Here is a 70,983-nt window from a genome sequence, read left to right as displayed (position 1 = left end):
AGCGTAAGTGGGCTTCTCTAATGGCAAATATGTGATGCAGAAAGCAGAGAAAATGAGTTTGATGCAGTAGATTAAGGACCTCGGTTTGTCTCATTAGATCGTAATAGCGTTTCCCTCAATTATAATGAATGCATTTAATGACACTGGGGTGTTGTTGATCAAAATGAAGTGGCAATTAGTTGAAAATTCACATAAGAGAACCATTTTTTTTAGACTTTTTAAAAATTTTTATTGGTAAACATCACTTTAGACCTGATATTCAGCTTTAGAGTGCAAAAGTTTCCCACAGAACTCCCATCAATGAAATGACATTTAAACACATGTGGCATTAAAAGAAAATATGTGAACTTGGCTATGTTGGTTGTGTAAAAGGCTTTTGCTTCCTTTCAGTGACTGCTGATTAGAAAAGCGGGTCTGTTTGTTTTTTGACAGTTATTCATCCATTTAATGCTATCGTGTGTGTGTGTGTGTGTGTGTTGAGCTTTTACTGAGTCGTCATATGTTTGTCAGAGCAAATGAGTTTGTGAGATTGCCTCATTCAGTAATGATATCAAAGAAAATGAGTTTGTTCGATTGCTTAGTTTCAGTAACCATGTCTGTGTCACAAGTGGTCTCTGTGATTGTTTCTCTGAGGAAAGCAATTTGCAGTACCCTAAACAGAGACACCGTTATCAGTCGAGAGCTGAAATGACAAATGTTTGGTTCGGTCAAATTGCTGTCGGACTAATTTCAGGGTCTCTACAAAAGGTCTGGACACAGTCTGAGACGTGTGGAGAAAAAGGCAGTATTGATCATTTCCAGGTCTGGAAAGGTTAGCGTTTGTAGAAAAATATCTAAAAAGTAGAACAAATGTTTGTCTGTTGTCTAGTTTTTCAGCCGTTATTTTATCAAGGTGACAGCAGAAAAGCAAAACCTGTAACTCCAGTAAAGAAACAAAAATACTGAGATTTTAAAATGAAAAACCTCTTCAAAAAAATCGTCTATAATCCCCCTTGTGAGCTTTCAGTTTTATTCAATAACCATGTATCCCATCTGTCGTACCCGGCTGCCTTCATTGTAGCTCACCGAGAGAGGAATTTGCTTTAACTAAATCTGGACAGAGGTTGTCGTTTCACAGATAAGCATCACATACCTGTCTGTACATCGGTTGCAATTTGATGGTACACTAGCTGTGCATGTCTGATGGAAAGCAGGTGAATTTGATTTCAGCAGATGTGGCGGTGGTTCCTGCTGTGAGTTGCTGCTGATGTAAAACACAGACACACTGCTGGCTGTGAGTTTTGAGGCAGGTGTTGAGATCCAGGAAAGAAAAGCATTTCTTTGATTTAGCCAGACGTGGGTTGAAGACCGTTTGACCGGTCACTAAGGCTCGAGAAACTCAAAGGCTTTTATATTATTCCGTCTCCTGTGCCAGAAATATGTTCACACTGATGAGACCATTAGTGAAGGGCAAAGAGTCACATTTTATGCTTCAGCTAAAATGATACTGATGTGTCTTTGACCTGCAGAAACTCTAAGTGGGCATTTATTTAGCTTTTATATACACATAAATGCAGACTCCATTAAATAATCTGATGGTGTCAGGTCAGTACATGGTTCACTGGGCTGGGTGGGACTGAATGTACCAAAGACCACACAAAAAACTGCCAGATATTCCATTGTGTGTTCGCTCCAGTCACCCCTCGTGCTTTCAGTTGTCTGAAGTGCAAATCTGCTGTAATTATGCCTGATAATCATCTGGTGTGCCCCTAACCTTGACATCCAACAGATGCTGGGTGGGCTGTTAAAGCACCTATTTATTCCTGATAACTACGGGCCATTAGCCCGGTGTAGTGGAATGAATATCATATCTAATGTAGAAAGAAACTGCACCGGGTTTATATGAGTTTAGACTCGGGACGTGCGTGATCAGTCGATTAGTCCATTAATTGTTAATGTCTACTAGTCAGTTAAACTTGTAGTATGTATAGTTTTTAATCACAAATTGACCATATTTGCATTGAAATGGCATGTTTGCTAGACAAATGTTGATTTACGAAGAACAAGCCGCCATTACTAAAGTTAACAGTGCAGGTTTTTTTGCTTCTAAGATGAAATTTATGTTTCGTACAATATCATCTTTACAGTACAGTCTCTCCTGCAGTGGAATTTACGTTGTTATCCCTGCTCTGATTGTGACGGCCCACAGGTGCAGATATACAATGTACTTCAAAATGTACCCAGATGTACACTCACCAGGCAAAATACACAAAACTACCTGGTCAATGAATCCCTGTTTCATATCAGAGTCGTATCATCAGGGATGTTCTTTTAAAAATAAAACACTCTCGTGTTGACACCTCTAAAAGAAGACAAACACAAGCTCTTCTGCTAATCCTTCGGTCAGGAACTATGCAGCAGGAAATATGACGATGCTTGCATAGACGTTGGGTTTACCATGAACCCTGTCGGAAATTGGGAAAGACCTGTTTGTGTTTTATGCAAAAAACTCTGGCAGCGGATAGCATGAAACCATTTTGATAATCAGGTGATTGTATGCAGAATGCTGCAACCCATACAGTGGTTTATACAGATAAATGAATAAATATTATTAGGTTCTTAAGAGTATTTCAATTTTGGGGGGGGGGGGGGGGGAAAAGATTTCCGTCCTCCAGGGGGGCATGACAAAAAATAATTGAGAACCACTGCATTACAGGACAAAACTATCTACACTATTATGTTTGGAATACTGCAGTTCCTGTGGTTTGTGGGGAGTCTTGGTCAAGTTCTTTATTGCACTGTGCATTTGTTTGTACCTGGTTATGTCGCCCTTCCCCTGCTGTCTCATTACATTACATCATTGTTTTGTTTTTTTCCAGCATTATGTTTTCAGTTTCTGAATCCTCCGTTTCTTTCAGTGCAACCCCGGTTTTGTTACCACAGTCAGTGCGTTTACATGACACTCAAGAAAACGAATTACTGCGTTAGTCAGACTATGAACGGATTTTTAAGATGCATGTATACACCTTAGTCTGACTAAAATCGGACCGGATCGGATTTCTCATAGTCAAATTACACCACGTAGGTTATTCGATTGATAGTCGCATTATTCCTGCATGTATACGTTCCAGCGGATCGGATCTGATTTTGCGTTCTGCCCAGGCGCGAGATTTTTCCCCGGGGCCGTGAGCCGGATGTAGACGGACGGCGGCGGCGGCGTCATTCCTCCGAAATCACCGCAAGAAAGAGCGCCAGAGTGCATCTAGTTTGTGTAATTATCATGTACACCATATACGAAGTGTACAAAGATGTCGCTTCGTCTCGCTCTTCGTACGCCATCTTACTTGAATGCCGAGGCAGCTGGTGACGTAAAGAGGTCAGCAGGAGGTGTCTCTGTTACCACTAGTTGAAATGGGTACAGCGCCACCTAGTGTACCGGGGTATGACATGCTCCGGCCAATAATCCGATTTTCTCACCGGCATGTATACTCAGCAGCACAGTCGAACTATGGCTGTAATCTGACTAAACTGTGCATGTAAACGCACTGACTGTGTAGCAGCAGTAGAACAGTGTGGTCAGCATCTGTCTAGTAGAGTGATGTTCTTAATTTTCTGATCAGACTTGTGTTCAGCGTTTTTGTCTCTTATGTCAGGCTGCGTGTTGATTTCTGCGACGTAGCACTGCTGAACACCTTGTCATTAAAATTCTTAATCATGAAATGCTAAATATGGATTGCTGTGTAGGTGTTACCACAGCGTTCCTGAGTACACGATGTACGTATACGTCTCTTTGTGCTTTGACTCTGAGGAGTCAGTCATTATACATTCAGTGTCGGTTTGTGTTTACTGCGAAGTCAGATTTCTTTTAGATACACTCGAGGTGAAGAGTGGCCTTCAGTCTTATTGCCAGGCAACCACTTGTATGTGTTTGACACAAAGCCTGTCATCATCTGTACAAAGAGGACATGGCTCTTTGTTGAATCTTATAAATGGTGAAAGTAGATTGGGAGTTCTGCTCATAGAATTTGGTGTGCTCGGCTCCATTTCAAACCAAAACTAAAAGTTTGGGTTCATGGAAAGTATTTTGTATTTCAAAGTGATTGTTCAGCAGTGAAGTTAAGTGAACCCTGAAGGAAACAGTCTTGGTGATGTTTTGTATTGCTGATTTGGTGCCTTCAGTCATTATCAGACCATTTAAGTTGAATTTTGACTCTAAATGCTGTAATGATCCCCTTTTTTTTAAACGAAGTTCAAAACCTGAGGGCACTTACACCAAATGCTTTTCTAAGACGGGGATAGCATGCGAGAAGAACAGTGGACGTGAACACCAACAACAGTTTGAAACAAGGAGTTGTGTGGGGTGCAGATGGGCCAAAGTCATGAGTTTATTTTTGTTTTTCTTTATCTTTATAAGCAACTACTTTGTCCCCCTATCCACAAGTTCTTCAGTTGTTGTTTTGTTAGCCCATAGACTTATCCATCCCACCCTAAAGCCGGTTTCCTTTTCTCGATCTCCCTGCAGCTTTCAGCTTGGACACAGAGCAGCCCGACTACGACCTGGACTCGGACGACGATGCGTTTGTCAACAAGCTGAAAAAGAAAATGGAGATCAGCCTCCTGCAGTTTGAGGAGATGATCGATCGGCTAGAGAAGGGCAGTGGACAGCAGGTTGGTACAGTTTCTGTTGACTAACAGACCAATGCCAAGACAAATGCAGTTAGCTTTGAGAAACTGTGATGACCACATGAAATAGCTGTCAACAAAAATGTTTAAACCATTTATGGTAGCACAGCCTGAGGATAAAAGTCTGGCGTCCTCACAACTGTGTTAATCTTGTATTTATCAAATGAAACTCTGTCTGTGTTTCCTAGCTGGTGAGCCTTCCAGAGGCCAAACTGCTGCTAAAGGAGGACGACGAGCTTATAAAGGAGGTCTTTGACTACTGGAGCCGCAAGAGGAAAAACAGCAAGGCCAACTCGCTCATCCCCACCGTCAAGCAGGAGAAGCGTGACGGCTCCAGCACCAGTGACCCCTATGTGGCCTTCCGACGGCGCACAGAGAAGATGCAGACCAGGAAGGTCAGTAATCTTTAAACTTAAATGTTGGTTTGTAAAGAAATGGTTAAACGTCAAACTAGTTGCTTTGTGATTCAAAAGTTAAGCATTACATACCTTGCACTGCAGTCAACATGGCTCTTTATGTCTGCAGGCTGCCATTCTGCTTGTTTTTTTTAAAATGTATGGATCTGAGTACATATTTGTGTTGCTTACAAAAAATGTCAAGTGTTAAAATAGAGCAGAGTCATTTAGTTGGACATGCAGTCGGTGCCAAAGTGTCTATGACGGGGACCAAAAAAGAGTGCTGTGTCATGTGAGACTGACTTCCTCCTTGCTTCAGATAATTTTCACACAGCCATTAAATTTCACTTTGTCATTGTCTTTCGTGACGCGCGGTCAGATTAGCTCCATCCAGTTGGCTGTATTGTAAAATGCTGCAGGACTAACCTGTGCCGCAGACTGTCAGTACCTCGGCCTGACGGGCTGACAAAAGAAGAATGCTGTCAGGCACCGTAACACATTTAACAAAGCACATCTTACTTGACGTACAGAGTGTATTGTGTCGGGACATATCTTTGTGTCAGTCAGTCAGTCAGTGCAGCGTTTACAGAATGGAATTGAAGGTCGAAGATGAGATTTAGTCTGCTTTTGAATTCTTTGCCATTTGTCTCCTCAACAAGAGCAGCTTCTCTGTGAAATGGTGATTGTTGACGGTGCATTGGATTATTTAGAAAGAGACTAAAGTGCCCGATTGTTGTACGTCAAACAGTCATGAACTTTATGTATTTAAATATCTATGTAGTAATCTAATAAAAATACTCTGCAGATCCACAGGATAGTTTGAGAAACGCTGCACCTGTCGATAAAATCATCTTAATTTTACATAGACTCCAGAAGATTATTCCTTAATTTACTGATGCACACCTACTGAAAACGGTGCGCTATGAAAGTGTAGTTTCATCTGGATCCTCTTGTGAAGCATGTGTGTGCCACCAAGTGGTCATTTGATGTATTTAGCATTGATCTACCTTTTTATGATCTTTGTGATAAGTCTGCTTTCATCCAGACAACTTTATAAATGTTCATCAAGAACCTGCCAGAGGCCAGTTTTGACTTAACACGCTACTGTAGCTGTTCGTAAAGTTTAAATCCAATCATTAGAACTCATATTCTGTTTTTTTGCTCACACTCAGAACCGTAAGAATGACGAGGCGTCCTACGAGAAGATGCTGAAGCTACGCAGGGATCTCAGCCGAGCCGTCACCATCCTGGAGATGATCAAGAGGAGGGAGAAGAGCAAGAGAGAGCTGCTGCATCTCACACTGGAGATCTTTGAGAAGAGGTGAGCCAGCCTCCGGGGCTGCACACAAAATGCATCAGTACAGAAATGAAACAAAAATAAGTTAGACAGCAGGGAGACGTTAAAAAGGAAAAGTTGGGTGACTGTTTAGAGTTTTAAACTGGAAAAATAGAACATTAAATCTGCTTTTCTTGTGGGAGGATACGTCACTGTTGGTCGAGTTGGAGCTACAAAATGAAATGGTTTGTGTTGATCAGTCCAAACACTTTCAGTTAAACATCTCCCCGTTTTCTTTTCCAGAAACGTCATGTCAGACTACGGCGGTGAGGTGATGGCAGAGGTGTTGGCTGAACGGGCACTGGTGAGGCCGCAGATCATTCCCCTGGTCCCCCTCACCAACCAGTACCGACACCAGGACCACATGGACCTCAAGGACTACAAGTCTAAGGTGAGGCTCTTGATAAATGTCTAATATTTATTTTAAAATGTGCACTCAGAACATGCACAGTGTGAAAGGTGTTATTTATCTACACAGTAGAGAGTGACATCATCAGTCACATTTTGAATCTCGCTTGAAAAATTGCTTTGAAAGTGTAATGTTGAGGATGTTTTAAGAGGTGTCTTGCTTCTAAATCTGAGTTATCTCCTCTTCCCCCCTTTTAGCCCGAGAAGACAGACGTTCCCCGGCAGAAGAGGAAGTATGAGAAGAAGCAGAAGGTGCTGCCCATCTCGTCGGGTCCCCCGCACCATCCGGGTCCTCTCGTCTTCAACGCCAAGGACCTCAACCAGTACGACTTCCCCAGCTCGGACGACGAGCCCTTCTCCCAGGTACATGCACATCTCGTACAAACACAGGGCGCTCGTTCATGCAAAGCCGAGTAGACGACTCTGACCAAGCATGACCGCCCGTCACAGACTGTCAGTCATCTGTCGACACTTCAGCTGGATGTTTACGAGGGATTTCTTTTTTTTTATGATACCTTTCTACATTTCTAGTAAACTCAATTCTGAAATGATGTGTCAACAGCTGATAAATATAGAAACTCCTAAAGCTTAAAAAAAAAACTTGGAACAAGAGGAATGCTGGAAAGCCACTTTTCTACACTCTGTTAACTACCACAACTATTAATTGGTTTGGTCACTGAGTCTGTAAGTTGACATGATGTTTATAAAATTCCGGAGAAGCTGAAGCAAGCATGTATTTGTTTTCCCAAACTGACCACTAATTGGGCTTCTGACATTTCCTTGGACAAGTTTTATAACATGGCAACAAACTCCACACCTCCGCTGTCAGAGTGATTTAAAGAGGCAGTCAGCTCCACCGCTGTCCTTTGTTCTAAAAAAATCAACTCTAAATTTGAAAACCAGGTGGAAAATGTATTAAAACCAGAACCTCTGGTTTCGCTGTTATAAGTTCAGCTCCTCAGCTGACCTTTGACTGACCTCTGACCTCTGTGTCCACAGCTGCACTCAGGCTCCTCAGAAGCAGAGGAGGAGAACGACCCAGATGGTGCCTACGCCTTTCGCAGGAAGGCAGGCTGCCAGTACTACGCTGTAAGTACTCTGATCATCACACAGTTTCTATAAAAAGCAATGTGGAGCTTTACTTCCATATGGTGATGTAATGTCCCAGCAGTGGAGCCCTGAGCTTGTAGATTCTTTTAAATGCTCTTTGCAAACACTGGTTAAAACAGAAACAATCATCCACATGGAGTTGTTGTATTATAACATGCTGTGAGAGTGACACGTGTGTAATGTAGCAAAGCGGCAGTAATGTAAAGAGTTAGCGGTAAAGTCTAAAGTTCACACTCAATAATTGACCGCTTTGGTTGAGTTTTTTAAAAATAAATCACTAATCAGTTTACAAAGACAAAGTGGTAAGAAAGAACTGGGTGACATTGAGCATCCTCTCTGCTTCCAGGCTCATCAGGACCGTGTGGGCAGCTGGCCGTGGTGTGGACCCTGGGAGGACGGTTTGGCAGAAGCTCGCTTTCGCTACAGTCTCACCACGCTCACCGTGCCGCGGCGCTGCCTCGGCATGGCTCGACGACGCGTGGGACGAGGCGGCAGGTCAGTGGAATTCCTATTTCTCTGATTTGCATTTTTTCTTTTTAACTTTACCATTCTATTTGTGGGTCTAATGCACACCTTCTCACAGGCAATGGTGGCCACTAGTTAAGCTGCAATAACTTTCCCTCCTGCTCTTAAATCTTATAAAATGGCTGCTTTGATACATAAACCTCAGAAAGCAGCTGTTCTGAGACAAATTGATAGTATCTACATTATCTATATTGACTTGTCCCGCTGTTGGTGCACATGACCTGACCTTCTCTGTCACTCGCAGGGTGTTGCTGGACAGGGCCTACACGGACTTTGACAACATTTTCCACGGACTGGATCCAGAAATGCTCGACCTGCCTCTTCCCACCTCTCCACCACCACCTCCTCCTCCTCCTACAACTACTTCATGCTCGCCGGCCACCGACAAGTTTGCCAGTACCTCAGAAACAAATACCTCAGACAGAAGTTCCTCCACCTTCAACTCCTCTCTTTCGTCTCCCTCTTCCACGGACCTCAGTCAGATACTGTTGAATATAAAGTCGTGCCGATGGAGGCACTTTAGACCACGGACACTACCACTACACGAGCTGGACAATGCCCACCCGCTTTTCAGGAAGTTGAGTCGAAGCCTGAAGCGGCCAGTCTCGGCCTCCACAGCTGGGGGACAGCCCTTCGGCTTGCATCGCCCGGCGAGGGTTGTCCCTGTACCCGCACCCACTGCTGGTGAGTCGATTGGCTGCACATGGTGGATTCATTCTATCTGGTTGTCATCACTTTGTACTCATGGCTTGGAGTTGCACATGGCCATTTTTTCTTTGATAAGAGACTTACTTGTGAAGATTAGAATTATTAGAAACAAGACATTCATATACTCACATACACTACCAGCAACACTTGTCTTCTGCCTATGAGTTGAGATTGTTACAAAAGAAATGTAATGTTATTCCTCAGCCACGCCGACAGTTTGGGTATTATTTGCTGAGGTGTTGACATACGCACAGCTGTGATTTCACCCCACTACAACAGAGGTGAATAAAATAATCTGTCCTTAGAAAAAACATTGAAAAATTACTCAGCAGTGTGTTGTTCCCAGTGACTTTGTCCCAAGTACTCTGGGTAATGACTTTATACGTGGAATGTTTGTTTTGTAAAAGAAATTTAATTAAAAATTAAATTAAAAATACCTTTGCCATCACCTCGCCAAGTTTCTGGAAAAGAAAATAACAGAATTAACCACTGCAGCTCAGACTAACACATTGTTTGGTTTATGGAATGAATTTTTTTTAGGGAGGACACGAGGCTCACCACTGAAGGTGGAACGTAATCTTTTCTTAAAATGGATTTCACAAAACCTTCAACGAAGCTTTCATGCACCGACATTGAAGTCAAGATATATTGGCAGTATCTACTTCTTTTTTTTTTCTTTTTTTTAAAGTATACCCAGCCTGAGTCTCAAACCCATGCACACAAAACAAGAACGCTGCTCATAGTACAAACACAATGCACAAGGTGGTCCAGCATGTGCAACAGCTCATCACTCAACTCGTTCAGTTGAGTCTTGAGACTTGGTTGGACAAGGAGTGGGACTTTATGCTAGTAAGGCTTCCAAGCCCCAAAATGTGATGCCGTGCAGCCGTAAATTCTTGAACCACTAGAAACTTGAATGAAAACCCATTCCGTCTTGATTGTGTTGGAGAGGAGATGTGACAGGATACCACTGTTTTGGTTGAACTGACACTTTAAGAAGCGCGTTAGTTCGTGGAGGTAATTGGTAACTATTCATTCGTGAAATTATTCAGGACAAACACTCGCCGCTTCCTTTGTACGTCCAAATCTTCTGTTTTCCCCCCCGTTGTTGTAGTGATCATTGCTTCTCTCGGAGTGTTTTTAATTGCAGGACCAATCATCCGTCCTGTCACTCAGCTGCATTGTGAAACAGTTTTTTGTCGTTCATCAGGTGCAGCTCTCGCTTGGCATTCACACTGCATCACCTCACACCCCACCCAATCCACGAGGTGTCAATTAAGACCGGGCTTGATGAATAAATTCATGAGATGCACAAGATTTGTTGGGTCTGTGTGGACACCGAGGCGTGGAGCGTTGAATACAAACTAAATGCCACAGGTCCCTGGTGGTGTTGGTGTGAGGGCAGTCAGGCGGGTGGTGTCTTAATGTTCCTACAAGCCGTTTACAGGAGTTCTGTCTGTTCGTTTTGCATGAAAAAACAACTGCCTTTTGATTTAATCTTAAAAAACAAAACAATCCGATTGTAAGCAAAGCGCACTAAGGTGATAAACAAGATTCTGCAAGAAATCAAAACACAACTGTAGTCGCTCCGCACAGATGTGTGCAGCCGCTAAGGTGGATTGTTATTAATAGGTGGAGTGTTTTTGATTAAATGAGACGGTGTCAGATTGCATTAACATAAGCGTGACGACTCTTCCTGATGGAGGCGTGTCGGAGCACGATCTGCGACTTTCTAATGAGTGAGTCCTGTGAAGTGGAGAACTGAAAGGCTCACAGGGAATGAGAATCAATATTGCACTGAGGCTCAAGGCCACGTAATACCTTGAAATGTGGGAATAGGACTTCATAATCAATAGAAAGCCAGTAAACAAAGACTTAAGACCAGGTTATTTATAGGATAAATGACTGGCATGTAAATCAGACCATGAACTTTGACATGTACGGAAGAAAGTAAATGTCTGGGAGAAACTGGAAGAAATGACAGTAATCAGATTTTTTTTTTTTTTATATTATTTTTAAACTGGAATAGGTGCTGAAGTGCATAAAAGCATTGATTTGCAAGCACCAGTAAGGCTGATGAAGCACCACGTCTTGTGGCAGACCAGCCCAGACCCAACACAATTAAGAAATTGTCATTTACAGACGAGCTTAACGATACTAGTGGTGTATTAGTTCTTACAGACTTCTCATTCGTCTGAAAGAACACGGTAACGCCTCTGGTCTGATGATAAGGGCTCTGACGAACCATGCAGGCGCCGCCCAGCGTTTGCGGCGCTAGCTGCAGCTTTTTGGCCAACTTGGCATGTTGAACCTGTAATCTGAATTTGCTGTTCAGCTAAGCGAAACACTGGGAGAGAAATGGAAAAAGGAAGCAAATTGCCCTCGAGTCTGTTGCTGTATTATCTGTGATTTCATTAATTTAGTGCAGTTATGTGAGCAAGAGTGGTATTTGTATATCCGCGCTTCTGGTTTCCTTTTTTTTTAAATAACAAAACGGACTACAACCACCACTTTGTGGTACAGCGAGTTATTTCCCTCTCATGCAGGCATAGAACACAGGAGGTTGATGGCTGTCGGCTGTAGTCTTTACGGTGCGTTCAAGTGCAGCTTTATGACCGAGATGCAAGCGACATGCGGTGATGAAACAGTCAGTCACTAGCTCTTCCTTGTCAGTTTGTCATGTGGAGGCTTGAGGGGACAGTTTGAGCTTTCAGACGTCGCCACTAAAGTCTGTCGTTTTTCTTTCCATGTTCGATCCCCTTCCATGACAGCTGCCTCACAAATTAAGGAAGTATTGGCTGGATGTTGGTTGATTAACTTGTTGTTTTGCCTCTGCATTATTGTATGGATTTTAACGAGGCACACAGCTATAGAACCACCAAAAGTCTTGCATTATGCAGCCAATTCAAACATTTCTTCCTTTTACAATTATTCAACTGATACATTTATATTTATGAGTATATTTATGATGTGTTCTGTCATCGGATTCCCCTCGAGTTGGAGGAAAAAGAGGAACATAATGGCTTCAAACTACCTGATGTAACAGTGATGAGATTTATGTTTAACGTTGAGTTTCCCTGAGCTCCACGTGGATCTCGTACCACTTTAGTCGCCCCAGAGGCTGCAGCAGGTGAAACCACGAAGTCTTAACAATAAGAGCTAAAAATATCTGCACTATATTTAAGCGCCACGTCAAATCACGCACACGACCTTTGCATGCCACGTTCACAGACGGTTCCTGGTCCTCCTTAATGGCTCAACGTGCCTTTTATACAAACCTCATCACAACTCGCCAATCATGTTTCTCAACACGAGAGTCTTATGTTATCTATGATGGTATGAATCGTCATTTTCCAGATGGGTAACAAACTCTCGTCTCTCTCAGCTTTCACAGCCGAACAGTACCAGCAGCATCTGGAGCAGCTGGCCCTGATGCAGAAACAGCAACTGGAGCAGATCCAGCTGCAACAGCAAGCCAACAGCACCACCACTGCAAACAGCACACACGTCAGTATCCCACCGTCACTCCAGGCTATCACGCAGAAGTTGATTTCCACTCTCGTCGGTGACTTTAACAGTTTTTCTTCTCCCGCGACAGGGCCTGGCGAATACGTTGGACCAGGCCAGCGCTCAGATCGCCGCCTCGGCCCTCGTCACCGCCGACCAACTGCTGGCTCTCAAACCCAAGGAGGAGCTAGCCCTGGGAGGCGGAGTCAACGGCGTCCTCTCCCCCTCAGGTATGACAACTGTCCTGCAGAGACTCAAGTTTCAAACTTCGCAAAAGCACTAACGTAAAAAAAAGATACTTGAAACCTCGTTTAATACCATGACAGAAACAAAGAAGTTCAAGATGCAGGGAATAGGATGTTACTTGAAATACAATCCTGTTGTCATCAAAGTTTAAAATATACAGCTGTTAAAATAATCAAGTTTTCATGGTAACAATTTAGGTGTGAGGTCGCTCATAAAGTGCTGGATGAACCCTAAAAGACACTTTGTCAGTCACAGGAATAGCTTAATTATCCTCATTTTATTCCCCATAAGATGGTCACTAGTCTCGATTATTTACTGCATTGTTTCTCTTTTGACCATCTTGAATATTCACAACCACAGGCAGCATTGGGAGCCTTTTATTACCATCGGTATTTACCAACACTTATCCCGACGAGTGATTATTTGAACCTCCCAAAATCGAATTTGTTTTGAAAAACAAATGCAGCCGCAAAGTTGTGCAAACTAAAAGCAATTCAGATTTATAGAGTGCACTTCACCCGAGAGCTGCAACACAGTGACACTGAACAGACAAAGCAAACAATGAGAGTAAAGTAATTACAGTCCTAAAACCCATAATGGAGTGCAGTGAAAGAGCAGATAACAGCACAAAGCACACCGAACAAAAACCTGCAGCGCTAAACCGCCGACAACAGATGTCATTTCAGGCAGCAGGATTTAGGAGATAACTGCGAAAAAGTGACAAAGAAGAATTTCCATTTGAGATTATTGTGCAGATGAAAACAGTGCACCAAGGATCTGCCCTTCACAGATAACCAGTGTGAGAGAATTTTAGTTCTAACACTGACTGTCTCGTGACGGCGGTGAAAAGAAATGAATCCAGCTCATAAACGACCTTCTGTCTGAAAGAAATGTGCACAATATTAAATGTCTGCTCGGTTTTAAAGTTAAGCCGTGTGTGCAGAGGTTTAGAAGATGTCACGGCAGCTCGACACATTTCCAACAGCTGCTTTTGATCAGTTGTAAAGGAAAACTAATCACACTGTCAAAAGTTTGAGTCATTTAAGAAGCTTTATATACTTTAACACTTAGTAAATAGCACTCAAAGAACAGTTGCTAATAAAAATCCTCCATCTCCAAACCCCAACTCCACCCCTGTCACCAACCATATTCCCCTCCCCCACCACCGCCCGGCCTCTTTTCACCCCTCAGGTGTCTACAAGGGCTTGCACCTCTCGAGCACAGCGTCCCCTTCCCCCGCCGCCCCGGCTCCTCCCACCTCTACCCCGACACCTGCCTCGCTCCACCCCTGCACCACCACCACCAGCAGCTCCGCCACCAGTACCAACAACGGCACCGCCCACCCTGCCAACACCACTACCACTACCGCCACCACTCAGGTCCTGCTGGGAAACAACAACAGCCACCGTCTGGGGGTCCCAACCGGCAAGCGTGTCCACGCCCCCCGGACGCTGAGCACCACCATGTCGACATCCGCCTTAAAGCTGGCCCATGCAGCCGCCGCCACCGCCAACTGTCAGAAACCCAAGGTCACCACGGCCTCGGCCTCGCCGCTGGACATAGTGCCCAGGTGAGAGAAAGTGTGAGAAAGACCAGGTCGGCCGGTCTGCAGACCAGAGCCCGTCACAGTGAACGTGTCAGCATCATACATCAGAACGTTGTTTAGAAAATACTTGTATAAGACGGAACAGTCCAACTTCAGATGTTATGAGTATGAGTTCAGACTCTTTTCACAGCTGCTCCAAATGAAACAAGATATCCTGTTTACATGTTCTTACTGTGGCCAGAATGGTTCCAACAAACACAACAATACAACAATAGAAGATGTGTTGAGCTCTTGGCACTACGGTTAGCCAACTGATGAACTTGTGTATGTGGTAAAACTTGCCTCAGTACACAACTCCTGGAGTTACTTAACAGAAGAAAAGCCTTTTGTTATTTCTCCCATGAAACTAGTTAATATCAACTTTACCGCTGTTGTTTACAATTACTTAGTGTGTAGATGTTCCAAAACAAAAACAGGCTGTTTAAATTGGAGATATCACCATCGTTTGTCAAAGTCTAAACCAATTAGGCCGGTTATTCTTTACTGATGTTCCTATGTTTACCAGTAGTGAAGAAATGCAGTTAAATATCGATTTTGTTCTGTTCTTTAATTGATTGTTCTGTTTTGGAGCAACACTTTGGCAACATTTAATACAATTCTAAGTTGTAAAACATTCCATTTTACAACAGTACAAAGTTGATATTAAATAAAGCCCAACCGAGGAATCATTGAGATGTCAACTATGAAATTAATTGACAAGGAAAATAATTAGTTACTTGCAGTTCCTGTTGTTTTATCTCATAACTTCATTTATTTGAGTAAATTAATGTTTATTCTTAATTTGATGACACCAAAAGATTTCAAACAAGTTCAAATGGCCGGGGGGGGTTTGTGTGTTTTGTTTGGAAATTATTCTTATACTGCACAGCAACTATTTTAGGATTGGTGTTGTGAAAGTTTCTGGTATGAAGGCTGCAGTTTGTTTGTGTTAGTACACAGAACCATCCAGCTGTGCGGGGGAAAGTATTGATATTGAACTCACTTTGAGTTGGTAAAGACTGCTGCGTTTTTAATAGCATTATACTCCGAAAAGCCCAGTTTGTAGAGGACGGTGAAAACGTAAACTTAGGACATGAGACGCCTCAGATTACAGGTTTCACTTCTTGCATAAGAATCTATTTGTACATTTGTAGATTTTAATTATTTAGAATACCAGCTTCTCGTCGTAAGTCTTACCATCTTTTGTCTTCTTTTCCCCGCAGGGAGAATCACGAACAAGACAAGCCAGCACTGAACAGTCTATCAGAGAACACAATGGCCATGGAGGTTACGTAGCCTCCCGTACGCAGCACGGGGGAAAGCGTGACTCCTTTGTCGTTGTTTTTTTGTTTTGTTTTTTTTAGGTGCTATGCATCGTTCGTTAGTCGTGAAAAGCAACATGGTGGCGGAATGAGCACGGCAAGGCTGGGTTTCCATGGTAACTGTTTTGGGACTTAATTGCAATGCTCGTCTCGTACAAAACATTTTTTTTTTCCCTCTCCCCCCCATTTCCCTATTTGTTACTGTTAATAAGAGATCGTCTGTAAATTCTTAATATGACAATTATATGTACAGTACTGCATATTTGTAATACCCCCTCCTCCCACTCCCTGTTCTTGTATATAACATTACTTGAATACAGAATTGTTCATTTGTGATGTTTTGCACTCGAAGATATTAAAAAAAAAAAAAAGAAAGAGGAAAAAAAAATCAGAATTAAAAAGAGAAAACGACAAACTGCAACTGGTGCGAGTGTGAGGTGTGAAAGTTGTACCACAGAAAAATGTATGTCATCACATGCATGGTGCGGAACCTGCTGTTTGATCTATTTATTGTGCCGTGTTTACAAAAGGGTTTTTTTTTCCGTTCATGTTTTTTTTCTTTTTTAAATCTTTTTTTTTTTTTTTGTTTCTTTTTATACACTGTACCCCTCACCGGTTCCCCGTGCTGTAGTCAGTGTTTAGCTAGATAAAGAAAAAAAAAAAAACTCTGTATTCTTTTGGATGTTGTGAACATGGCCGACCGGGGAGCTCGCCCCGATTCTGTCGGTGCGTTCTTCCCACGGTGTTCCCATGTGTCATGTTGAATCCATGGAGACATGCATTCATACAGATTCAGGCGCAGGCCGGTTAGAAGAAGACGACGGGTGTGAATTTGTTTGTCGTAGGCATCAGTTTGTCAGTGGGTTAATCAGTTTCCACAAAGCTCTTCCATACATATATTATTCCTGAGACAAGTAACAAAATAATGGGGATGACGACTCTTTCCCAGAAGACTTTGCTGCTTCTGACGTATCTAAGCACTATATAATTTGTTTTTTTTAATTGATTGATGCTGCTTTTGTATGATTTTTGGCCTCTGGTTTGCACCAGACGGCCTCCTTACTTTTTGTTTCCTCTAAAAGAATAATCCCCCATCGTCTCATCATTTTTTTAAAAATAAATATTTTTGTATCTCCCACTTTTTCTTTTCTTTTTCTTTTTTTTTTTATTCCCCTCACAAAAGACTTCGTTTTTTTGTTACTTGTTGATCTTTAAGAAAAGAAAAAAACTAAGGGAGTAAAAAAAAAAAAGAAAAAAAATGCAGTAACTGACATTTATTATCATTCCAGCTTCTACATAATAAGGAAGAAAACATGTATTAATTGAGAAAAAAAAAAAGAAAAGACAGTTTTCTCTACTTTTAAACTCCAGAAGGCTGCGAGGCCATGAACCACAAGTTATCGGGTGCCTTCATTTGGGAAAAAAAATAAAAAACCTAAAAAAAAAAAAAAATCAAATCGCTCTCTTCTGTGAAGAGTTTGGTACTGAACAAGGCTACTTGTAGTTTTTCTTTGTCTGTACCACAATCCCAATGCCCATTCCAATGGCCCAGTTGATTCATGAGTTTTTGTTTTGTTTTTGTAGACCCTTCCTACACACACACACACAAACACACACACGGGAAAGACTAAAAATCCTCTTGAATTGTCACAAAATGAAATAAAAATCCAGGGCATTATGTGTTTGACCAGCGTGTCTTGTTTTTTTGTCTTCTTTGTCTTGAATGCTGTGTGTGTGTGTGTGTGTGTGTGTGGGAGTGGGAATAACGGGCCAAGTTTTTACAGCCTTTTTCTCGCTGGCTGGAGGTGAATAATACGTTTCAATCCCTTTTTGGCTCGCAGCCAGCCGCCTACGATGCGGTGATCTATTTTGGGGTTTCGTTGTCGGGTGTCTGTATTCAGGTGAGGACGTGAGAGAGTGTCTGTCACCAGGTTTGACAGCAAACCAGAGGTGGATTTCATCGTTCAACGACGAGATTCACTCCCGTCGATCAGTTCGTCAGAAAGAATCGTTCCATCAGTCGTGTTTCCGGTACAACGTAGTTTAGCGGTGAATCATGTAATACAGTTCTCAGCTCCTCGTTCTCAAACGATCATGCTAACAGTCAACAAAACATTGTAGTTCAAGGCAAATGCAAAGCTGCCACTTCATGATTATGTGTACTTTTAGACAACACAACAGTGGATAATGTGTATATTCACCTTGACATTAAATTGACATGTATTGACGGTAAGCCAAGGGTGACTGACTGACTGAACGATGAGCTACGAACGAAATTAAAGGTTTTGTTTCATGTGAACGGTTGCTATGCTTTCCTGTTTCTCATTGGCTAAAATTCGACGACAGTGTCCTAGACTCAGCATACGATTGGCTGGCTCTCAGTCCTCCTCACCACTCTGATAATTAAACGGTGAACAACACAGCGACTCGTCTGAGAATGGATGAGAGGGAAGTCAAACGTGGAATCAGGGCAGTTTGTTTGCGTTAAAGAGTCGTTCCTTCAAACTGATTCGTTTGCAAACGAGCCATCATGTGACATCATGACTGTTTGCTTTTGGGTTTACCGGCTCCTTTGACCCGTCGTAAAGAAGACTGTGTTGTACCAGAACTGATTCTGTTTGTATTTAGGTTTAAATTGTAATGACTACATCCTAATGACAACATATCCTGCTCATAAATTGAGAAAAAATAGATTAAATGTTATTCAACATCAAATCAGAGGCGTTTTACCAGTGAGTCGGGTTTATAGTTGATTATAAACCATAAATGCTGCAGCTAACTTGCAAAACAATGACACACTTCTGTAGAGTGTGTACAAATTATATCAACCTTATTCTATGTAATACTACACTACCCACACTACACGCTGTCTCTGGTGGAGCCGCTGTTGCCATGAAAACGTGAACTGCACCTGTAAAAGTCACGTGGGTTGCCAGGTCCTGCTCCCATGATCAGATCGACCGAGTCTGGAACTTTTGCTCTCTAATCCCTGTTTCTTACAAGTATTTTTTCCTTTGAATCAAATGTTTCATGGCCACTCGGTAAGAAGTGAACTCACCACGTCTTAAATAAACTGCGTTGGTGCTGGAAGTTTTACAAAACAGAAGTTTTCACAGTGACTTGATGAGAAACGATTGATTTTGTGTGGATGTTTCAGCCACATGGGCATCGGATGAAATTAACAAGATGGTCTTGACTCGATAACAATTGGATCAGGAAAAATATAATTTAAGCTTTGCCGATAGTTACACAAGGAAATGAATAACATGCATAATGTATACAGTGAATTCAGTCAGACTATTACTACATATACTACATATATCCAGTTTACTTCAGGCATCATCAGATGAGAAGCAACAAAGAAGTGTTTCTACGTCGACCTCCTTCACGTGTATAGATTAATCAGACTTGTAGTGAACCGAGGTCATGAGATCAATGCAACAGATCGTTGTCTTTTATCAGGTTTTTCCTTTAACAGCGAGGTGCTGACGTAGAGGAAAGCGACCACAGAATCTTTTTCTTTGATTGCGCGCTGCTGCATTGCGGTGTAACCTTGAGCCCTCTGAAAAAGAAGTTTAGAAAAAACATAAATTAGTTCTTCTTCTCCTCCGTGCCTGGAAAAAAAGGGAACAGTGTAGCTGTTTACCTGTGGCTCTCGTTCGCTGAGGTAAACACAAATTGAGTAGGATAAGGAGGGGGGATGACATTTAAATGTAAATTCTGCTTCTTAGCGGAGGGGAAAAGAGGAAAGTCGATAAAAGCGCCGGGAAAAATAAATGAGGCGAGCCGAGTCCGACTCCCGGAGAGAGATTGGGTTTAACGTGCGTCTCACTTGATCATATTTGGATCTGTGCCTGTAATTGCCTGTTTCAGAAAAAAAACTGTCAGTGCTGAAAGAAACTGCGTTAAGTAGTCGGAGAGCAAGAAAGCTGCCTGTGGTCTGCTTGTTTTAAAGGTGCACTGCGTAGTACATTTAAATCAGAGGACAAAGATCTTTTTTATGCCTAAACAAACTAAATAAACCGTCCTTCCTTTCACGTCTGAATAAACTAATGAACATAAAGGACGACGCAAATTCATACTGGTTGTTTTTGTTTATATGTGGCGGACCCTGCCAGCTTTCTAGCTTCAAACAGCGTTCTGGGAGCTGATTTTCCTCTGAGAACAGCTTGTTTATTCAGATTTAAAAAAATAATATTTCTGAGTTTGTATACGTAGATGGCGGCTCGTTACTGAAGCGACAAACCAAGAGGTAAACACACGTGTTGGCAAAGAAGGAAAGAGTAGAAAACATGTCTCGTGTGATAAATTAATTTCATTTTAACAACTATTATCTGATGGAAAAGCCTCTGAGAATCAACCATTAAAGGGGCATTATGTAGTTTTTGAGAAGAAGTTAAATGTCAGGATTTTAATATTTATAATATGAATGAGGAAATAAAACAAACTCAGAAATATTTATTTTCCATCAGTGAATAAACAATGGTGGACAGGTGGCAGGGTCCGCCACATGTAAACAAAGTAGAACAGAAGTCGTGTCGTCCTTTTAAGATCAGATTGTTTATTCAGTCATGAAAACAAAAAGAGTTTAACTAGTTTTAAAATTCAATTAGTGACACAACTCCTCACAACATAGTGTGAACACCTCTGTGCTTCCTGTCGGGGTTTATTATCTCTTTTTTTTTTTTTTTTTTTTTTTTTAAATGTCAAGGATCCACTTAACATTTGTCTGGACCTGCTGTCCTCTCAATCTTCAGATGTCTTGAGTTTGGTGTTTTTCTGACAAATGAGCAGTTTGACATTTTGTGTTAGAAGTCTCTCCGACCGGAGCGACGTGGTTGTGGGCGGGGAAAGAACTTATTATTCACCGCCCACGTCCATATTTTCCCCAGATGGTCGGTGACTCAGAGTGTTGGTATAAAACAGAATTAAACAGCTTGTGATGCGTTTGACCTCCGGACCTTGAGTGGTTTCGCAGCACACCTGAGACGGGAACAGAACTGATGAGGACTTTTTCTTTCCTCCTCTCTGAAATACAACTCGGTGTTCAGAGTCATACTCAAAGTTATATCAGTGAGTCACGTTGTTGTACCGGAATGTTTCATACAAATCACATCAACATTCCTACAATCAGATTACAATTATATGAGCTGGAGGAAGACGAGGAGGAGGAGGAGGAGGATTGTGTTGGTGCGACACCTGCTGCCAAATCAGCGATCGTTGTTTCCTTCCTGTTTCAACCGAGCAGCCGTCGACGTTTTGAAGCTGTGCGAACGAAACTGTGTTGTCGTGTTGTCTGATCCAGGTATTCGGAGCCAAAACATGATCTCTGACTAAACCTAACTGAGTGTTTTGTGTCTTAACCTCCTCGCCAGAGCCAAAGCACAGGAAGTACAGAAATGTGAAGTTGACACGCATCTGTCTGAGCCGATGGACTGCTGTCAGACGAGGATGATTACCAGCTTCTCCCTACAAGTGACGGTTCACCCCAACGTCACAAAAACGAATCCTCTCCCTAGCTGTTGTATTTCTTATCCTTCTAAACTGTTTTGTTGTGAGTTGCCAAGTTTTAGAGACACTGAGCGTAGAGAAGTCTGCTCCTCCAGCTTGTATCTGCAAACCACCAGCGTACGTTCAAGTGTGCACGTGTCATATTGACGTTTGTACAAAATGTACCGTCACATTACATGTTTATCGGGTGACAGCAGCGTCTGCATTGCAGCATTTGTAAGTGTGGAGCTACTGGATGTTGTTACGGAGACCTCAGGATGCTTCCAGACGTATTTGTGTTGACAAAAGCCAGACGTTTTTTCCAGGGAGGTCGTGGCGTCTCTAGCCATGTTTGTGACGACTAACTTACACCAGTATTTTGTGAATAAACCAGACCATGATGCTTTCCTAAACCCGAACCAGGTGGTTTTTGTGTCTGAACCTAACCGGAGCTTAAACACAGCGTTGTGTCGAGAGAAATATATGAAATTGAAACAACCATCTGTGGTTTTTCGTAAACATACTTAGCCGACATGTGTTCTGGTAACCGGGTTGTCACAGCGGTGGAAAATGACTCTGCTCCTGGACGAGATGCTAACAAAGCTAACGGATGCTACAGCTCATCTCAGGAGGACATGCCGCTGTTTGCTAAAGCACAATTTTGAGATATTTCACTTGAGTATTTCCATTTTCTGCTACTTTTTACTTCCTCTCCTACATCCATTGAATACATGTACTAACGAGTTGCTTTGCCGTGTGGCCAGTCAGACAGTGTTGTGTGAGAGGAAGCTGCACCACGGCCGAAGATTTAACTCATATTTTATCGACTATGTGACAGAAAAATCACTGACGCCAGTAATTGGAAAGATGCTTGATGTCGGCCGAGGCCAATCGTTGGTCTACTGTCCGTACGTGAAGCTGCTCTCAACAAGGTCTGTGGATTATCTTGAATCATGATTGGTGGATAGAGACGCTGCTGTTGAGTTTTTCTTTAACATACTTTTTTAGTCTCATTGTGTTGGAGAGACGGCAGTCATCTCTGCAGTCGATATCTTCAACACTCGTAAACACACACCTAAACAGTTTGGACGGATAAAGTGCACCACACGTAGGAAGGGGAACTTGTATTTCTGATTTCGAGGTGAACTGTCCCTTTAAACATTTAAAAGGAATAGTCATTAGTCAGCAGCCGGTTCTCTTTATGTTCTGCGTGTTCGGCGTCGTAGCCGTCACAGACATCAGTCATGTTTGTCGCTGTGGTAAATGAGAGGTCGTGGCGTTGGCAGGAGCTCGGAGGAAGGTTATTTTCTATAGAGCTCAATCAAAGCCGCAGAGATCGAGACACAAAGAGGCTTTCACACCCGGCCTCATTATCCGTGCTCTTGGCTCGCTCGTACGCTGACTTTATCTCGCCCGGCCACCTTCATCTTCATCTATAGCCGCGGCTTTCAATTACCGGGGGCCCTAATGAACAGCGGACGTACTCAGTGGAGACATTGTGCACGGGCAGGCTCATTAAGGCTAATGAGCCAGAGGGCGAACAGGGATGATCAAGGTTGTCTGCAGCGAGCCCTGATCACGCTGACCAGATATCCGTCTGGTTCCCCGAGCAGCGGTCCAAAGTGTGCGGCGTCTCGGTCTTTGTGTCCGTCACTCCACCGCGCTCTGATCAGGCCTCTGCATCGTGTGCTCCTAAATTAAATCAGCGTGTTTTCTTTTCTCGAGTTCTCTGAGGTTTTTTTTTTTTTTTTATGATTAAATCAGTAAACCAAAAAGGAACATTTGCAATATGTCGGAGCGCCACAGTAAATAACTACGGCTGATTAATCTCAATGTGTTTGCGCCGCGGGGTCCTTCCATACGTAGTTAGAAGTTTGCAGAAAGAAAATAAATCCAGGATGATGTTTTTTCCTCCGACTGAAAGCAGGCGAGACGTCAGAGAACGCTGCTTTTCTTCACTGTCACAGGTCTGGAAAACATATTTTGGTACCATATTTTAATAAAGCAGCTTCAGACGTGATTCATAATAATCATCTTCTAATGTTTTACAGATCAGTCAGAGGACATTTGTAACTTAAGTTGCGTGAATATGTGAAAAATTCCTCTTTCTTGTATTTATTCATGAATGAATACTTGTGGTTTTCTCGCTGAATTGGTCATGAAGAGCCAATGAAACTAATAAATCACCTTTTTTTAATAATAATCCATATTAGAGCAATAAATTAAACAAGTTATTAAATAAATTCTGGCTTCAGTTCTGCAAAATCTTTACAGGAATTTAAAGATCCAACACATTTCTGTAGGTTCTTTTGGGTTTGGAGAAGATCGTCTTGTGGCTCAACACATCTGGTTTTGTTGAGAACAAGACAGCTGGAAACGTCTAGACATTAAAAACATCCAGCGGTTTTTTCGTGCTCGCGAATGTTGGAACGTCGTCTGGGACGGTCGCCTGCTCTGGAAATGTTGATTCGCGCTCCACATGAAATGTACAAATTTAGCAGGAACTTAACGTGCAAACATTTTTATTCCGGCAACTGAAAGATTCACTGGAAGGAGGAAAGACAACAAATTGATTCTTCGTGACGCTGCAGCCTTCAAGTTGCTCTCTGACTTTTCTTTTGAGCCTTAATAGATATTTTAAACCTACAAACCCTTTATAGAATGTAACAACACAACATTTTATACAATATAAGGGTTCAGCTTGCAGCCAAACGTGACTCAAAGAGCATTTTATAACATATCACTGAGTCCAAAGCAGCCGGATCTGCTGTCGTTTGAAGACATCTTCACCGCTCAGACTGAAAACCTTCACAGACTTACTCGATTTCCACACTGATGTCAACTGTTGAAAGATATTTGAGCTGGATCTGGATCAAAACTGCAGACGTGGTCTTTCACACGAGAAAGTGAGAGAAAAGTCACTGGAACAAAGAACTCCGGCTCCTTTCTCACGCCCTCTGTGGCTGTGTCTCAATTCAGGGTGTGCATCCTTCGGAGGAGCATTTGAAGGTCAATTATGTCACAACGTCACGCGAAGGCGGTCCCGATCCGAAGGCTCCTCCAGATGCTCCTTCTGTTCCCTGTTCCTGGAGGATGCACCGCTACGATCCTTCGTGGCCTCACATATCCCAAGATTCTTTGCGCGCCCGAAAAAGAAGATAGAAAGAGAGAAAACGGCGACATCGCGTGGCGTAGATCGTCACTTTCGCGGGCCTAGGCGGCAGAAATCGTGACGTAAGGGTAAAACATCTGGCTGACAAGGTCTCTCTGAAGGACTTGCCTTCGAAGACTGCAAAGGCCGAGTCCTTCAGAGGATGCAGACCCCGAACTGAGACACAGGAAATGGAAACGCTTCAGATGACGTATCCGGACAAACCAGAGACGCTTGTACCCTGCTGGGTTCATATCCGAGTCTCAGAAACCTTAAAGATAACGAGAACAAGCTTAAATGGATCTCCCGGGCAAACAGAACCATCTCCAAACCAAATGAAATGAAACAAAAGTCATTTAAATGATAATGGGTGTAAAAAAAAAAAACGTTACAGCATTCGTATTGTGCTCATTTTCAAAGTGAATGCGAGGAGCAGCAGAAGCTACAGAGAGGGAGAGATGGTGTGTTTTCTTTCTGCCTCTCAGTGAGAAGTGATGAAAACAGCTGTAACTCTGAACACAGCGAGCCGAGACGGGCGGGGGGGGGATGAAATGTAGAGTGAAGCATGCGACAGAGGCTTTGTGAGAAGATGTGACAGGTACAGAAACATGCAGAGTTCAGCCTGCAGGGAGGAGACGCTGCAACACGTGTCCCGATTGTTGTTGATGTCTCGCCATTAAGAGGACGAAGCAGCGCGACGTCCACACTTTCCTTTTTGTGTGTTTTTTAGTTTTCTCCATAAGAGTACAAACGGCGGCTCGTGTCGACGCGACCGCGAGAGCAGAACTCAATTATAAGTTCCTGATTGTGTCAGCAGAATCTCTCGGCTCGGTGCCGAAGGGAATCCTAATTTCACAGCCGCCCACGTGCTCCGGTTCTGTAGAGCTCATATTCGTGAGGTTCCCTGGAGGGAAGGCAGGATGAAGGCAGGATTATTGGTTACACGATTGCATTATGTGTCTGTGTGTGTGTGTGTGTGTGTGTCTGTGTGTGTCTGTGTGTGTGTGTGAGTGAGGAGGAGGGTGTGACGGAGATATTTCCACGTAAACTTGTTAATTCAAGGTGTGAGATGAGAGTGTGTGTGTGACTGTGTGTGAGTGAGATCAGTGCATTATTAATGTGTTAGCTGTGTGTGTGTGTGTGTGTGTGTGTGTGTGTGTGTGTGTGTGTCTACGACAGGATTCAGGTCAGGTTTTTCTTCACTTCCTCTGTTTCTCACAGACACCTTCGTCATCGTCTCCCAATGATAAAAGTTTATTCATGTAATTAAAATGAAGTCGAGTGAAGACAATCTCTATTCTCGTTAAGGTCGAACTATTAATTCACAAAACCAACAATGTTTTAATCTACTTACAAGTATCGTGGCGTCTTTCCTCTGAGCTCGCTGTTCAAGAACTGTTTTTTAAAAAATGTGCACGGATGAGTCACGCTGTCGCACCGGGTGACGCGTCGCTTCATTATCGTGAGCGCAAACTGTTTTATTCTGACGAACACCGTCCTGCTTGCTGTAAAAAAACCCACCAGAGAAACAAAATGTGGATCCATCCGCTGCTGAAAATAGTCCCCAAGAAATGAATGAATCCCTCCTGTTTTTGGTGACATTTGCAAAATTGTTTTTTGGAGATGTTAACAAGGTGTTTTTAAAGATTTCCATCATCAGGAGGAGCTGAGAGCCACAGACAGAGAAGGGAAGGAAGGAAGTATTAAACAGATGATGAAATCTGTTAATAGTAACATAAACGTAGATTATATTTAGCTCCAACCCGTAAAGACAAAATGTGTCAAATGTGTTGTTTGAAAAAGGAACAGATGGAAACCTGTAAACACAAAAACACGATGAGATTAAGATCAATAAAGGATCACAAACGGTGTTTGACCTCAACCCACATCACTGTGCTGAAGAGTTTTAAATGGATCTACTTTACAAAATGATTATCTACGTATCTGTGTTTCAGTGGATTATGAGGACGCTGTTCCTCAAACCACAGGGTGTTTAAGCTCCTGTATTATTATCATGTTTCAGTGGTTTTCAGCGCTCCACAGATTAAATCTCCTTCGCCTCCGTCGTGTCGGTGTGGATGCAGAAATCTCGTTGACTGAACCTCAGCAGACCAAACCGAAAACTGTCTGCACAGCTGGATACGAGCCGGCAACATGATGTAATGTTGTAATTTCATGTCAAGGAAATGAGAAATGAGAAATACTTGTTGGTTAAAAGAACACGAGTTAAATGTGTCTTCTTTGCTTTAATCAAAAGCAGTTTGCACGTTTCATCTACAACATTTCACAACCAATTCATGAATGTGTTTTCTTCAAATTATTATTTTATTAGTATACTTTCTATACATCCGCTCTACGTTTCATTATTCAGCAGCATCAGTTCTCCAAACTACCTCCAGAATCATGACATCTTTAATCCCGGAGGATTACATAATCTCACACGTGTCTAAAGCTGAAAGAAGCTGCAAATTCAATTACTGTTCAATGGAAACAGTGTGAAGGAGGAAGACGACGGCAAGCGTGGAAAATCCTTTTTTAGCCCATGTGTGTGTGTGTGTGTGTGTGTGTGTGTGTGTGTGTGTGTGTGGACTGTCAGTCTGTTGGGATTGTTGATATCTGGCTCCACCTGGTGGTGAAAGCCAGAACGTGCTCTGAGTTTCTGATCCGAGACACTTGATGCAACAAATTCTTCTTTATCTTCTAACAGTGAATATAAATCCATAACAATCAGAGCAGTGATGGAATGTAACTGAGTACATTTACTCAAGTACTGTACTGATATACAGTTCTGAGGTATGAGTGTTTCCATTCCCTGGTACTTTGTACTTTCACTCCGCTAGATTTTAGAGTAAAATACTCACTACATTAATAAAAAATAACTTTAGTTGCTTGTGACTTTTTACATGCTGCATCAGAGTTAAATGAAAAAATGTTTCCAGGTAAAATCATAAAAGGCCGAACATCTGATAACCGATCAACACAGTATAGAGTAAAAACATACATGTAAATATTCTAAACTTTTTTAAAACTTTCCTTTACTTAAGTACATTGTTTTCTAACAGGTTACTTTTGTACTTAATTACGTTTAATATCAGATATTTTAACACTCCTTCTTTCTTTTTGAGTGACTTTAACTTCTGCCTAAGTAATATTTTAACACGATATCTTTACTTTGAACTCAAGTTTGACTTGTTTGTACTTTTTACAACACTGGACTTAAGACTCCTCTGACTTTGACCTGTGAGTCATTTAACGAGGATCAGAGACTTGATTTGGACTTGATTCCTGTGATATTTGACTTATTTGAGATATGGAAGCAAAATCATTTAAGTCTCAAGTTTAGAAAGGGTAAAAAACCAAAACAATACAGCTGCTAATTATTTTCACAATTACTTACTTACTTACTAAATAAGAGAGAGAAAATGCTCCTAGAACCCAAAGTTTCATCTTCAAATTGCATCTTCTGTCTTCATTTATTACCACAAAGATGATGAAGAAAAGCAGTAGATCTTTACATTCAGGCAGCTGGAACCGGCAAAACAACCAGTTATCGAAAATAGTTTGCATTTCATTTCTTTCTATCGACTGAGTAATCAACTGATGGTTGCAGCTCTACGAGGCTTTGCACGACCATATGTACATCGGGTTTAGTGAATTGACTTCATTTAACTCAACCAGCTTTGAAAATAAGCATCCAAATGCTTCAGAGACATTAAATGCCTGTAAACGACTTCTGAAGATGTGCGACTTGACCTGGAAAATACTTCAAATGCTTCCAACTGAAACACGCATACCGTAGCCGCTTTTATGAATGGTGTGTTCTATCCAGTCAACATAAAGAGGACAGAGGCACGGTAAATTTTATTTGACCTTTATTTACTCAGGGCGGAGAAATCAAGCGCTCTCTCGTGGGGCCGCTCGGCTGCACGCTCAGACTGTCGTGGCGCTGGATGTTGAGCAAACAAGACTGAAATATTTAGAGGTTAGGTGTCCTGCTCAAACGGAGAAAACCCAACATCTCACTTCAAAGAGGTTTTCTAATGCAGGTAAAACACTTTCTGTGACGTGTTTTCTTGAATCCATCGGTGGAGGGAGAGGAAGCTGCTTCGTGTTCAGATGGTTCATTCAGCCGAGGAGCTTATACAAGAAAAGCTAGTGAACAGACTTCTGTGACAATCTGATGGAGGACGAGTCCCGGCCCACGATAAACTGCATTAACTTGTGTGGATCCGGAAAAAAACGGGATGGATCCAAAAACTTTTTCTGACATTTTTGTTCATTTCTTCGTGAACAACACAAACTTTGATTAAACAAAATCAGGTGCATTTAGGTGTCCAGTGTCTATGAGTGAGTATGATTTGTTGCAGATAAAGGGGACTGTTGGGCCTCAGACTGAGGGATCGTTACAGTACAACCAGAGCAGAAATAGTGTGAAGAGGTTTTTATTTTCCTCTGACATCACCAATGCTGGTGGTTTTAAGTCATTTAAACGTGGGCATTCTGACAAATTGTTGTAAGTTCATCACTTCCTGATCATCCAGCAACTTATAAGACAATGACAGGGAAAATCTGGAGGTGCATCGGGCCAAATTTCCCGTTAGCTTCCGTTAGCATTCTGTCACCTCCTAGCTAACAGTATTGTCTGATCACATCCAGTGTGTTTCACTTCCAGGCTTAAATAAATGTGCCCAAGATGTGTGCTGATATTCCTTAGAATTAATTTAGGACTCGTATCGCAAAACACACTCTTAGAGTAATCACAAAGTAATGTTAGCTAAGACGTGCTTGAATGCTAATATTAGCTGTCTAACGTTAGCTAATATACAGAACAATATCCCTCCACGTTTTCACCGTCCATCTTTAAGTTGATGATCAATTAGTAAGACGTGGAATGCTAATGATTAGTTGGACTGGAACACAGCACGGTAGCGTCCAATCCTGAGTGTGATGTCAGAGGAAAATGGCCGCCGTTGTGATGTCACGACCTTACGGAAGCTCGTTTAAAGGCACAGTTTCTGAATCCTGTGTGCATTTCTCTGTTGATTTTACTATATGTACACAGCAACTACAAAAGCCTCATGAACAAGAAAGACATGCCAATCTCAGTTTCTACATCACGATACCTTTAAAATCACAAACATTGAAATAAAAGTCAACACATGTTTGCCATCGACGATACATTCAAACAGCCACGGCATCCAATCATCTGTCAGCCACAGTGATACAGAAAGAAAAACCAGCACATCACAAGTGTTTCTAACAAACATTGAGAGTCTTTCACTGGGACGTGTGCCTAAAAATGTCAAAATATTAAAACCTCCTTGAATCAAGAGACGAAAACAGTAATATAATTATAGAAATATTAATCATGATCAAACACTTTCACTGTAAAAAGTAAACATCTGCTTCAAAACAAAGATCTGGGACGTTAGCGGATGATTTGTTGGTGTAAAAACACATTAAATCTGTCTTTAAAAATCAATGGCTCTGTGCTCCATCGCGCTCAAAGTTAAAGAAACATAGTAAAATCACTTACAGTGTCAAAATAATCAAAAACACTTTACTGCCACATGGTGTCGGTCCTGTCGGGTCAGAACTCCGTCAGATTATAATTAGAAGTAAACAGTCGACACACAGTTTAAAAAAAATCACATAATAAATCATGTGACAGTAACAGTAATCAAAACAGTGAAGACCAGCGGTTTGAAAACCAGCTTATCACCAGAACAGACAACAAGTTAAAGGATCAGTTCACACAAATTTACAAAAACGTTTTCCTGCTCACTTTCTGCTCTTATATTTCAGATACTTTCACATTCTTGTGTTGAGATTTTCTACTTTTTCTACCCAAGTATGAACTTATTATCCCTGCATTTATCTCGGCGACACTCCAATGTACAACAGCTTTGATAAAAAACAAAGTACAACCACTGTTACAGAAACTACAGCACCTGCGTGACCTGATATCACAGGGACGAGTGATTAAATATGTTGTGATTTGAGTGAACTGACCCTTTAAAGGTCAACTTGACAAAGAAATGCTTTTGAATATAAAAAAATGAACATGATTTTAAAGGAACACGTAGAAAATAAGGAGAGGAATGAACAAGATACCGATGCAATTATCGACTGTACTTTTTCGTCGATTCCCTGACTGATTCCAGATCAATTTTCTGGTGGGATTAAAAGGTTTTTCCGCATCGACTGCAGCTGTTTTCTTATCTCTTGAGTCCGAACACACTGACGGGTGAGTCACGGTGGCTGTCACCCAAAGTACAGCATTTGTTTTTAAATAATTCTGCTCAGCCAGCCTGCGAGGTGCTGATTTTATTAAAACACGGGATGTTTACACGGCTGCTCGGCCTGGAAGCAGCGGCGTCAAACACGTGGCGTTCCTGGAAGCTCGTGTTGCGTAAAAGAAAGATGTTTTCCACACTTAACTTGAATTATCAGTTCACAGGCGTTACAACCAGCGCTGTCGCCATCGTTCCTCGTATCTTCCTCTGCACCGTAACTCCTTTCCAGCAGTGGAGACGCACGAGTTTGACGTCACTGTCTGGAAAAAACATGCTGGCAGTGGTGTGCACAAGGGGGGGGGATGGGGGGGCAGGGGGAGCGGTGGCCCCCCTCGTGGCCCAATTGTTGAAAAACGCATGATAAAGTGCCCTCCTGGGAGCCAAGATGTGCGCTAAAGTGCCCTCTTGGGAGCCAAAACGCACGCTAAAGTGCCTTCTTGGTTGGCAAAACACACTAAACTGCCCCCTTGGCTGGTTAAAACATGATAAACTGCCCTCTTGGCTGGTTAAAACATGATAAACTGCCCCCTTGGCTGGTTAAAACATGATAAACTGCCCTCTTGGGAACCAAAACGCACACTTAAATGCCCTTTTGGTGGCAAAAACGCGCTAAAGTGCCCTCTTGGGAGCCATAACGCATGCTTAAGTGCCCTGATTTTCGCCCCTGCCCCTCAAAAAGTCTGTGCACGCCACTGCATGCCGGTGAAGATAAAAAAAGGAGATGATTCCACTAGATCCGCTTCTTGATTCGAGCCTGTGAAAAGACGTGTTGTATAAAGTATTTCAAAGAGTTTCGCTTCATTTGAGTGAGGAGGAGTCAACTCACCTGTTCCCCACTTTGCTTCACTCGATCCAGGAAGCGATGACGTGACAATAAAAACAACACACAACATTTTCAGAACGTGTCTGACTGTCACCTCAGATCCGATTGGACATCATCCTGGTGTTCAGTTTCAGGAAGAACGTCTGCAGCTTGCACACGCGGCACTTTTTCTTCTTCTTCTTCTTCCGGCTGTTCCTACCTTTCTTGTACACTCCCTGATATTTCCCCTCCTCGTCCTCCTCCTCGTCCACCCAGGGCACCCAGGCCCCGTCGTGCTGGTTGGGGTTGGCTCGAGGGTCGTCGGGGGGGAAATAAACCGGCACAGCTGTTTGGTTGTAGTAGGCGAGCCGGGCCAGCAGCTGTTGGACCACGTCGGGCCTCTGGTCTGACAGGTCCCGCCGCTCGCACGGGTCGGCTGTGATGTTGAACAGCCAGACGTTTCTGTGAGTGGAGGGTTTGTGGAAGGACGCGATGGAACGTTCAAGGTTCCACCAGGAACCAGGGAAAGTGGAGAGAACCTGAGGATCAACATTTACTGTTGTTTATTCATTTGGAGTAAAATTATCGTATTAACCTCTTAGTGAACGCCCCCATTTTAAGGTTCTTTTTCCAAAACGACATACCGAAATTAAAAGCATGACAGCTCCCACATAGTTTGAGACTCAGGGATGTGCTTGGTACCATTGGAAAGGTAACACCCTCAAGTTTCTAGAAGTGTAAGTGTGATTCTATGACATACTGACTGACACAGAGGTACAGAGGTTGGAACACAGGTTTTGGTTTCCGTCCAATTCAAATGTCAATAAACTGACTAAGATATAAGGGTTCAGGTAGGTCTATGGACACAGCAGACACAATTAGGCCATAGCCACAGGTCTCAGCTTGCTACACTCAAAATTTGAAGTCAAAAGACTAAAAAATTTATTTTTCACATTTTTTTTTTCTAAAAGCACGTCTGTGCGTTTTGCTTGGGTCCTTTTTTCCCAAGAGCGCCTACTGAGATTCAAAGGTTTATAACTTGAGAACCCCTTTACCTACAAACATAATCTTGGTCTCAAATTAAAGCCAAGACCCTGCAGGGTTTCTTGCTTGTTCCACACTTGTAGCTAGTTTTGGCTAAAATGACATGGATATTCCCATTCTATGGACTTGAACAATGAAAAAAAAATTGTGACATGACGTTGTAGCTGTGGAAAAAGGGAACACTCTGAAGGTATGTAGGCATTCCTGCTTCTTGCGGTAGAGGGCTCTTTCTAATGTTGTGTCATGGTGAGTTTAGAAGGCTATTACATGGTCTGGAAATAACTTTTTTCCTTTGTGTTTGGGCTTAAAACAATCACGACAGTCTCAGCTTTCCAACAGTGAGGATATACTGTTAAGATCTGATGCTTAAAACTATTAGCAAAAAAACTATTGGTTTTTACGAAGGGTGTTCATATGTTGGAATGGTGTTCCTTAAGGGGTTAAAATGAGTCTACATGTGTTGCGGTACCTGTTGGGGGACCCAGTCTCCGTGGCCTGGGTCTCCTGTCAGCAGCTTCCAGTCTCCGACTCTGATGGCAGCCTGGACTGACGTGTCCCAGACCGGCTGGAACAACTGGAGCCGGAACTGGGGCGTGTGATGAGTTCTGGGCAGCAGCGTCCCCGACTGGGACGTGTTTTGGTATTTGGAAAATGTCTGTCTGGACTTTGACTTTAAGAGTAATTTAAGCTGTCTCTTGGATTTGGGTTGAGGTGGTCTAGACCGGGACAGGTTCTGTTTCTGGGATGTGGTCCGTCTGGATTTCGACTTTGCTCGCGGTTGGACCTGAGGCTTCAAGGATTTTGGGCGGGATGTTCCCGACGCTGACGGAGCACCGCTGGACATCAGGAATGGCTTGTAATGGGTCAGTTTCTGGTTCTGAGGGAAGTTTCTGGTCTTGAGTTTGGGTTTTAGTTTAGATTTCTGGAGAGGGTTAACCTTCAGTTTGGGAAGAGGCTTGGATTTAGGTTTGGGCTTCGACTTCTTGAACGCTGACTTCGGTTGCAGCCTCGGGGCCTTCTTCTTCTTTGGCTTCTTAAAGGCCGGGCCTTCTGGTTTGTTTCCTGACATGTAAAGAAAAACACACAAGAATGAGAAATATGAAGTGAAGACTCGAGAGATCCTCCGGCTGGCATACAAACTACTGCTGACATGTCGTCCTTCCTTACATCCCTCCTCACTATGTTTCCATTTTATCTGAACTTCTGTTTTTCCCAAGAGTAAAGCTGCTGTGATGTCACCCACTGGATTGTGGACGACCGTTTAAAAGCCTCAATTTCAGTAGTTTGGCCGTCGCCATCTTGGATTCTCTATCCTGACTGGATCTGACTGAGACCCTGAGGAGCGACGTGTCATCACACCTCGCTCTGTCGTCTATCTGACTCTAAATGGGACCATAATTTAGTAAATGAACACTCGAAGAGTGCAGTTAAGACCGTAATCTCATTCCTAAACTATTTACTGAGGTAATAACTCGAGTGAGAAGTACGGTCGGTGTCTCAAAGGCTCATAATCAAATCAAATATTGACTCCACACAACCTTTGACTTTGGCTCCCAGTAACTTCGCTTTTAACTCTTTATTTTCATGTTGTTGGTCACCTGACGCTCTCTGTCTGTTGGCCTCCCAGCTCATGGTTTGTGCCGGTTTGTGCAGAGGGTCGATGTTGTGCAGGATCTCCTGACGAGGCGAGTCCTTCCCTTCACTGATGGCGGGCCAAACATCAAAACCGTCGAGGCCGTGACTCTGAGAGCGACATAAAAACAACACATTCATCACAGAAAACACAAAGGAAAGAGAAACGATAGGTCACTCTGTCCACGTGTGTCCTGCATTAACGCTTCCAGGACAAATACTTGTGAATTTACCTCAGAGGATTAAATAATAACACATTTCCTTTGGTATTAGCAGCTATCGAGTTTCTGGATTAACCGGATCTTTTTGATTGCAGCCAAGCTCGCCTTTCTTATCTGCCTTGGCAGCAGAAAACTACTCGCACACTGAGCCAACAAAGCACTCTGGGAGCAGTACACAGACTTCACCGACACGCCGGTTAAATGAATCTGTCTGAACTAAAACACAAAGCGTCTTTGTGGCCGCTGTTTGAAAATAGTGGTGCACTTATCATAAGAGGTCAAGAGCGCATGAATCTGCGCGATGGTGAATTAAGACAGTTTTACGGTAGCACTGCATTCTGAACTTCAGCAGAGTCTGAGATGATTAATGCAGACGGACCCACGATAAGCTCTCACCGTGACGACAAATAAATGTTTGCATTAATTTATAGTCAGTGGGAGACACTCAGCGGGTCGGCTTTACGTAAAGTAAACTCTGGCAGAGTAAAGTTTTTGGCTCAACAACAAGGAAAACATACGGAACGTAAATCCAGCGTCCTCCTAAAGCCTCACAGTGATTTCATAGCTCGTATCAGTGGCTTGTGTGGCCGAGGGGAGAAACACATCTTTAAATCTTGTCTGTTTCTGTGATTTTTTATAGTGTTTGAGCTTCACGGTCCTGTTTTCACTATCAGAGACGAACATGCAACAAAACATAAAGCTAAAGTGCTAAAAAAGAAAAGATAAAGAAATCACTACGCATGTTTTCCTGACAGTTAAGTTCCACTGACCCGGCTGATGTTTCCCCCGGCGAGGCCCACCAGTGTGGGGAACCAGTCGGTGATGTGCAGCAGAGCTGTGGAGACTCGTCTCCTGCGCCTCAACAACGGGCTGTGGACGAACGCCACTCCGCGGACTCCACCTTCCCAGTACGTACCCTGGAGACAGAGTCAGGATGTTTAGGTACAATTAACTGAGAGCTTCTTTATTCTCACTAAACCATTTTTATCACATCACGTGGACATTTTTTGAGTCTCATTCCAACTTGTGAAAGACTTCTTGGGGTCGTAGTTCCCATCGATCGCCATCCCAAAGTGTCAGTATCTGACCGGTTGGGCATGAAACTCAAAAACCATCTTTCTTACAAACTGGACCTTTAAGGCTGCAACTACATGTCAGAAAATGCTGAAACATGTTGATCAATGTTTCCCAAATCCAGAGACGACATTCTCAGAATGTCTTGTTTGTCCGCAAGCCAAAGATATTCAGTTTACTGTCACAGAGGAGGAAGGAAACCAAAAAACACATATATATATTCACATATAAGAAGCTGTGTTTAGAGAATTTTGACTCAAAACCCCCCAAACTGATTAATCGATCATCACAATAGAAGGCAACGTTGCTTTAAATGTCACAAATTATGTTAACTCCTCCTTATTTGACAGAAACAATCCACATGTGCTTCTTTAAATATAAATACAACCTCATCCACAAAGCTGGGCAATCCAAAAATCATAAGTGCTGGTGCCAAAACTACTTTTATTGACATTTAAAAAAACTTAAAGTAACTTAAGTTTGTTGTTTCTACCTTTCGGCCTCGCAGCGGCCAGTTGCTCCCCCCGGTGAACGGCTGGGCCCCGTTGTCGGTGGAGTAGATGATGACGCTGTTCCGGTAGTATCCGTACTTTCTCAGGGCGTAGGTGACGTTTCGGACCGCCTCGTCCACCGTGGACACCATGGCGGCGAACTTCCTCCTGGCGACGTTCACCATGTCTCTATAAGGGTAGATGTAGGACTTGGGAGTCTGTAGAGGCGTGTGAACCGCCTGCAGGAAGAACATTTACACAGCGACTTAGATCCGTTCATCCAGCTTGATTTATTTGCTGTGAGTTGCTGAGATTTGCAGAGACCGGCCGTAAGGATGTCTACGTCTCTTTCTAGAAATCATGACCCGTTTACTCACCGCGTGGGATGCAAACGTGTTGACAGGGAATATATTTCTTCATCCAGATTAAAGATTCCCGGTCAACTGTTTCCATGTGATGGGATCAACAGTCTGGTGTTTACACTCAACAACAGATGTAACTAAAACAGCTGTGTGTCGTACACAGAAGTCATTTTACGTCACGCATTCCTCTCCCTTGTAGGTATTTTTATCTCTTTTTGGCGCGTGTTTGATCAACTCCCTGTTTCGAAGACGGATCTCTATCTGTGTCTGTCGTCGTCTGTGCTTCGTTCTCTCAGAGTTTCTAGTTAAAAACAAACTGTTTGACTTAGAAGACGGACGAAATACAGCCAGGAAGTAATCAGGTTGTATCATTTACATGTGGGAATCTTTATTTTGAGTGGTTTGGGCCTGTTTATTCTGATTGAGGTGTCTATACAGAGCATTTTAAGTCGATTATAATCAGAATATTAGGTTCCGTGTGAACGCAGCTCATGATGGCGTCGTCCTCGCCTCTCGTCCGGGAGTAGAAGCGCACTTTCTTCTGCTCGGTGATAAGAAACGAAAAATCGCTCCTACATGAAACCACTCACACTGAGGTCTCTGGATTATCTTTAGTAACTGGGTCATGGTTTCTGGAAAGAGACGCTGTTGTTGAGTTTTCTTGTTGTTGCCGCTTTGAGCACCACGAGCCAAATGTTGTCCACTTCCATTATATGTGAAACGAGACAGAAATCTCCACGGCTGATATCTTCAAAACTCACAACCTTGATAAATCCAAACAAAGGAGGTAAAATATGTCTTGAATTGATCTGATTTGTTGGTGAGCTGTCCCTTTAAAGAAATACAAGGTGCTTTTCAAAGTAAAATACACAACAGGTGTTAGAAAACTTCACTTGTATGATTAATTTCTTGCTAAAAACTACGATATTATGATATAATCGGCTATTTTGATTCAAGGATGATGCTTTTATTTTGAAAAACGTTCACAGTTTTCACCTACATAATACTCATTTTAAGAAATACAGCCAGAGTTTGCTCCTCAGCCTCGTCATCTACCCGGAAACCCAATACGACACGTACTGCTGGTGCACAAATTGGAAGTTAGAAGTAGAAATCAGGACTGTTTATTTGATTTTTCTTCCCTGGCAGGGGGGCAGAGAGAAAAAAATCAAATAAAACCAGTCTTCTGTTTCGTTTTTTGCCGTTTCTTGTCAGAAAGCATCGGGCTCCATTTCAACAAACCTTTTCATCCCGGAGCTGTGACATCGAATCAACACAGCTGCCCAGAAAACTCGGCAATAAACAAAACAAAACAAAAAAAAGTTTGAGCCGTCGTTCTTGTGTGGCCTGCTTTCAAATGAAACCGTTCTGGTCCGTATGAGCAGAACGGTCTCAATACGTTTCTGATCCTCGTAGACAAACAAACGCTTTGATGTGGCCTCGCTGTTATTCCAACATGTCAGAGTCTCCACGTCCCCGACGTAAACCATCGCCGCATCGAAACACATGTCGGGCCTGGAGAGGGTTTGACCCATTTTCCTCAGCTGCTCCAACTTGAATCATTTTTCCAGACATTTTTTCCTACGTATGTACTTTTTATTGACATTTTTCTGATACCTGGAGGGAGAGCAGCAGGAACAGCGGCCTCTCCGTGGGGTCGTGGCTCTCCAGGATCTTACGAGCTCGCTGTGTGAAGAGCGTGGTGGAGTATTTCCCCTCCTGGCCCCACGCCACGCCCTCGTTTTCATGGAGATCGTACCCGCATAACCCCGGGCCGTCGCAGGACCCGTAACTGAGGACAGATGGAGAGCTGTTAGACGCGGATAATGGAAAACAGGGGCGACCAACATCAAAATCAAATGCTTTTTTTTTAAAAAAATTTTTACCTGTAATAATCCACACTTCCTGTCAAAGAGCCGAAGAAACTGTCAAAACCTTTCCTGGTGGGCAGGCAGGCCTTCCTGCAGAAAACAAAACAAATATAATCACTGTTATAAACGAGCAGCTTACGAAAGGTATAATCTGGCTACGCTCGTTGGTTTTTTCATTGTGTGTCTCTGAGGAAACATTTGCAAAAGCTTGACGGTTTTGAACCTTCATTGTTTACATCATGTTTGCTCTCGCTCTGCTGCGCGTCCCTGTGTTGCACAGTGTGAAATCAGCAGGAATGCGCGTTGTGCCGTATGTGTGCTCGACGCTCACGCAACTCAGGGATCCACACATCCAAACTCTGCTTCTCCTCAGAAACATCCCAGCATGAATAAAATATATATATGCGCATGTGATATGCGACTTTTTCGACCACGAGCAGTTTGAATGAAAGCTCCACACATGGCGGGTCAAGTTGTGTGTTAGAGGTTAAAAACTCAGACGTGGTGTCCGGATTGTTTTTTTTTTTTTTTTTTGACCACTGCGCCTGAAAACCGCCCGAAGCCTTCCAGCGCCGGATTAGACGAGGGCCGAGTCCGGCTGCAACCGCGACTGATCAGAACCAACAATCTGACATCGACACGCTCTTCACTCAGAAGAGACTGTGAGGAGAAGTCCGCAGGGTTTGACGCTCTCTTCTTCCGTCGTCCACGTCGTTATTTACAACATTATTCGCGTCAGTTTTATGTCACTTTCCGATCTCTGAAGGATTATTGCGTCTCCTTCTTCTCTGTAACCGCTTTCACGCATGCAGCTGAAGCTTCAGGAACGTTTCCAACATTCAGACCGAGTAACATTTCAAGGAAAGTGTCGGTGCGGCTGTGTTGTAAATCAAAAGCACATATGTGGTTATATCTGCGCACCAATCATGACATGTGGATGACATATTTACATCTGTGACCACTGGTGGTTCTAGACCAGTTTTAATAGGGGGGCCAGGTTGGGGGCGGCTTTTTTGTAAGGGGGCACATACAACCCGGAAAAAAAGGATAAATCCCTCATTCAGACAACGCAGTGTTTACAATTTCAGCAGTTTTGATTGGGTAGTAAACTGCTGAGACACTTTATTTCTGCCTTTCCCTTCAGAACAAAATCATTGCAGGAAATCTGTCATTGTGTTATTGATGCAGACTCCCTGTCGGGGGGGCCACAGGGGGGTCCAGACTCAGAGTTACGGGGGCACTGGCCCCTGTTGCCCCCCCCAAGAACCGCCCCTGTCCATCACTATTAATGAGTGTTAAATACAAGAACAACAACAGCAGCTACCTGCCCACCATGTTCCTGCTGTCTTTCTCCACGTACACACACACATCTGGTCTTGCGCATGTACAAACTAGTTTGTTTTGAGCTTGGCAACAAAAACAAAATGATAAAAATCTGAGACATTTGAGCTTTTGTGTGACATATTTGGCAGTAAGAGCGGAGGGAGAATGTTGCGGCTCTATGAGATTTGAGGGGACAACAAAGATGATTTGTCGGTTTGTGTTACAGTTTGAATGATCTCACCTCATTCCCAGAGAGCGGCGTTAACGACGGGTATAGTAAATTCACGCTGTTACCTGCGAAGCGTCCGTCTCACCTGTAGAAGCCCAGGTGCCACTTCCCGATCATGTGCGTGGCGTAGCCGGCCTCGCGGAGCCTCTCGGGCAGAGTGTCCATGTGTGACGGCAGGCAGCTGGGCTGGCTGGGTCTGATGATGGAGTGCTGGAGGCCCGTGTGGATCTGATATCTGCAGGAAATAAGACGGACTGACGGCTCACGGCGGGACCTGCGACTCGTTTACTCTCTCTCAGAGCGCGAGGTTGCCTAATCGATAATCAGATTACTCAGAGCAGCCGCCTCGTTTGAACCGGAGCCGCCTCGGACTCTGACAGCTGTTCTGGTTTCACTTCTGCGACGTGAATTCGCTGCTTCAGGATCGATGAAGTCTCATCTTACCTCTTAATAATAATCACAACATGCTGAAAACAATATCGATCCGCTTTCTTATGACAATCTGACAATCAAAGGGATAAAATACAGCTCAAGAAAGTACGACTCAGTACTGCAGCTAATCAATTAGTCATTTGAGAGATAATTGTGATGATCAGAAAATTGTTTTCAGCAAAAAATGCTTCTAAAATGGGATAAATTGCTATTTTTCTTTGTTTAACATCCGTAAATTGAAATCTTTGGATTCAAAAAACAGCTGAAAGTCAACAATAAACTAATCACATTGAAAGAAATCATTAGCTGTGCTCAAACTGAATCAATGCTGCTGATTACAAACAACAAACACAGACGTAAATGATGGAAAAACAAAATATTCAAAGGCTTCTGTACCTGCCGGTGAGCAGCTGGCTGCGTGACGGCGTGCAGATGGGCTGGACGTAGTAGTTCTCCAGCTTCACGCCCTCCGCCGCCAGTTTGTCCAGCGTCGGAGTGTTGAGGGTCGGGTTGTGGTAGCCGATGTCGTTGAAACCCTGTCGTCGGGTAGAAAGACGCCCATCAATCACATCCACATCCACATGTAGTGATGTTCATATGGTTCTTGGAAAGTAGTCCCAAAAAAAACAACTACAGCTGTTTTGTTTTAAGAGAAATCCATCTTTTTTTTTTTTCCATCAAATATATAAAACACAAATCAAAGAGAAAAAGAACAGACAACAACAACAACAACAAAAATCCATCATTTTATTGAAGCTAACAGTGCGTTTCATTCGTTCACCTGTGGAGCTCCAGTGGAAACACCAGATGACGCGTCAGCGACTGTGGCGGGAACGTGGCGACCAGATTTAACGTCTAACCGCCGCCTCGTCTGAGTCACGTCAGGCAGATGTTCATCGACAGCAGCGGTCGTTGTTTTTTAACGAGGAAGGAGACAATTGATGGAAGCGCACACTCTTTAATTTCGGTCATCTCGACTTTGTTTATGTGCGTTTTCTTTTTGTGGTTTGTGTCTTTTTTTAATGAGACGTTCTGCTTTTAGTTCGTGTGAGAAGGAAAACTGAACCCCACAATTAAACTGGTGATTTTATTGTATGTGTGCATTTTCGATTAAACGTCACGGAAGCTTTTTAAAAAAAGTAGCAAACAGTCTCGACTCTCGACTTTGGCGTTGAAGAAAAGGCAATAAACTGATCTTTTAATATGTTTGATCAACTGACGGTTTAATCAGGTCTTTAATTCTCGATGTTGATGTAGATTTGGACGACTTTTTTTCAGTTTTACCAAGATTAGTAGTTATTTTTGACTTTCTTTTCTCTTTTTACGTCATAAAAAACGTATAAATTACAAAATGAAGCCCATAATTTGATCAATGTCAGCACCGACAGCTGGATTTATGCTGCACATGTGTAATAAATCATCTTTTCATATCAAACATGATCATATATTTGAAGTTTTTTGATCACGACAGATTTACAGCATCTCTCTCGCTCACCTGGTCGTCGATGAGGATGAACACGATGTGCGGCTGGTTCTTCTTCTTCTCTCCGGCCTCGCCGCTCTGAGCGTTCCTGTCATTCTGGTCGGGTTTGGACCGATGAGCCGACAGGCAGCCGAGGCCGAAGAAAACGCTCAGCACGGTCAGAACCGCAGCAGAACCCGGCTGCATCTTTACTGCACGAGGGGGATTAAAAAAACACAACATGACAATACAGCGAGAACAACTTCACTGCTGGGATGCTTAGAAATGTCTGAGTCGGCACAAATTCCCCACGAGCGTGCCATCAGCGGCCCGACCCGCTGTAGATCACGAAACCACATTTGGGTCGGACTCGCCAACTTGGCTGTAAGTGGGATCTGAAACACATCCATCTGGTGGAGCGAGAGAGAGAGAGCGATGAGCTCCGAGGAGGTCTTTTTCTTTTTTAACCATTTACAGTCTTCGGAGCTGAATCATCAATCCAGTACAGAGCGATGACAGGACGGGTCGAGCCAGAGAGAGCAGAACCAGAACCAGAACCAGAACCAGAGACTGTTCTCTCTGTTCTCTGATTATTCATTGTCACATACGGAGCTTCTTATCCTCTTACTTCTGTACAACTCCATCTGCTGATATCAGAAGAAACTTTTTTTTTTTTTTTGAAATTGTTCCGACAGATTCGAAGCAGTTTAATCGATTAGTTGACTGTAAAAGAGAAAATTAGCTGCAATCTTATTTGGGTGATCGATTTGTTGTTAAAATCAATTTTTTAAAGCAAAAATGTCAAATATTTCCTGGTTCCAGCTTCTTAAATGTGAGAATTTGTGGCTTTTCCTTTGTTTTTTTATGACAGAATGTGACGAGTCTTTGGGTTTTGGACACAAAAGAAGCAGTTTGAAGACGTTAAATCAGCTTCAAGGATGAGAAATCTCACATTTATTATCTTTAATTACGGACATGATACAGTTTTTAAACACGGAACCAGCTTCAACACAGAACGCAGATCTTTTAAACTTTATGTTAAATCAAGGAAACGTGTGATATGATTGTCAGGGATGTTTTGATTCTGTCATCAGCTCATATTGCAGCGGTTGATGTTTCGGCACCGGACGACTGCGTTACGTTAGAAGCTGTTAAAATTACATTTAAATGAAATTCAACAGAGAAACGCAACAAACTCCGGATTTAAAGTACCGACACGAGTTCAAACGAGATCACGAGTTCACGTCAGGTTCTCGGAGACGCTTCAGGAACTTGAACGTGAAGCGACAGCGTTGATTTGATCTGATATTATTGATCAGTATTTGATCTGTGAGACCAACTACAGCCGCCTCAGTCTGAATGGTGGCAGAGCTGGTTTCCCATGAGGGAGGTGAGACACTGGTGCTCATGGCAACAGCTGATGACTCTCTCTCACACACGCACACACACACACACACACACACACACACACACACACACTTCTGTGTGTGTGTGTGTGTGTGTGTGTGTGTGTGTGTGTGTGTGTGTGACAGCCTGTTGGTTCAGACTATACAAGCTCAGACTGGTTCCTGTTTTGACATTTTTCTTTTTGATACAACTCCTGCAGCTCCTATCACATCACGAGCCCTGTTAGGAAATAACAGCCCTGATCAATAACACCATTAATTATTAATAATTGATTATTGATTTTTGAGTCTGACATCACTGTTAACACCCACGTGCAGCACTGTGTTGTGATTACAATCAGCACATTTTCCTCATGAATACAATAAGAGCTTTATTACTATTATTATTTTTAAAAAGCCAGGCCGGAATCAATACCTCGATACTGGATCAATGAGAGTGAACGGCTCCTCTCCTCCTCCTCCTCCTCTTCCTCCTCTTCCTCCTCAGTTCATTCTCCACTCCTCGACTCTTCTTCTCCTTTCAGCTCGCAGTGACTTCGGGGAGAGTTTGCAGGAGACGCCGCATGTTTCCCCAAGTTTCCACAAGAACCTTCCTTCCTTCCAGTCGGCGCGTCCGTCCGCACTCCCAATGAAATCCGACCGACGTCAAGCCGGGCCCGGTACCGCGCTGCCACGTCCGGTCCGGCCTGTCAAAATAAAACACTGAGCTGGGAAAAAATACGCGTTAATATTCTCCCAAAGCGAAAATGTGGAGAAATTCAACACCCCTGTCACTTTCATCACTAGCTACATTAATTAACATTACCAAAGTAACGTTAGCTAGCTCCGCAGACTAGCTAGCCCTGCTTCTTAGCTCTGCTATAGCCAGCTTTTGTTTATATTTCAGACGTTATTAAGAGTAATAACGTTAATTACATTTGGTCAGTGGTTAATTCTCAAAAACAACAATCAGTAACTGAGAAAAATGACATTTGAGTGACCTGATATCAACCGTGTTGGTTATCTGTGGTAGAAGGAGTCAAGCTAACGGTCGAAGAAAGGCGGCTAACTAAACGTAGCTAAAGCTAGTGAGAAACTTAGCAAGTAGTCGCCAATTAACTAACATATATTTTAGTGTAATTAGTGTTTATTAGTGTAGTTGTAAATAAAACAACAGCTTTTAACCAAATATTTAGCTTATATTCTTAGATTTATAAAATATGAATAAATAAATATGCTAGTGTGAAACTTAGCTAGTGTTTGCTAACATACATTAGCTGACTTTTATTTCTTGGTCAACGTTATTTACAACTTTGCTCTCAATTAAAAAGTAACAAATGTTATATAGACAGTTTATGAAATTACAAATATCATAAAACATATAGTATTTCTATATCTTATTCTTTATTTGTAAAAAAAAAAAAAAAGAATAAAACATTTAATGTAATCTTCGGTAAAATGTGTATTTTATATTTTGTATCATGTCATTTTCAAGTTTATAATTTCAAGCATTAACTGTACTATATATATATATATATATATATATATATATATATATATATATATATATATATATATATATATATATATATATGTATATATAGTTTATATAATAATAATTAGAATAAATAGTATATAATAAATACCATAAATATCTATTATTATTAAAACAAAAACAAAAAAAAAAAACCCTGAAATCCTTGTACAAATTAAAGTTTGGTTTACGTTTTGTACTACCTGACACTTGCAAGTGCCTTTATCATTTCAAGCATTAATTGTAAAACAAAAAAAAAACAAAAAAGGAAAAAGGACGTTTATATAGTATATAATAGATTGTATATATTGTATTCTTTATTTGTAAAAAGAATAAAATATTTAATGAAATGTTAGGTTAAAATTAAACACCAAAACATTCAGCTCCATTGATAAAAAAGTCTGTTTTCCCATCGTTGGAGTTTTATTTTGAAGGCTGAATCACTTCACGTCCGCCGGTCATCACGTCATTTCTGCACCTTGACAGCAGCAGCGCGGTCATAAAGCCCTTTAACAGCAGCGCCCGTTTCAGGGTTTCTTTAATATGTTTCTTTTGTTCAGCAGATCTTCATCGCAGCAGAACCTCCTTGCTCGTGTCCCGTGTGTGTGTGAGCCCGAACAGAACAGACCGAACATCACCCGGACGGTGTGGCTTGCAGGCTGGATGTGTGTGGAGCGGACAGAGGAGCCAGCTGGCACCGCGAGGAAAACCAGGAATTTCTCTCTTTACGCAACTGTAACTGTACAGATGAGAATCTGCACCAAGTCCTCAGAGACAGAACCGGAAACAGGCCACATTAATCAACAAATAAAAGCTCTAATTAACCCAAAATCATCACCAATATTGATTCTATGAGGTGTTGTAGTCTCAGCAACAATAATGCTGGAGGATGGTTACTTAAAACATCTCAATATAAATCAGAAACACTGAAAGAATAATCATTTTGTTGGTTTATAACATCTCTGTACAGTCTTATTATTTCCTCTGACTACTGTTACTCATCCAAACAATCTGTCTCTGTTTGGAAAGATTAAAAAAAACAGTCTGCAAGTTTACAAAGTGGCCGATAGAAGCTGTGTGTGATTTATTAAAGCCTGATTCACCGGCGGTGAGCAACACGAGGAGGAATGCTGCCAGACGCTGTTGTGGCTTCACTGGAAAGGAATCAGTTGTGCAACCCCCACTGGCAAATACTGAAACACACATTTTTAACCCCTTAATGTCTTTAATTATGTTTAATTAAAGTGCCAACAATGAAGAATTAATGGCTACTTTCCTGGATCTTTAGGGAATTCATTCATGATAGTTAAGGAGGCCGATTTGAGCCGAGTCAAGTCAAAAACATGTGAATTATAATCAGAGTTATTACACACAAAGTCAAAATATTGCTTTCTGAGTTCAAATTATGAGCTAGGCGTCAAAGTGAGATAGTAAAGCACATAAATGAGATAATTTATAGGTAAAAATAACAACATACTGAGTCAGAATTGTGACATAGTGAATCAGATTCAGTACATTTTCATTTAAAAGGGCAAAAAAGGCAGCGTGTGTGTTTTCAGAGTTAGTGCTCAAGAAAAACAAACGATGTACGAAGAGCTTTATGTTTTATTATAATAGCATGGCTGCCATGTTTCCTCCGAGCGCAAAGAGTGTAACAGCAACTCATTTATATACAAGACAATAAAGGAAATGACCTAATCGTACATATTAGAGAGGAATATTGTAATATTTCATTTATATTTCACTCGATTGTTTAGTTTGTGTATCACTTACTCATTCTCAGTGATGTATGTTCAACAGACAACCACCGAACAGGATGTAAACATTCAGATAGTAAAGGACAAAAACAAACAAATGTACAGTAACATTCAAGAAACTTAAAAAAAAAAAAATAATAAAATAGTGACTTGTAATGTTGAGCCTATCAATCCAAAACATATATTTTTGGGAAACATATTCTAAAATGTTGTCCCGTTTTGTGTCCTTTCTTTTCTTGGCCAAATTGGGCTTCCATACTCTAGACACTGTAAAAAATGATGTAATGCAAGACGTAAAAAATGTAATGTTTTTTCAAAGTCTGACTGGTTCTGTTATAATTCTTAAGTTTACAATTAACGCACTTAATTCCCTCTTAAATTCAACATCCAACGTGATTAATTGCTGTTAGCTTCATTAGCAAAACTCAATTAGCATCCTTCGAAACCAATTAACTGAGGAACAAGATGAATGGATGAGAATATAGTTAACAAAATAATTTTAATGAGGTTTAGCTTGACAGAAAATAATGTTAAGGTGTTTTTTTAATACAATATGCCACTTAGAATATAATGTTGGCTAATATTTATATGTATTATTCTTCTCATGTTGTAAAACTATAATACATTTATGTTAATATTCTTATAAAACGTGTCATTGATCCATTTTACTTCATGTTTATCAGTCAACTAATTTAAAAGCATGTTTTCTGGTCCTTGTTGATGCTTCCCTTTAAAAAAACAAACAAAAAAACTCCACTTCCCATGATGCATTTCGAGGGGGGCGTCGTCAGCGCTGATGGCCGCACGCTGAATAGCCAGCATGAACTGAACTGTACATAACTCCTCAATAATATTCCAGTTCTGGCACCAGGTTCCCCGTCGTGTCGCTCGGTCCAGTCGGACATCATGGCCCCGGAGGAGGACGACGCGCTGCTGGTTCTGATCTACCAGCACCTGAAGGTGAGCGGCTACAAGAAGGCTGCGAAGATGCTGGAAAAACACGTTTCTCAGGTAAAGTTTGGCTAAAAATCCTCATTTACAGGCTGATTGAGTGCAGAAGCGACCTGACTGGCTGCTGTTTCTTTATTTTATTGCTTATTTTTAAGCATGTTTACGGATTTATTTCCATTTCTTTAGCTGACATGCGCGCGTTTGCATGTTATATAAGCAGCTGGATTAAATATAAATGTGATTTTAATGTGTATTGTCGCTCACAGTGAGCCTCGGCTCAGCCTGTGTGTGTGTTGAACGCACATGGCTGCTTGTCGAGGCCTCCTGGAGGAAAAGAACATGATGTTACAGGAGCTGCTGCAGGCCTGCTGCTGCTCACTGACCCTCCCGTTCCAAACCTCCTTACATTTTTACAGTATTTAAGGATAAAAGTTGATATTTTCATGTAAATGTAATCGAACTGCGATGGTTACTTATTTAATTATTTAGTACATCGACTGAGAATTATTCGGCAGGTATTTTGATTAAAAAAAAATTGATTTTTGGCTGTTGGTTGGACAAAAAAACATTGGATGACTCTACTGTAAATCTACTTTCTGCATAGTCATGATGCAATCAGTGTTCTGAAGAGGCTGCAAAAAAGAGACTACACACAATATATTCTCTCTCTATATATACACTCACATGATGTCTTATTTAATTGTAATTGTGAAGTATATTCTATAAACCTTTCTAGAATATAAATCAGAAGTTAATTTAAACATGTAAGTTAATGCACAGCTGTTCTGTTTTCTGCAAGATGCACATAACAAAATACCTCTTCAGTCGTACTTTTCTGGCACTCGAGGAAATAAAAGAAACAAATGTGTAATGTCTTACGTCTACTACGGTGAAACTTGAGCTTTGGTCAGTCGCAAGTTTCAGGTTTCAGGCTCTGGTGCTAAAAATATGTACGACAAAAGTTGCTGACAGAGTTTTAGGAAGATCACAAAAGAGACAAATTGTCTGAACAGTGTTGTGTGTCGCTCTGTGATGCTCCCACAGAGGCCACGCTCTTTTATTATTAGTAGTATCGTGAGCATCATCCACCATCCAGTCTTTGAATCACGCTGGTGTTTATGTAGTCGTGCTGCAGCGTGGATTCATTTCCGAGAGAGTGGAAGCATTCCTGAGCTACAGGAAATTATCTTCACCCTCTCAACTCCTCATCGTAGTTTTTTTTGGTTGCAGGAAAAATAATCCAGCCAGATGTAACTCTCAGCACATCGGTCGTGGCTTTTGTGGTGATTGTTGATAAAGATTTTAAACCACTGCGGCTCATGTGAGGCCGTCCTGGTTCTAACCGGCTTTAATGTGTTCGTGTGTGTGTTTTTGTGAAGGTGGAGACACCAGAGGAGCGATCCAACCTGCACGACATCTACACAAGCTGGATGAAGTAAGTCGGAGAAGCATACGTATACGTAAACGACACATTTTAAGATGAAAAATAAATGCTTTAAATGTTCGCCCACTAAAACATGACGAGCATCTTTAGATCGACTGATGGATTGTGATAAAACTTACTTTTTTAGAGATTATGATACGGAAAAAGATGCTTTCATAGTACGTCTTTGCAAAAGTGTTTGTTAACCGCTTTGGGGTTCATTGTAACAAATTTACCTCGGTGTCGCCAATCCAATATCGGTCCTTCTTTGATTAAAAGTGCTAAATAATAAACATAAAACTCAACTCAAATAGGGAACAAACTACTACTAGGAGAATTCTCTATAATATAAACACGTGTAGCGACTAATAATACACTGTGCATTCAAAGTGCATGAGGATGATGTTTGAGAGATAGTTTGAGCTCCATCTTTAAAGATCGTTTATACACACAAACATCGAGAAAGTGGTATTCTGCGCGATTTGGCGCCCCCGTCAGTTTCTGAGTGCAACACCACTGTCGTAAACACAAATCCAGGTCTGAAGGTGTCGACTACAAACAAAACTCATCACGTCATAAACGTGTTATGTGTTGAAAACTTGTATCTTGGAGTAAACGTGTGTGTAACAAGTTCCATCAATCAAAAGTTTTGGTCTTTATCTTAAATTATTTTGTCATCATGAGACTCCAAACTGACCCTATGAGCAGGAAGTGAATCAGAGTGTGTGTGTGTGTGTGTGTGTGTGTGTGTGTGTGTGTGTGTGTGTGTGTGTGTCTGGCTCTCTGCCCAGTGCATTCTGGGATTTATTTCAAATCCCTACCACCCTGAAAAGGATTAAACAGGCAGCAGATAAATGATGGAATGAATGACCTCAGCTCACGTCTGCGAGAGAACAAGAATACATAAACGTCGAGGCCGGCGGGTAAAATACGACCGCGCGTCTTCGTATTTAATAGCCTTTTATTTGGGCCAGTGCGGCAACATTATATTCAACTAGATCGAGGAAGACTTATTTGTTCAATTCGGCTTGAAAGAAAGCCAAAGTCTGGTCCTGTTTCCTGAACTTTCCTGACATTTACTGAGAAATAAAAAGTTGTGTTCGTGTTTCAGGCTGTGCTCTCTCGCTCAACATGCCAAGGAGGAGACGGAAGACGCCACTTCTTTGAAGAAGGAGAGCATCAAACCAGAACCTGCCACCAGCGGAGAAGAAGAAGAAGAAGAGGGTGCAGACATTAAACTCTCAAACACCACCGAAGAAAACAACGTGGATGCCAAACCTCCAGTCGGTGAGTGTTCATTGAGCTGACTGCAGGTTGATTATCCTTCGGTATATCTCGTACTTCTCGCCAATAATTTATACTTTTATTTTTGACCAAATTTAAACATTTCCCTCTGAAGTTTCTGTATATTATTGTGTGTCTCAGCTGCAGAGTCCGTGATGGAGGCTGAGGCCTCTGAGCAGCTGCAGCAGCCGGCAGGTGATGCAACAACAAACTCAGTCGGTGAGAACGCCGACGCCTCCGACGGAGAGGAGGAGAAGAAAGGGGAGGAGGAGGAGACAAAAACAGAGCAGGAGGTGAGTAGAAACCACAGCCCTCGACATGTTATATAATGTATCAGCCCCATTCACACTGGTGTTTGTATGCAGGGTTAGTGCGGCAATTCCCCGCCTCCGTCTTAGTGTGAATCTCTCGGAGGCTGCGAGGGGTGAAATTTTGCTCCGGCGCTGATCCGCCTCTGGAGGTAGAATTAGGGTCCTATTATTGGCAAACCGAACCAGAGTGAACGGATTAGTCACTTTCACATATCGAGGGCGTGTCGATCGGACAGTCTGTTAACTACACAGGTCCTTCACTCAACTTGATAAAGAGAAATGTCCCACAAAGCAGCATGACCGAACAAAAGTAACGTAGTAACTGTAACTGTCTTTAGCAACTTATATGAGGGAAAAAAATACAGCATCTGTATGTGGAGAAGCGTCCGTCCTCCTGTCTGTCCTCCTGTCTGTCCTCCTGTCCGTCTTCCTGTCTGTCCTCCTGTCTGTCCTACCATCTCTTTGTCACATTTCTGCAAGAAAAACAGCATCTGTCACTGGCAAATAACTTTAAACTCACCGAGTGTTTGTGATGAAAATAAATCACCGCGTCCGTCAGCCCTCTGGACCGAGACTTCAGTGAACTTTCCCCCAGAAAACAGCCTCCGTCCCCGCGAGTGAGGAAGTCGGACAGCTCCCAGTTTAAAAAACGTAACTTCGTCAATTTCCAGGATGTTTGGTGGGTCAGAATCTCAATCACGACACATAATAACAGCATCCATATGATTATAAACTGTCCGCTGGTTTAGATTGACAGGAGGACACCGGGGAAACACCTTGAAAACACACCGACGGCATCATCATGACGTGGACCGTCACGCCTCTTTCTGTGTGAATTACACGGCGGTTCGTCTTTAAGGTGGAGACGTTTCGCTCTGTGTGAATCGCCACCGGCGGAGATAATGTGGCGTCACTGTGTAAAAAGGTTACTGAAGGCTGTAAAAGCAGCCAGAGAATTAAATAAAAGAAAGCCAAGCTGTGTTTATCCAAGTTTGTAACAGTTTGTTTTTTATCCCCTTCACACTTATTGTCCTTTCGATCTGTGCGTTGCGTACACAGTCCTTCAGTCAACAGGCTGGTGACAACGGTTGCCGGGGGGATGAGATTGGCACTCGCTCTGACATTTGCAGCGAGCATGAATAGGCGTGTTGTGGCTCCGTCTGCAGGAGAAGAAACACCAAGCGTCCTTTTATCTACATTCTCATGTGTCAAAAACTCATTTGTTCTCCCTCGTTTTATTCAAACACGATTAATACTTAATGCCCGCACACTAGATTAAGCTCCCTGGAACGTTTTATTATCTAAATGTGCTTTTATTCTTGTGTGAGTTGAGTTTCACTGCTGTGAAAGTCTAATGAATTACAAGTTGAAGGGAGCGCTCTGCCCTTCACAGTCATGCAGAAAGAAGGGCATGCACCGGAAACACCACACAGAGGTAGTAAATGTTCACGGGAGCATTATCTAACGTGCAGACTCCACACGTCCCAGTCGGCTCATCACGATCCAGGAATGTTTTTAATTAGAGTCGAATCTTGTGCTCACCTCTGCCTCACGTTACGGTCAATGTGAGCGTGTGATCGTTTATGTCTCCTGCATGATTGTCAATTAAGAGACCAAATCGCAGTCTTTTTGCAATGAAGTACACGTGCAATCCAGAGTTCTAGAGGAAAAGTAGATACCGTGGGGGGAAAAATAAAAACTGTTTATCTCAAAATATTAATTAAACCTGTTAAAAAGGCAACCGAGTGAAAAATGAACCAAAAACAGGAAGGAAGTGTGAATTACGGCTCTGAATGTAGACTAAAAGTAACTAGTGTCTAATATTTCTACAGTAGCAGGAAGCCGCCAACACACACACACACACACACACACACACATAGCTGTTGTCCAGTCAGTGTAATAATGTGCTGCTAGATGAACAGTAGCTCCAGTGTTATTATACACACAGACACATTTCATGTCTCCATGTCTGTCCTGTATCTGTTGGTCTGTTGTTTCTGTGTGTGTCTCTCTATGTGTGTGTGTGTGTGTGTGTGTGTGTGTGTGTGTCTCTCTATGTGTGTGTGTGTGTGTGTGTGTGCGTGTGTGTCCAGCTCTCGCCTCTGTTCTTTTCTGTCGGCTCAGTGATGCAGCAGATAATTCTGTTTGGACAGAAACTGTGTGTGTGACAGAATGATAATCTTCTGAGACAAATTGTGTGTGTGTGTGTGTGTGTGTGTGTGTCAGTTTGTTAATGTCTCTGTGTGGTGTGTGTGTTTACTGTGTGTCTGTGTTACAGCAGAGGAGTTGTGGTTTTTTCGGATATTGCTCTCATTGCACAGCTCCTCACTGCTGCGACTGATTTTTTTTTTTAACTGGACAAAGATGTTTTTTTTCTGCTGAACAGAATTAAAAGCAGACAAGCAAGTTTTTTTGTTTTTGTTTTATTGTCTCTTTTGCTGTCCAACATCCAGCTGGTCAAATAAAATCTGTCCCACATGCAAAAGTAACACGAACTGCCAAACATACTTGGCCTCATGTGACACAAAGGTTTAATTTTTTCTTTTGTGATTCTTTGGATTTGTAGTTGCACAACGTTCTGTTGGGAATGAATTCATTCTAGTAACTGTGTGTGTGTGTGTGTGCGTGTGTGTGTTATTTGATTGGCAGTCGGACAAAAGACAACCCAGAGTCTGATAATCAGTAAAATGCTGAATCTCGGATCCAGCAATCAGCTGTTCCCTGTTACAGTTTTGCACAAACGTCCTGACTTTGTCTTCTCGGACCACCAGATGTCCCGAATCCTCCGACCACTGGAGGAAATATGACGGCTTCACATCTGTTAGCCTTGTTAGCAGCTCTAAGTTGCCTTGCCTGTGCTTGTTTTGCAGTCGGCTCCCGCTGACGTGTCCGGTGAAGCAGAAGGCTCCGACTCTGATGAGGTGCTTGAACCCACCGCCGACGCCTCCGGCGAGGTCGAGGTTCAGCTCCCGGCTCCAGAACCAGCCGGCGAGAGCAGCGAGAAGCCCGAAGAGGACGAGGATGAGCTGAAGCAGGTAAGTGACCTGAGGGCTGAATCCAAAGTATGCGGTTGTGTAACATCGAACAACCACAAAAAAAACCATTACTCTACCTGTTTTTTCTTTTAAAGCGCTGCCAAGGTTTTCATTTCGCCATCAGTTTTAGCAGAATCTTTTCACCTGTCCGAGAAGTTTATTCCTATTTTATATATAAAAGTTGGTTATATGCTTTTTTATTTTAAACATTTTATTTTCAGTGTTAGGAATACGCTTTAATTTGGATAAACTCCTTGGAAAAAAACACTGGATTTCCAACATAATCTGCTGTTTTATCCACACAATCACTCGAGTAAACACAAAATCTTACTATGATTGCAGTGAAATCATCCCGGTGTCGTATTTGTTGGTCTCGAAATTGGATCAGAACATAAAATCGAAGTTGCGTAATCTAGTGGCATTGATTACTGTGGGTATAAAGCAATTCTGTGAGCACAATTATGTCTGAAAATGCTTGAATGTTTCTCTAAACTCTGCTTATAGCTGGATATTTATGTTAAATGATCCTAAACGACGTAAATTCAAAGCTTTTTTTTACAATTTGGAGTACAGGTGTGCTCATGTGCTCTTTTTTTAAAGGGTGTAAGATTCAAAAATTAGCCTGCAGATGTTACTGCCCCTGTTCGCTGGAAAACGCAATGAGTCCACATCATAAAGCCCAGTTCAAATTACGTGTAATGCTTGTTTTTCTAAGGATATTTTCATCCGCCTGCCAAAAAAATGCCATTTTGTCACTTCAAAATATTCCTGATGAGAGTAACAAGAGCAAAAACTTAATTTATTCTGACTTTGCGCTCATAAAATAGTCAAAACTGGTGCTCAGGTGGAAAAACAGCCTATTTAAAGAGCAGAGAAGCAGAAGTACATAAACATATGAACTTAATTTCCTTGTTCAGGCCTCAAAATTGAGACGAGTCTTTCTACAGATAAATGCCGTTTTAATCACAGCTCATAAAAAAACACGAGTGCCGGCTGATTTGTGGCCCGGCCGAGCCTCCGCTCCCTCGGCTCAGCGACCGCACATCTGAAACGTATTTCGCAGAGTATTGTGCCTGGCTGAGGAGCGCTGTTTGTTCTGCGTAGCCTCCAGTAGGAAACACTGCGAGCACTTCTTCTTTTGCGGAGTCATGAGGTTTTTAATATTCTGGATATGTGGAGGTTTTGGGATTAAATGCCACCGCGGCCGCTGCTGGCACGGAGGGAAACGCCGAGGTGCGAGTCTTTAACCGGTCAGTCTGTTTGCGATTCGAAAGGCACGCGGCTGCTTTTCCTGGATTTTCATAACACCTTTATTTTTTGTTTTACCTCCAAGTTAATCTTTGATAATCTGGTTACACTGATGACTTGTTGAAACGTGTCCAAACGCTGAGCTGTGAGCCTCACAGTCTCCTCTCTCTGCTCTGTGCTTCGTCCTCAGGAGACAGAAGCGGCACCAGAAGCCTCCGAGGTCGCAACAGGTGAAGCTGTCAGTCAAACGGAGGCCACGCCTTCCTCCACTCAGGAGGCGGAGGACGAGGAAGACGGCGCTGCGGAGGTTAATGAGATGAATTTATTCTTTGATATTTAGAGGACAGAGTCTGTGTGTCCTTTTTGATCCTTCAGTGAATTTATATGAGATTTAAAAGCAGATTCTCCGGCATCCTGATCACACGTCTCTGGTTCTTATTCTACTTCCTCGTGTGAATCGGAAACCGGAGATTCTGCAGCTCAGTGCAGCTTTTTATTGCTCACGATGATTAGAAAGGATCCGATCTGTGTCACGAATGGTGGAGGAAAAAAGAAAACGAAAACATCCAGACTGTCGTTGACCTGTTGGTTCCTCCTGCAGAAGCTCAGCCAGGACAAGCCGACCGCGTCAGACCCGACAGCTCGGGAGACCAATGACCAGCCGGCAGAGAGCGAAGCCCCGCCTCCCGCAGGTACGAACCGACCAGTAGACGTTTACGACCAGCAGGTTGTTCTTTTACATGTTATGCATGGCATGTTTCTCTCACTGCGCTGACGAGAATCACACGCCGTCGTGAAGAAGCTGCTCAGAGGCTTGTTGTCTTCTTACAGCCTCAGAGCAGACGAGGAGAGACCACAGGACAGTTTCAGGTGTTCAGGTTCATTTATAATAGATTTTGCGATGACGTGAAAGGCGTTAACAAGTTGAAAAGAGTTCCTAGAGGTCTTAAAAGTCGATTTCACCGCCTGTGCCAAGTGCTGGAACACCTGATTTAATTCAAAGTGATTTATTGATTATAAAATATTGTATTTTGATTCTTTTTTTTGTTAGTTAGCTAATAATTTCAGATCTAAAATATATGTACTTTGATACATTTTAACCAGATACAGCAGCTGCGTTCGACAGCACGACTCAGCTGCCTGTATAATCAAATTCAGAGGAAAACTCTTCAGATCTGTCAGGGATTTTATTTTAATCTTAATAAGCAGGAGAGAAAAAAAACTGGACCAGACTCGTTACAACTTTGACATGTCGTCCTCCTTTACACTCACATCCTGATATTTTCTTTCAGCCGTCTTCCAAAAATAAACGCTCCGTGCTCCTCGCGGCCTTTTTTATGACATTTCAACTTTTCAACAGCAATATATCTTTAAAGAAAGACGGTCTCATTAACTCTGGAAAAACTCACCAAACCGGCTGTGAACACGCTTTTATGGGAACTACTTAATACAGAAAAAACTTGCTATGAAAATATCTGTTCTAATTTTTTTTTTTTTGTTTTTATTATTTTGGACGAACAGACCTCCAGAAACGATCCATCAGTCTTTAAAATGCAGTTCCAGAAGTTAATCACAAACGAAGTCGTTTCCTCTCCGACATATTTTCTACATTATATTTAGGAGGAAAAGGAAAATTACTCTTGCTTCCTTTCACTGGCAGAAGCTCGGCTGTCGCTGTTGTAAATGCAGAAGTTTTGGATCGTTTTATTCGCAGAAAACGGGACAGAAAGTTGGAGGAACTCGGACTCGACGCCAGAACTTGTAAAGAGTTTTGACGGATTGCTGCCAAAAGGCTCAGAGAAACGGCTCTGGCAGCTCAGCTCGGGGGAGTTTTTCCACAACGTCAGTAACTTGTTGAACTTCTCTCAGGGGGTTTGTTGAGCCTGTCACGGCTTGTTTAGAGAAACTGGAGCGATGACTAGCGTATGAATTACCGTCCTGATCGAACACAAACACCTCAGTTACAAAAGGGCTGGAGATGAATTCACGGCGTCGGTGAAGAGACTGAACGCTGGCAGGCAGATCGTTTGACTTTTCAAACTCAGGTGCAGCTTAAAATCTTTGAATAATCGCAGCATTTATTACTTCTATCTGTGTTTTGTTGCTATATGCAAGTCAGAATACTCCTGTCAACAGTAAAGAAACTGTCGACAACTCACTGAAAACTAGAGATTCCTCCAGCATGATGTCGAGTCCTCCGCTCCACTCTTAATTGAATGAAATGACCCAGAAGTGTTTATGAGAGCTGAGCGAATTCCTTGAATGTTAAGGAAAGGTGCTTCAAGGCTTCCTTTCCTTTCTAAAAGGAGTGGAGATGATGCCGTCCCACAATCCCTTGCAGCCCTCGTGTAAATGCAGTTGGTGTATTTTAGCACGATGGTTTTTTGACTTTAAATCCTTCACATCTTTCCGTCACCTCATGACCTTTTTACAGAAGCCCAGAGGGGAAAAGAGAATGTTTTTTTTTCCTGGTGGTCCGTTTTCTCATTCTGATCTGAACTGTTTTCTCTCCTGTGTTCACGAATAAAGAACCGTGGGGAAAACTTTTGCCAGGATAATCTTTCCAAGGTCCCCTTTTTCGCCAACTGTGAAAATGTGGAAAAAGTAAAAATAAATAAGCTTTTTTTTCCATGTGAGAAAGAAAGTTTTCATGAAAAGAGGAGGGATTTTTTAACTGAAAAAAAAAATGTTTTAAGGAAAACTATTTTTTTTTTTTAAGGGAAGAAAATATTAAAATTCACGCAAAAACTTTTTTTTATGTGAGAAAGACAAAATGTATGTATTTATTTTTTTTACTCAACAGGCTCCCCCCCTCTTTTTCTTCATAATTCAATCCAAATAATTCCAGAAATAAACAAAATTTAATTCGGGGACCCAAGTGAAAACATTTTTTTACTGGAAAAAATGTTTTAAAAAAAGAAAAAAAGAAATTCTTTAATGGAAAATATTTTATAAGAGGGAAAATATTTTGGAAAAAGATTTTTTTTTTTCACTTGGTCGGGCTTTTTTTGTCCTTTTTCTTCATAATTGAATCCAAATATTTTTTATTTATGAAACCAGGTGGAAAAATGTTTTTCTTTCGTGTGACCAAGTAAAAAAAAAACAACCTTCAACACCACTTCTCATGTAAGAATAAAAAATGTTTTACGATAAAAGGAAATGAAAAATAAAAAAAAATTCAAGAGAAATTTTTTTGTAAAACTGTTAATCTTTCTTTTCTCTTGACCTCAACTCAGGCGTTTTATGCCTTTTTTTCAGATTTTAATTCGAATACAATTTTTAAAATAAAATATAATTGAGGAATAAACCTTTTTTCATGAAGGAAAGAAAAATGTTCATGTGTAAAACCAACTGAAAAAAAAAAATGAAATGTTCAGGTGTGAAGAAAGTTTCATTTGTGGAACCAGAGAAAAAGATTTTTTTTAGGGAAACAAGTAAGTAAAAAGATTTAATGAAAAAGTATTTTTCATGATTGAAAACGAGCCAATAAATTATTATATTTTTTTCATGTGTGAAACAAAGAACAACTATTTTTGGGGAGGAAACACATTTCTGTGGAAAGGATTAAAAAAATATACTCATTCTTTTTAAGTTTTTGTTTTTGTAATACTCATTTTGACCACAAGAGGCTGAAGTGCACCACATATTTTCCAAGGTCTCCTCATATTCATATTCTCATTCTTAATAGGACTAAAAGCGTTCATGTTTTGTCCCAGGAGAGTTTTAATGTCTCTCTTTGGACGAGGAATGTGTCACACTGACTGATCAAGACGACCTTAAATGTTAAATAAAGGCTCGGTGGGAGAAAGATGAGCATGTTTTAATTTAAAATAAACACTTTTACTTGTCATTTTATTGTGAAAATGTTATTCCTGTATCTTTTTCCTCAATTATTGAAGCGGTGACAACACTACAAACATGTCAGAGTCTCTCTCTGTGCAGTTTTACCTGCTGTGTGTTTTCAAAAACACGAAACAAATAAATCTTCAGTGTGTTCTTCTTCTGCTGTGTTGTAGAAGAGACGACCGAGGCAGCTGCAGCCGAGCGAGTCGACCCCGAGTTCTCCATCATCCTCAACATCGTAGACGGTGAAGCAGCCGAGCGAGAAACCAGCCAACTGCTCCCCGAGGAGGAGGAGAAAGAGGAGGAGGAGGAGGAGGAGTGCTGCCAACCTGCCGAAACTCCCAAGAAGAAGAAGAAGAGCAAGAAGGATGTAGAGACACCGAGCACAGACACATCCAGTGATACTCCTCTCTCCACCAAGTCTGCCAAGAAGAAGAAGAGAAAGAGAGCAGAGGAGGTGGAGAAGGAAGAGGAGGACCAGAAGAACGAGGAGAAGGAGGAGGAGGAGCAGAAGGAGGAGCAGGAGGAGGAGGATGTGTCTCCAGTCACTTCGCCAGAGAAGAAGAAGAAGGCAAAGAAAAGGAAAAGGGAGAAAGATCAAGTGGAGGAGAAAGACGAGGAAACTCCTGACACTCCTGCAGAAAACGAAACTAAAAAGATGAAGGTGAAAGACGTGGAGGAGGAGCAGAACGAGGAGGTGGAGGAGGAGGAGGAGGAGGAGGCGAAGGTGGAGACAACAGAGGAGAAAAAGAAGAAGAGGAAGAACAAGAGGAAAAAGGAGAAAGAGGAGGTGCAGTCTGATGAAAAACCAGCAGGGGGAGATGATGACATGGAAATGACGCTGGAGACCACAGGTAGGAAAAAAAAGTTAACGTCTCTTGTTTCTTAACTTTGAAGCTCTCTTGAAGAATTTATATGTGAAATAAAAATAAAGATCAGTAGAAGATTAATAAAATATCCAGTGTTACGGTGCTGTTGATGGTGATTTGCTCTGCTTCTCTTCACTCCTCGCGCTGCAGACGGAGACTCTTCTCTGCTCTCCTCGGCCATGAAGAAGAAACGCTTCAGGAAGAAGCTCAGCAAGAGGAAGAGGCTGAGGCTGCAGATCCAAGAGAGGATGACGATGAAGAAGAGCAGCGTCTCGTCAGGGGAGACGGCAGCAGAGAGCAAGAAACTCAAAGGCAAAAAGAAGTGAGTCGCTTCATGTAAACTATAATTACTAGTCCGTGTATCTACTTGTAATTACAGTTTAATGAAACGACAGCAATTAGATGCTGAAGATAAATCGACCTCTTTTTTTTTTTTTTAAAGACAAAAAAAAAACCCAGGAGACCACGGAGGAGACGCCTCAAGCAAAACCAACCAAAAGACCTCAGCCTGATCCTGCCCTGGAGGACGACACGCCAAAGAAGAAGAAGAAGAAGATGACGAACACAGAACAAGAAGAGAACTCCTCCAAGGAAAACCAGCCGCCAAAGACAAAGAAGAAGAAAAGGAAGACGTCGGCGGCGGAGGAGGATCTCAGCGAACAGAGCGCCGAGCTTCCCGATGTTGAGTCGTCTCCTCTTTCAAAGGAAGGGAAGAAGAAGAAGAAGAAGATGAGGGTCGAAGCAGAAGAAGAGACGTCAGAAAGCTCGACTCCCGTCGCTGTGAGCGCCGACGCACCTGCGAAGAAGAAGAGTAAGAGACGTTCTGATTATTTAATTCTTCGTGAGGCTGCAGCTAACGATGATTTCTTCTTTTATTACTTCTTATCTCTGGAAAAATGACCGATTAAGCTTCAGGCTGTCTCCTAACTGGCTGATAAAACATTAAAAGTGTTATTTAACGTGAAGAAGCTGCAGCTCTTTAAACTCTCTGATGCAAATGAGTGATTCTGGATGTTTGGAACAAACGGACTTTGTCGTTGATGACTCCACTTGATGTTTGTTTGCAGAGAAGAACCGATTAAAGGAGAAACTGGAGGAAGCTGCTGCGGACGAACACACTCCTCCAGCGACGCCCTCGGTAACAAACAAACCTGACTTACAACAACAATACTTACATGGAAATTGATACGAATTTGCATGAAAAGCTTTCTTACGGTAGTTTCACACGACTTGTTTTCTGATATTTCCAGAAAAAGAAAGCCAAAAAGATGATCCCCTCCGATTAAATCTGGGTAAGTTGCTGCCGAACGTCTCCGCTCAGAGTCGATGCTACGACACGAACGATGAAGGCGGTGAAGTGTTTTTACTCGCAGGGTTTCGTGTTGCTTAGTTTTCAATGACAACTGAGTTCAGGACAGATTCTCACCCTGACTGATCATCAGATCTGATATCCAGAAATGTTTTTTTCTTCTCCCCGATTGCCGATAAAATAAACTGAACTTAAAAATGCGCCATTTTGGTTCTGATGCAGCCGCCCCTCCCCGTCACTGGTCTCATTACGAGGTCAATTTATTTCATCATTTCACAACACCAGGATCGCAAAACCATATTTAAAGTCCCGCCCACAATGCTCTCTGATTGGTTACATGAATCAAGAGTAAAAAGGAGGGATTTGCCTCCAAAATGTAGCCGAGTGGAAGTTTAAAGAAGTCTACAATCTACTCGGGTACTGTGCTTAAGTACAAGTTTGAAGTACTTGTGGCTATTTTAGTATTTCCGTTGCTCATCAGTGTCCTTAATTAACAAAAATCAGTCTCATAACGGTCCGTATTTCCTTTGTGAAGCGAGAAGTTGAGCTGCTTTTTTTCGTGGATCAGCTCACTGTTTGTTTTCAACATTTCCCTGAGATGGATGTTCTGTTCAGTCCAGCTCAAACCTCACCGAGCCCTGTGGGAGCTGTGCTTCTCAGAGACACTTCACAATAAAAGACAAAATGCATCACAGTAAAAAAACAAAAAAAACCCCTTCCTTTATAGAGCCAGAGGTCACAAATAAAACAATTCCATCTACAATAAACTCATAACGCTTCGCCTTTCTCATTTCAGTTCACGCTCCATCTTGCGTTTGTGATGACTAACGAGGATTTTTCTGTTTTTCTCTCTTCAGGCATCGGAGGAGAAACGATCGCACTCCTGGACCTGAACGCCCCGAAAACAAGAAGACAATCTGCGTCGTGTTTGTGCCTTTTTCTGTGTCTGTGTCTAAAGAGGAGATATTCCTTTTTTTCTTTTATCATTTCTGAGGGAACATCAGTGTTTTCAGTCACCTTTCACTGTCCTTTTGCTCTAAAAACTGTGAAAACAATTCATCTCACTCACGCCTGCGGTTTTGTGCTCGATTCGAAATTAAAATCCTCTCGACGGATTTGCAGAAAACACGATCTTGTTCGCGCTCTCTGGTGGGAAAAACTATGCAATGGAGAAACTTCCCTGCCTCCTTCTTATAAACATCTTTCTTTCTTTCTTTCTTTCTTTCTTTTAACTTGAGTAAAAGCAGCAGACCGTCACTGTGGAGAAGTTATAGAATGACGTCTCCAAACATTTTCCTGGTTCTGAAACCTTCTCAATTGATTTAAGTTTGGGTAAAGGGAGAGATCGAGGAATCTCAGCCTGAAGGAAAGAAACTGTTTTGTCCTTTAGCGCCACTCTCGAGTCTGACCCGAGAAATGATGCCAAGTTTTGACACATCCGTGCAGGAAAAACCAGCATAGACCAGCACCAAAACTGTTGTGTTTTGGTGCTGGTCTATGCTGGTTTCTCCAGCAGGGATGACATTTTCTGATACCTTAAACTTATTAATGAAATCATCTGTATTAAGTCCTGAGGTTCGATCTGCAGTGATGGTTCCTACTGTGACTCCACTTCTGAAAAATCTGCATCTCCGTCAAGAGCGTGAAAGTTTCCTGTCCTCATTTCTATAAAACACCAAATTTTCTTCTTCTGTGAATGTCTGGCTGCAGTACGAGGTGTTACCAGGTGTTACCAGGTGTTTACCAGGTGGTACCAGGTGTTACCAGGTGTTACCAGGTGATTACCAGGTGGTACCGGGTCTTCACCAGGTGTTTACCGGGTGATTACCAGGTGGTACCAGGTGTTACCGGGTGTTTACCAGGTGGTACCGGGTGTTTAACATGTGGTAGCAGGTGTTTACCAGGTGTTACCAGTTGTTTACCAGGTGGTACCAGGTGTTTACCAGGTGTTACTGGGTGATTACCAGGTGGTACCAGGTGTTACCGGGTGTTTACCAGGTGGTACCGGGTGTTTAACATGTGGTACCAGGTGTTTACCAGGTGTTTACCGGGTGTTTACCAGGTGTTACCGGGTGTTTACCAGGTGTTACTGGGTGGTACCAGGTGGTACCGGGTGTTTACCGGGTGTTTACCAGGATGTACCAGGTGTTTACCAGGTGGTACCGGGTGTTTACCAGGTGTTACTGGGTGGTACCAGGTGGTACCGGGTGTTACTGGGTGTTTACCAGGTGGTACCGGGTGTTACCAGGTGTTACCAGGTGTTTACCAGGTGTTACCGGGTGTTACCAGGTGTTACCAGGTGTCTGTTGTTGTAGGATTAACCGTGTCGATGACTCCACGTATTAAACTTTTACTCAGAAACGTGCTTTAAGGGAACAAAGCTGTGAAAGTGAAAACATGTTCCAGCAACGAATACTGAGGTTCTTTTCTGTCGGTTCTTCATTTTTCATGGTTAAACAATTATTCTGTGTTTGAGATAAAAAAAAAAAAAAAAAAGACATAAAAGAAAAAGTATTTAGTTTTGTTTGTAGGAAGACGTCACACTTGTTTCTCTTCTCTGTCGGTCATGAAGCTGTGAAGTTCTGTTTTTATGTGGAAAAGGTTTTTGTTTACTGAGTTCTGTTGTTTACACTGTTGTTTTTCCTCATAATCCCGAGAGCTGATAACTATGCATCTGATTAAATCCTGTTGCTGGAGGGAATATGAACATGTGTCGGTGTTTATTGTTGCCGTTTCCTGTGAAGCAACATGACGTGTGAGGGAAAATAAAACTCTGTAACAGATTTAAATCTGCAGTCGCCGTGATTATTTTCTCTGTTTCACCCCGAAAACTGTAGAACACGATACATTCATGTCATACAGGAGTTACAACCAGAATTATTGGTTTCTAAGTCACTTTTTTGCAGCTTTTTCAGGAGCGGACGAGATATGATGATAGATGAACTTCACCCTTCAAACCAATTAACCTTAAACTGATCGTTTTATTGTCAGTACACTATTTTTTTAGCCCAATACAACAAAATCTACAATCAATGACATTTAAGCTGAAGATGTAAACATGAACTCCATCCCATCTGATGTGAAGGCAGAGAAGAGTTCACATTTTTCTGCACAACATGAACACTTCAACTGTAAATCTGACTCCACATGACAACTATTAATCTCAAGGTTCAGAGATTATTACATTAAATACATTTTAAACGTTAGAGTGATAAAAACTTTCAGGAGAAAAGATGCCAAAGGGGAAAGATTTCAAGGGAGAAACTGAGTGAAAAAAATTTTTTTTTTAGGAGAATTTTTCTTTTATATTTGTGACAGTGAGTGTAAAAAAGTTTTCATGGAAGTAAAAGTGTTTTCATGTGAAACAGAATGAAAAATAAATGTCACGTGACACCGAGGGGGGAGACAATTCTGGGAGAATTTTAATTTTTTCACATGGGAAACTGAAATTTTCCCGGATAAAAAGGAAATTCATCAATGAAGCAGTGACTTTTCTTTTAAGTGTGCAAAATAAATAAATGAATTAAATAAATCTTAACTTTTTTTTCTTTCAGGAGGAAACTAAACGTTTCTGTGTGAAACAGTAAGAAAATAACATTTTTTTCTTGTGAAAAATATTTTGCAGGACAATCTGAAAAAAATATTTTCACACATGAAAAATATTTCAGCACAAAATATTTTGGGGGAAAATTTCCCTCACTGAGTGAAAATGATTTTTTAGGACAAAAAGAATTCCATGCGTGACACCAAAGGTGGAAAACAATTCAGGACTTCTAAAATTGTTTCATGTGAGTGGAAAACAATTCTCAGGGGAAGAAAAGAAAAAAAAAATGTGAGAAACCAGCTGGAAAAATGTTTCCAGGAAAATGTTTTAAAAACGCGTGAAACAAACAAAAAAAAAATTCCAGGATTTTTAAAATTATGTTTCAAATGTGAATCTGAGTAGAAAACAATGCGTGAGAGTGAGTTCTTTTTTGTGCGGAGGAAAAAAGGTGGAACAATTTCGGGTCAGACTTTTTCTTTTCACTGTTGAAACAGATTTTCTTTCTTTCATGTGCGACTCCGAGAGGTGAGAGATCTTCCAAGTGAAGAAAAAGTGGCGGAGAAAGAAAAACGTGTGTATTAATGTGTGTCATGTCAAAAATCAAGAGAATACATCTGGATGAAACAGATGAGAGAAAAAATGTTCAGGAAAGACATAAATACATTTAAACTGAGGTATGACTGAAAAAAAAATGATGGGGAAAAAAAATATAGGCTGGTTTAAAAAAGTGAAAAAATGTTTTCAGGAAAAAAAATGTCATATGTGAAAAAGAAATGTTGGAGAAGAAGAAAATGTAATGTTTGAACCCAACGGGAAAGAAAAGAGTTGAAAGAAAGACAAACATTTTTCATATGTCAAACCAAGTGAAAAAACTTTCAGGAGAAAAAAAAAAATATGTGAAACAGAGTGGAGTTTTTTTTTTGTGTGTGAAAAAAATAAGTACTTTTTTTTTATCTGGAGGAAAAAAAACATTTCATGTGTAAAACCGAGGGCAGGAATACGGAAGAGGATTAGGGCCACATGTGAATTTTTTTTTTAGTTCTGACTTTAATCTCAGAATTCTGACTTTTTTCTCAGAATTCTGACTTTAAAGTCAGAACTAAAAAAAAAATTCACATGTCCTCTTCCGTACAGAAATGTCCACTTTCCAATATAGTAATATAGTTATGCTCTTCCCTTAGCAAGTGTCCGAATCACACTCACAATACAAAAACATACTATATCACAAATAGTCTCCTACATTACCCACAATGCAACTTACCCCCTGAGCGTCATCACTGGAGCCAATAAAGACTTTACGCCTCTTTTTCACGTATGCAGTTGAACTCCCTGAGACATGTAAACACACTTCAAGGTGTAAAATTGGAGGAATTGCCCTTTAATGTGCTGAAGTAAACTGCAGGATGACGTCATTTTTACATGTTGATTGTTTCTGGATTTATTTTGTATCTATGAGGATTAAACACTCTCCGTCTCAGCCAAAACTTCATCTAAGTTTCTCCACAGTTGTAAAAAACGTGAAAGCAGCAGCACATCAGAACCACTTGACCTTGACGAGCCGGTCCTGCACATTTTGTAAAAATCTTCAGTTCTGCCAGCAGTGACTCGTCTTTTCAGAACCACTCAATAGTTTGAATAACTTCCCAAACATCCTTGAACAAACCCACTCGCTCGCCCCGTCTTTTCTTGAAGGACGACTGAAACTACACAACGTTTCCAGTAAAAAGAACAGAAAATGGCCCAAAAAAGCCCGTCAGTACTTAAATAATCACGCTGCTTCTTTCATTAGGGAGCTTTCCTCGACAAAAGATAAGAAATAAAGAAAAGATTCAGACGATAGCGGAAGTTTTGTGCTCGTATTAGGTCGATTAGAATCCACTCAAGACAAAAACTAACCGGAGGAAGAAATCTGAGCCGGTTACATTTTAAAAAGTGGAGCCTGATTCACAACGATGAAGGAATGAACCTCGATCACACTGGACAGCAGAACATGATGATGACTGTCAAGTAAAGTACTCGAGTAAATGTATTCAGTTACACTTATTACTGAAATTACTTCTAATTTGACCTGAGTAAATGTTCTTAGTTACATTCATTACTGTAATTACTTAAAATATGTACTGAAGTAAAGTAATTGAGTAAATCTACTGAGTTACTCTCCTTTGCTTTATTTACTTTTTGACCTAAGGTAAAGTAGTTGAGTAAATGTATTTAGTTACATTCATTGCTGTAAGAACAAATACTTTAAATCTGAACTTAAGAACAGTACTACAGTAAATATATTTAGTTACACTCATTACTGTAATGACTTATAATATGTACTGAAGCAAAGTACTTAAGTTACACTACTCTGCTATGTTTACTTCAAATTTGACCTAAGAGAAGTACTTAGCAAATGTACTTAATTACACTCCATTACTGTAAGCAAAAGTACTTCCAATTCAAACTTAAGTACACTACTTGAGTAAATGTACTTAGTTACACTCCATTACTCCACTATTTCAAAATTGAACTGAAGTAAATGGGTAAGTACTTGGGTAAATGTATTTAGCGACATTCATTACTGTAATAACTTCAAATATGACCTGAGGTAAAGTACTTGAGTAAATGTACTTAGTAACACTCTATTACTGTAAGAACAATTACTTTAAATCTGAACTTTAGAACAGTACTACAGTAAATATATTTGGTTACACTCATTACTGCACTTAAAATATAATATAAAAGCACATGAGTAAATGTACTTAGTTACATTCCATTACTGTAAGGAAAAATACCTCCAATTCAAACTTAAGTACACTACTCGAGTAAATGTACTTAGTTACACTCCATTACTCCATTATTGCAAAATTGAACTGAAGTAATCTACTTAGTATTTGTATTTAGTTACATTCATCACTATAATTACTTAAAATATGTACTGAGGTAAAGTACTTGAGTAAATGTTCTTAGTTACACTCTATTACTTTTAGAACAAATACTTTAAATCTGCACTTAAGAGTACTACAGTAAATGTATTTAGTTACACTCATTACTGTATTTACTTCAAATTTGACCTGAAGTAAAGTACTTGAGTAAATGTACTTAATTACACCATTACTTTAAGTAAAAGTACTTCCAATTAAAACTTAAGTACACTACTTGAGTAAATGTACTTAGTTACACTCATTACTATAAGTACTTGAGTAAACCTGGTCCCCTGCGGTGGATATCGAACCTCTCAGTGGATGTTTTCCGTCTCGTGGCGTCGCTCTGTGATTTATAGCGAGTGCGATTAGTTCTGAATCATCTGAAAACACTTTGCAGAAAGCGCTCGGCGGCCTGAACGAGGCACGCGTGTGCCGTAAAGTACGCCAAGCTCCATTAAAGTGTAAATCTCCGTAATCTAACATTCATTTTTCTCACTGAGACAAATGAGACATTATCCGCCCGGATGAATTTTGGTGCAGAAAAAAGCAATTATGTGTAATTACAGGAAAAATTGGTGATGAGACAGAAAGGTGGGAGAGTGAGAAGCCGCCAGCAGAGATAAAAGCTCCGGAAAAAAAACCCCTGAAAATTGGTTGTTTCAGGGCCGGGAGAGCTTTTCTGTTGAACGCTGCACAAACTGAACAGCTTAAATCAACGCTAAAGCACCAGCGTATTAGCAAAGTTAGTCTTTCACCTGTGTAAGTATTCCCTCCGGCGACTGCAGAGAGCACGAGCAGATATTTCAGAGGGAAGAAAACGCCGCGACCGTAACGTCCAGGTAATGAAAATGTGCTCATAATGGACCTTTTTACTGCCGCTTTTACCCAAAGCAAACTGCAGCACGGTAAAAAGGCATAAATATGTAGCGTGGGCGGCTTTTGTGCAAATTGAAGACGCTCCACGGTTGTTATGAATATTCATAGCGCGTCGTTTTCGCTGATGGCTTTGTCCGCAGGAAGCCACATTATGTGCGTTCCAGTGAGAACCTGAATACATCGACGACTTTAAGACGAAGGAGGAATCTGCAGAGGCTGGTACTGTACTGATGTCTGCAGGTTTGACTCAGTAAACTAAGTGAAACTCTGATTGTCGTCTTTTTATCACAAAGTGGTTGAAATCAGTGTGGCGCTCTTTCATGACTCAGCTTACAAGATGTCAAAACAGCAGCTGAAACTCCCCGAACCAGCCCAGACACCAGGATATTCAAACCACGGTAACAGTGACATTCAGCGTGGCTGCCAAACTGACAACCGTATTTTGAGTCGCTCCATATTTTTAAGGACACCTGGAGACAATTTCAGCTGTTTAGTGGCATCAAAACCGGACAACCATCTCCGTTTATGAGTGTGGTCACCGAAACAGGTGTTTTAAGGCAACGCCATGATGTTCTGCTCACCATAGCCAATTTTTTTGTTGTTGTGCCTGAACCCTAAACAGTGTGTTGTGGAAGAGCAACTGGAAAATTCAACCTAAACAAACAGAAAGTTGTTTTTAGTTTGGTTACATTTCACTGCAGCAATGTGGAGAAATCTCACCTCAAAATCACCTCCAAAATGAACAAACTCAATATTATTCTGACCTTTGACCTTACGTCAAATAAATGCCTTCATCATTGTCTTTGCACCTTAGCAACCAATAATGTAATAATTTTGGCCATTTAAAATGTATTAGAGCCAATTACTTAATAACTTGCCAATAATGTAATAAGTTATTACATTATTGGCAAGTTATTACGTACGAAAGGACAGCCTGGATTCTTCTCAGTTAATGTTGCGGTTAAGGACATTTACTGGAAGAAGTAATGCCAATTTTATGTTGATGTTTTTCCCTTAGTTCAACTTCAGTGTTCTTTTTTTTACATTTGTAAATGAGTGTTCATGTTCTATGTTATACATTGGAGTTAAATGCCATTATAGTGCCAGTCCAGTTATTTGAATACAGTTTTAAACAGGGACTGACTCGTTTTATTATATTATGTATTACATTTTCGAAGGACTTTTTTAATACTAGGCCGATAACGTGATAACTTATTACATTATTGACAACATTTTTTTACGTTATTGGCTCTATTACATTTAAAAAGGCCAAAATTATTACGTTGTTGGCTGTTATTATATTATTGGTTGCTACACACATCTTTTTCCCCGTCTTCCTCGCATCGTTTCAAGAATATTTGCGTCCAAATGAATCCATTGTGAACACTCAACCAATTTAGTTCATATTCCAGCCTATAGGTGATGGTTGAAATTCACCAAAAACAGAGAAGAAGAGACGGAGCATGCTCAGAAAGCTTTTGCTCTGTATGAAAACAGACAGTAGAAGAAGAAACGAAACACAACAAGAAGAAGACAAAAATGGCTAGTGCAAGGAAACCAGAATCGTTTGTTGCCATTGTTGTTGTTTTTATGAGACTTCGCGGGGTTCCGAGGTCGAAGGCTAGAGGGGGCGATGGCGTCATCGATACGTGAAGTATGAGGATTCGCCATCCAAACTAGGACGCAAGGGCGGCGTTTTCGAATTTTTCCACCCTGAGACCAGGTTTCAAAAAAGTGTGTTTCCATGTGGACGGACCCTTAACCTGCCTTCATGTGGGTCTCTGGTTAGTTGAGCCCAGGTGTGAATGGTGAGTAGCAACATAAAGAAACGTTAAGTTTTGAGGTATCTGTGGTTTTACAAAAAACACACTTGGCTAACATTAATCTCTGTGATTGGGTCGGCCCAACACTTTTCCAACGTTTGAATGGGGAAGCGGGATGAATATTAGAATTGATAACCTGACAATCATGTGACATCTTGGCAAGATGGCTGCCAAGTGAGAGACCACGGTTTATCCAACAAAACCAGGTAGATTTAATGAGACATCAGGACATTTTCCAGCCGTGTTCGTGGTGACAGAACCGAACGGAACCAGGTGTTTAATGCCAAAACATGATCTTTTTCTTTGGCGCTTGAACCGAAGCAGACCATAAACACAGTGCTGTCAACAACATGAATTTAAAAACTGAAACATAAAGAAACGTAGAGTTATGACATATCATCGGTTTGTTTGGTTGACCCAGTGTTTGGGTTGTTTCCTTCACGACACAGTTGGGCAACATCGTCATGAAGCCGACTATCAGCTGCCTTTTCCAGACACGCTACGCAAAATAGGTGTTTTTAATTAGAAATAAATAATGAACAACACCATCAGATCGAAGAGCGTAGTGTTCAAAACAGACAAGAGAGGACAGACAGGAAGTTACTGAGGAACCGGAGGAGGAACGTGAAAACAAAAAGCAATATAATTACACAACAAGAACAGACAATGTGACACTTGTTGCTCACCACAACAGAAAGACAAATATCTTAAATTACAATAAATCAAAACATATAAACTTTATCCGGTGTTGGTCTGACGGAACAACAGAAAATGAGAACAACTCACAAACTTACTCTGCAACCTTCATCAATACAGTCCAACAAATATGAATTATCTTACTAATAACTATCTCTGGACTTTATTTCTCTCATTTATGGATTCAGTGTTGAGCTCGTCTTCAATGTCGCGCCTCCTGAATATATAAAGCCAGACATCGGTGAGAGAGAGTGTTCGGTCCTGATAAAGGTATTGATGAAGTCCTCAGGCTCTCTGATACCTGCTGATAAACACCTGATTAAACTACTTATTGAACGGAACTGTGATGTCTTATTCAATCTGTCTCTGTTCGCCGTCAGTGGTTGTTTTCTCCCCAGTCAGTCAGTATAAAGTTTGAGCATTGGTGCAGTTTCAGACAAGCAGCATCGTGTAATTACCGTACCACTCCCGTGAAACCTCAAACCTGTTATTTAATGTCAAA

General features: G+C 41.7%; 3 protein-coding genes and 1 long non-coding RNA gene across 5 annotated transcripts in view; 3 read left to right on the top strand and 1 right to left on the bottom strand.

Moving 5' to 3' along the window:
* LOC115572674 (enhancer of polycomb homolog 1-like) overlaps window positions 1-17,482 on the top strand; it is a 32,924-nt gene extending 15,442 nt beyond the window's left edge. For both annotated transcript variants that reach the window (XM_030403008.1, XM_030403007.1), the window contains 13 exons: window positions 1-3; window positions 4,502-4,647; window positions 4,851-5,057; window positions 6,230-6,378; window positions 6,637-6,784; window positions 7,000-7,164; window positions 7,801-7,890; window positions 8,258-8,406; window positions 8,681-9,120; window positions 12,530-12,651; window positions 12,743-12,881; window positions 14,089-14,467; window positions 15,706-17,482. The exon at window positions 1-3 is cut by the window's left edge and continues 157 nt beyond it. In XM_030403008.1, the coding sequence (XP_030258868.1) occupies window positions 1-3; window positions 4,502-4,647; window positions 4,851-5,057; window positions 6,230-6,378; window positions 6,637-6,784; window positions 7,000-7,164; window positions 7,801-7,890; window positions 8,258-8,406; window positions 8,681-9,120; window positions 12,530-12,651; window positions 12,743-12,881; window positions 14,089-14,467; window positions 15,706-15,778 (2,210 nt within the window). In that variant the 3' untranslated portion in view covers window positions 15,779-17,482. The remainder of the gene's footprint in view (window positions 4-4,501; window positions 4,648-4,850; window positions 5,058-6,229; window positions 6,379-6,636; window positions 6,785-6,999; window positions 7,165-7,800; window positions 7,891-8,257; window positions 8,407-8,680; window positions 9,121-12,529; window positions 12,652-12,742; window positions 12,882-14,088; window positions 14,468-15,705) is intronic.
* Window positions 17,483-31,269: 13,787 nt separating this feature from the next.
* On the bottom strand, window positions 31,270-43,758 carry LOC115572073 (arylsulfatase I-like). Its single transcript, XM_030401869.1, has 11 exons — window positions 43,506-43,758; window positions 41,718-41,896; window positions 40,619-40,758; window positions 39,876-40,025; window positions 38,254-38,328; window positions 37,985-38,159; window positions 36,008-36,244; window positions 35,211-35,357; window positions 34,186-34,330; window positions 33,057-33,649; window positions 31,270-32,082 (listed from the first exon to the last, which is right to left on the bottom strand). Exons 2-11 carry the CDS (start codon window positions 41,889-41,891, stop codon window positions 31,660-31,662), a joined length of 2,259 nt encoding a protein of 752 aa, XP_030257729.1. The 5' UTR covers window positions 41,892-41,896; window positions 43,506-43,758; the 3' UTR covers window positions 31,270-31,659.
* A 3,385-nt stretch (window positions 43,759-47,143) lies between these two features.
* On the top strand, window positions 47,144-60,462 carry LOC115573300 (ABC transporter F family member 4-like). The gene is made up of 11 exons (XM_030404032.1): window positions 47,144-47,371; window positions 48,691-48,746; window positions 49,846-50,021; window positions 50,160-50,311; window positions 53,200-53,364; window positions 54,803-54,919; window positions 55,214-55,304; window positions 58,629-59,309; window positions 59,475-59,646; window positions 59,767-60,135; window positions 60,392-60,462. Exons 1-10 carry the CDS (start codon window positions 47,267-47,269, stop codon window positions 59,834-59,836), a joined length of 1,785 nt encoding a protein of 594 aa, XP_030259892.1. The 5' UTR covers window positions 47,144-47,266; the 3' UTR covers window positions 59,837-60,135; window positions 60,392-60,462.
* Window positions 60,463-62,131: 1,669 nt separating this feature from the next.
* On the top strand, window positions 62,132-62,906 carry LOC115573302 (uncharacterized). The gene is made up of 3 exons (XR_003982251.1): window positions 62,132-62,390; window positions 62,779-62,840; window positions 62,892-62,906. It is a non-coding gene; the product is annotated as an uncharacterized LOC115573302 (long non-coding RNA).
* Window positions 62,907-70,983: the final 8,077 nt, after the last annotated feature.

Source organism: Sparus aurata, chromosome 21, assembly GCF_900880675.1.
Source record: "Sparus aurata chromosome 21, fSpaAur1.1, whole genome shotgun sequence".
Lineage (NCBI taxonomy): Eukaryota > Metazoa > Chordata > Actinopteri > Spariformes > Sparidae > Sparus > Sparus aurata.
This window is presented reverse-complemented; position numbering and strand designations above follow the sequence as displayed.

Excerpts from the sequence above, each read along its gene's own strand:
- LOC115572073 (XM_030401869.1), bottom strand. The coding sequence starts at position 41,891 with ATGCAGCCGGGTTCTGCTGCGGTTCTGACCGTGCTGAGCGTTTTCTTC. Across the intron at positions 35,358-36,007 it reads GGCCGCTGCGAGGCCGAAAG|GGTACGTACTGGGAAGGTGG; the intron begins GTAGAAACAACA and ends CTCTGTCTCCAG. Across the intron at positions 32,083-33,056 it reads GAGACTGGGTCCCCCAACAG|GTTCTCTCCACTTTCCCTGG; the intron begins GTACCGCAACAC and ends GTTGATCCTCAG.
- LOC115573300 (XM_030404032.1), top strand. The coding sequence starts at position 47,267 with ATGGCCCCGGAGGAGGACGACGCGCTGCTGGTTCTGATCTACCAGCAC. Across the intron at positions 53,365-54,802 it reads ACGAGGATGAGCTGAAGCAG|GAGACAGAAGCGGCACCAGA; the intron begins GTAAGTGACCTG and ends CTTCGTCCTCAG. Across the intron at positions 55,305-58,628 it reads CGAAGCCCCGCCTCCCGCAG|AAGAGACGACCGAGGCAGCT; the intron begins GTACGAACCGAC and ends GCTGTGTTGTAG.